Source organism: Cebus imitator, unplaced genomic scaffold, assembly GCF_001604975.1.
Source record: "Cebus imitator isolate Cc_AM_T3 unplaced genomic scaffold, Cebus_imitator-1.0 Scaffold70, whole genome shotgun sequence".
Lineage (NCBI taxonomy): Eukaryota > Metazoa > Chordata > Mammalia > Primates > Cebidae > Cebus > Cebus imitator.
Window position 1 is genome coordinate 489,912 of NW_016107385.1, and position 72,089 is coordinate 562,000.

Genomic DNA, 72,089 nt, shown 5'->3' on the forward strand with positions numbered 1-72,089 from the left:
CAAAGTGTGTTTCTTGTAGTATTCCACTTCTAGGACCCAAATTCTTTATCAGTTAGATATGCTTTCAGCTATAAACTACTAAAACTCAATGAGCTACAGTTGAAACAAATAAAAATATTTTTCTCTAACAGGAATCTAGGTGTAAGTAGTAGCATTGGTTCTAAGGCATCAAGGCTCTAAATCAACTTCTCCGTGATTCTTGTTGTCTCCTGCTCATAGTCACAAGATGCTTGCAGCACATCATGACATCACCTTGGAAAAGAGGAAGCAGGTGGCAGTGGTACGCACAGCATTTCTTCTTAGCTCCTGTCTCTTATATCAAGAAGTAAAATCTTTCCCAAAGGCCCTCAGCAGACTTTTACTTAAATTTCATTGGCCAGAATTGGATCATAATAAGCCTGTTCACTTTTAGATTTGGACATACCTTCCATGGAATCAAAGGATCTGCACTGAGGGAAAAAATTAGGGTCCCTTTAGCAAGGAATAGTCAACCAACAGTTTCTGACACAGATTGTCCCCAACAAACAGAAGTCCAAAGGGAAATTTTAAATATTCAGCTAAGGCTGGGCGTGGTGGCTCACTGCTGTCATTCCAGCCCTATGGAAGGCTGAGGCAGGAGGATCACTTGAGCCCAGGAGCTCAAGACCAGCCTGGGCAACATGGCAAAACACCATCCAGCAACAGGAAAAGTACAACAACTTAGACAGGTATGGTGGCTCGCACCTGTGGGCCCAGCTACTTGAGAGGCTGAGAGGTGGGAGGAGCACTTGAGCCCAGGAAACTGAAGCTGCAGTGAGCCATGATCGCATCACTGCACTCCAGCCTGGATGACAGAGCAAGACCCTGCCTCAAAATAAAATAAAATAAAATAAAAACTCCTCATAAACCTTTTCTCATGACACTGCAAATTGTACAGTGCAACTATAGGCTGCACTAAAACTCTAGAAATGAGCTATACTCTCTTTCTTTCCTTCTTTTTTTGTTTCTTTCTTCTTTCTTCCTGTCTTTTTTTGACAGAGTGCAGTGGCACAATCTAGGCTCACTGCAGCTTGACCTCTTGGGCTCAAGTGATCCTCCCACCTCAGCCCCCCAGCAGCGGAGACTGAGACTACAGGCATGTGCCACCACACCTGGCTACTTGTTTTTGTTGTTGTTGTTTTGTTTTTTTGAGGAGACAAGGTTTTGCCATGTTCCCCAAGCTGGTCTTGAAAACCTGACCTCAAGTGATCTGCCCATTTTGGGCTCCCAAAGTTCTGGGATTGCAAGTGTGAGCCACCACACCCAGCCTTACATTCATATTCTATTACTGCATAACAAACTACCATAGACTTAGCATCTTAAAACAACACCCATTTACTATCTCACAGTCTGTAAATCAAAAGTCTAGAGAGTCGCTACTGGTTTCTCTAGATAGGGTCTCAGGAGGGTGACATCAAGGTTGGGCTCTGGGCAAGAATCCACTTACAAGCTCATTCAAGTTGTTGGCAGAGCTGAGGTCCTTATGATTGGTAGGACTGAGGACCTGCTTTCCTTGCTCTCAGTGGGGAGGTGCTCGCAGCTCCTAAAGGCTGGTCTCTGCTTCTCGCATTGGCCACTCTTATTGTCAAAGCCTCCAGTGGCATTCACATCCTCTCTTTGCTTCAAATTTCTAATTTTTTTCCCACAACCAGTTGGGGAACACTCGAAGTGGTAATACGGTTACATTAGACCCATTGATAATGTCTTCTATGGTCTACTGATTAATAACCTTAATTACACCTGCAAAATCTCTTTGGCCACATAAACTAACATAACCAGCACAGTGACACCAAGGGGGCAAGCGTCTTGGAGCCACTTGGGAATTCTGCCCAACACACAAGCAATTAAAGAAGTGGCCTCAATTAAAGTTAAAAGAGATACTTAAAGATTTTCAGTCCAACGTCACCAGCACAGGCTGGTTGCATTTCCTAGTCCATGTACTGGGCCTGATATATGAACACATATGCTAAACAAAGATTTGTGGCTCACTGATCAAGTAAGCCTGGCATATAGGCTGAGACTGCCAATTTTAAGACAAGAATGGAGTGGTGAGCATGACCCTTATGTTTTACGAAGCCAGTACCACAGGGATGAGGGGTGGAGAGACAAGGAGATACCAGTAGACAGGAATATCACAAAGAGGACAAGAGAGTCAAGAGGAGCTAAACACAACCTGAGTATTTGTAGGTTTTTTTTGTTTTTTTTTTAAGACAGAGTCTTGCTCCGTCACCCAGGCTGGAGTGCAGTGGCATGATCTCAGCTCACTGCAGCCTCAGTTTCCCAGGTTCAAGCAATTCTTGTGCCTCAGCCTCCCAAGTAGCTGGGATTACAGGCATGAGATACCATGCTCAGCTGATTTTTGTATTTTTAGTAGAGACAGGTTTTCACCATGTTGGCCAGGCCAGTCTCCAGCTCCTGGCCTCAAGTGATCCACCTGCATCAGCCTCCCAAATTGCTGGGATGGCAGCTGTGAGCCACCATGTCCTTCTGCTATCCGTATATTTTAAATAGTCCTTAATATTTCATCCTTCCCCAAGCTCTAAAACAAATGGAGAAGGTTCTTTTCCTCCACATTCCTCAGTCTGCATTTTGACCTTTGGGAACCCCCTTTTCCTTTCACAGCTGCTCTTTAAATTGCTTAGCTAGATTCCACTGTCTGGGACTTTCCAGGGCTCAGCACTTTTCTAAAGATTGATCAACATGGAGGCCACTTTCCAAATCAACACTTAAAAGTTATCACCATCTTCTCTCTCACTCCTCTCATAATCCACCTCACACAAGGCCACACACACTCGCTCACACACTCACGTGTGCATACACGCTCTTCCCTCTCTCCACCCCAACCCTAAGTTTGAGAACATATTTACTGCTGATTTTGCTAGTCTACATATTCCACAATGTGGAAGGAGTTTCTTGCTTACTTTTTACAGTTTTGAAAAATGTATAACTAGGAACTTGTTGCCCAAACTGACTGCAAAGTCATAAGTTTTGTCTTGTTGTTTTTGTCTTCGTCGAATCCAGTTATTCTCACCATGGACTTTGTTTGTTGATTTTGTTCTTCCTCACAGGTTCCATGTTATCTTGCTATAAAATTCCCAGGCATGTCCCTAAGTCTGTTGCCCTGAACCTCTAGGAACCCATGGAAAATATAGCTTATTTATAGTTTCTTATTTATAGTTTTCGTTAAGTCAGGATGAGGTTAATGAAACTATATTGGTTGTAAGACAGGAGAATTAAATGGAAGAAAACAAAATGAGAGCAATTGATATTTGTGGCTAAGCAAGGTATTTGCAAGATATCTGACAACCTAATCAATTACCTGAGACAAAGAGGACTGGGGCACAGGACTGTTGACCAGGGCAGAGAAGCAATACTTTACCATAGATGGACTGTCTAAGAAACTGATACATTTGTCCACAGGACAAACACAAAAGCATTCAAATTCAATTCTTTTCAGACAGGAGTCATTGATGCCTAAAAGTGGAGCAGCTCTGCGATTTTGTTTTCATTTCAAGATATTTAGCTTTTATGTCTTTAAGACTTCCAGTTACCTTAAACAGCCCAAACGTATTATGTGTAATGTGCATGTGTCTCTGCAGACCACATAATCCATCCTCAGAAATTCCCTAAATAAAGGTTGGCTTCTGAGTCATATCTTGATTTCATTTGCATATCTTCTTTTCTTAAGCCAGGCATGAAAAAGATGACCCAGAAAAATTACAGAGTCAGCATATATTTGAATACTAGATAAAAGGGAAGAGAATGAAGTAGATTTTTCAAAGCTTCTAAAGAAAACAGAACTAGGTAATACATGACGTTGGACTTTGTCTAATGATGTGGACATTTAATGAGAAGTAAACATGAATACAAATGGAAAAAAGTGATAGAGTGGTGGCTTTTTATCCTTACTTTAGAAGCAGCATTTATTTTGAAAATAAATTTTCGAGAGAGAACCCAAATACAAAAAGGATAAAAGTAAAGATTCTCTAGTGGAAGTAAAGACATGAAATCCAGAGCCCTATTCCATGTCTGAGCTCAATTTATCCTCTAAGTTTGTCCTGACTTAACTCCATGGAACTTTCAGAGGTCTTTGGAGCACAGTTTGAAAATACACAGCCATCTGAAGGGTAAATTACCTGAAACTTTGACCCCATAAAAGTTGCTTAATTTTTCAGTGGCAACTGGGTAGTAGGAAGGACAGCTAGAAATGTTTCACCAAAGCCATCTCAGGTGACATAGACATTGGAATATCAACACAAGGGAACAGTATATGTTGCCAACACCTTTGAAAACCAACATATATTTAGTCTAAATGTAAGAAAACCTGCAGTAAAAACCATGAGTGATTTTTCTTTGTCAAGGCAAGTGAAGATAAATCTGCGAAGAAAAAATAAAATGTGCACACTTTCCCTGATTGCCTAATTTATTTTTCATACTATTGAATAACACAAATATATACGTATGTATATATTTGCAAACCACCTCAAGCTCTTTTTGGAAACAGGTGGAGAAAATGGAGAATAGCGAAGGAGGAGGAAAGACTGCAAAAGCAAGATGGAAAAAGACAAGCTAGGTGTGATAAAGATCCAGGGGTCAAAATGGGTAAGTCCAGGGAGAATTCAGACACTTACTCATTCATTAATTACTTATTAAACCCTGTGCTAAGGACCACATGGCAGGCCCTGGGGGTGCAAAGATGAGAGCACTGCCTTCAAGGAGCTGACAAGCTGATAGTCTCCCTTCATCTGCAAAATGAGGCTAATAATAATCATCATCACTTCACAGGGTTGTTGTGGGGATTAAACAAGATGACTTGTGCAAACCACCTAGCATTTCTTAACTACTTAATAAATCAGCTCCTTCTCTCCTCCTTTCATCCTGATATTTCATTCTAAATTGGATATGGAAAGAGAGATTCATAAGAGTGTTTGGATTTTAATACACGCTCACTCCAAATTTATTTTGGGCTGCTCATGTTAATAGCAGCAGAACATTTCTTTCTTCTTTTACTCCTGGTGTTAGAAAGCCTTAAGCAATGAATTGCAATAGAGACTGTAGGAGTAAAGTGTGAATATATGCAAGAATATTTGAGAGAAGGAATAAAAATGGAAAATAAAGACCAAAGGGATTTATAAAATAATTGAGGAGTGGCCATTGTATTTAGGACAACCTTCCAATTATCTATAAGGATCATTAAATAAGGGAAAGAAGAATCAGCCAGCTAGTGCAGCTCTAGGTCACAGTCTCCAGCCCTATTCAGAGGTTTGGAGTACACCGAACTCACAAATCAATGCAGATTAAAGTCATCCCTCCCTGATCAGCACCAGGTACCAAACCTCAGCATCAACAAGATGGGCCCACATACACTTGCATCTCTATAAGGCCACCTATCTCGTGGAGGTGGTCTAGATAAGTCTAGGTAGAGGACAGATATGTTAAGATTTTTTTTTAGGCCCAGGTGGCTCACGCCTGTAATCCCAGCACCTTGGGTGGCTGAGGCAGGAGGATAGCTTGAGCCCAAGAATTTGAGATCAGCTTGAGCAACACAGTGAGACCTCCATCTCTAAAAAAATAAAAATAAATTAGATGGGTGTGGTACTGTGTGCCTCTGGTCCCAGATACTGAGGAGGCTGATGTGGGAAGATCGCTTGAGCCCAGGAAGTCAAGGCTGTAGTGAGCTGTGATTACGCCACTGCACTCCAGCACTGGGTGACAGAGCAAGACCCTCTCTCAGGAACAAAAAGAAAAAAAAAGGTTTTTTTCTGAAAAAGAAAAAGGAGGACAGTCATTAGAGAGCAGCAGAGTAAATAAAAACCTAAACACCCGTTTCCAAACTTCAATCAATGGTAAACAGTTGGCCACTGCTTGCTGTCCTTAATTTTAACTTTTTTTTCTTTTCTAGTGAGAAAAATATCCCCAGGTAGAAGGAAGAAATGACTGATGACATAAGGAAAGTGCTAAATTAATAACCAATAATTTCTTTTCCTCCTCCAGCTGTGCAGCAGACTCCTCTTTAAAAACCTCTGGGAAGTTCTACTTGAAAAGTTGTGGTTTTATTTCAAAGGAAACCAACAATCAGGGGGATCTCTATGGGAAAATCTCTTCCCCATGTCTTCTTTAGACTCTTCTAAAAGGAGAAGGAGCACAAAAAAGAAAATACACAAGTAAATAGGTTCAAGTACATCAAGAATCACAGTTTCTAAAAAGGCTAGTGAAAGGACAATGATTTGAGAGTCAAGAAACCCATTTCTAGTGTTTCTTCCGCTGTGACTCATTGTGCAACACTGAGCAGGCTCACAGAAGCCTCCAGTCCTCAGTTTCCCCAGCTGTAAAACAAAGATATGAGTAAGTGACCAGTTCACATCATATCTGATGTGCTTTCAGGGATTCAAAATGAGAACCATGAATATGTAAAATACAAAGATGAAGTGTTCCCTGTGGAGAAATACTAAACTAGCAGAAAAAGAAACATTACATTTGTGTGCTAACTGGGTGTTCCAGATTAAAGTAATTTGTTTAAAATTATTGAAAGAAAAATCCAAAATTTGGCAATAAAAAGGATTTCTATAAGAAGAGACAGACAAGATTATAACAGATTCAGTGACTCTAGGTTACTCAGCCAAATTAAAACGCTCTCCTTTCATCCTCCAAGGGAAATCCTTGAGAAGTTTGTGGACCATCACCATCTGTTCAGCAAAACATGCATCAACATAATATTTTCCACATGTTAAGTTTTTTTGTTTTCTTTTTAGTTTTGTAAACAGAGATTAATCTTTTCCTAGTCAAAATGTTTTACCATAACCATAGTCAGAGGAAGTTTGTGGAAACTCAGTTTTGATCCCACTTCTCTCCCTACCCACTCCCCACCAATTGCATTTTCTATGGCGATGAGTGGATTAATGCTGAGGAGAAACTAATAATTCACCTTCTTTGCATATCCTGACAAGCCTATATTTCATAAAACTGGAGAACTCCTCCTCTGTAGCCCATTTTCATGCAAAAACAAAGTCATCTCTTCATTCTCATCAGAACTCTACAGGGACTTTCATCAATAGCTGGATCAAGGCCAAGAGTGCCATCACCGCGTGGAGACTCACTCTTAGCTGTGCCATGCTAGTCAACCATCCCCTTCCATACTATCCTTCTTCCATCACTATTCCTCTTACTGTCATGCTCAGCAACCAGCTTGCAGTTGGCCAATGAGTGCTTACCAAGCCCCAGCTCTGTGCCTAGCATCACGCAAAGCACAAGTAAACATGGACAACAGTCTTAAAGTACTTCCTACCCATAAACAGCTCACAAACTTGTTGGGAAGAAAATAGAACACGGAGAGGATAAGGCAGTAAAAGCATCCAGTGTGACATAGGAAAAATGATCCTGACTACAACGATGATGGTGATGGGGTTTAACTCCTCTATTTTACCTGTAACTTGTCTTCCAAGTTTCTAGACATCGGCTGACCAGAGAAAAATTAACTTTAAATTCCATCTAGTTAAAAGTTTAGTCTGGTTCAATAATTTTAAAAGTCCGTTTAAGAAATGCTCAGCTGTGTGATACTCATTTTCTAGAAAGCTTAAAACTTAGAAAACAGTTCCCTTGTCCATTTAGATGGGTTTGTATAATTCTGATCAAAGTTTGGTCCATCTATGACCTCTGATAATATTACTGTCACTCCCAAAGCTAGGTTTATATTCACCTAGTTGCAATACTTGTAAAAATAAAAAAATAAAAATAAACCACTAAGTGATAGGTTTATAACAGGTATGTATAACGAGCACCACTGTCACTTTAAACAAGTAAACTGAAACCCAAAGAGTTTGGCAATACAAGAAGTGCTATGGGCTGAACTGTGTCCTCACAAAATTTCATATATTGAAGTCCTAATGGCCAGTACCTCAGAATGTGACAGTATTTAGAGATAGGGCTTTAAAGAGGTAATGAAATTAAAATTAAGTCACTGAGGTGGGGCTCTAATTCAATGACTGATATCCTTATAAGAAGAGAAAATCTGGACACAGATGAGCACACAAAAAATGACGTTAAGAAAGAAAAAGAAGATGGCCACCTACAAGCCCAAGAGAAAAGCCTCAGGAGAAACCAACCCTCATGATGCCTTGATCTCAGATGGCTGGCCTTTAAAATAGTGAGAAATTAAGTTTTTGTTGATTAAACCACCCAGTCTGTGGTACTTTGTTATGGCAACTATAACAAGCTAACACAATAACCGATCTCTAAAAACATCTCTCTGTGAATGATACAAGAACTCAGGGTTCTGTTTTTCTCACTGACATCTTTGCTGTTTTAATACTAAAACAGCGTCTGGCATAAGAGAGTTTGATCATGTTTGTTGAATTAATAAGTGGATATTATCTTGGTAGCTGATTCACAATACAATTTTAATATATTTTACCAATCCACATAGAAAATCAAACTGAAAAAGTGTCTTCCTCATTAAACAAAAATAACAAAAATCTATATTTACATGCTAGGTAATTTCTAAAAATATTTTTTCTAATTGTTTAAAGGTCAAAATAGCAGTAAGACACAAAAGTCATCATTTCTACAAAGGTTTATGTGCTACTTCATTGAGACAAAAGCTTCAAATTATGAAGAGGTGGATGACTGATAAAAGGATTTTATCTGAATTTTCATGTCTGTTTCTATAGCCAGAGTCTTCCTAACAGATTCAATAATTTGTTTTGTTTCCTATCATCTCAGTGATCTCTTCCATATCATGCTGAAGTTGTTAGAAGTAAAATTATCTCCATCTTATAAATGGGAAATGTAAACTAGAAATCAAAGAATTTTCTAGAGAATAGGCTCATAGAGAAGGCAGTTAAACCAGGATGGAGAGAGTTAAACATGTATGCCTAGGGAAGGCAGAGAAGAGGAGGCAACATGAGGCGACCTGAAAGTGAGCACAGTATTTGAAGGTCCCCCAACATACGTTTGACCACATTTATAGTCCACCAATTTAGAGCCTTCTCAAACTCCATTCAAAGGGGTTTTTCCTGAATTATCTGCAAAGCCTAATAAGAAGGCCCTGTCCTCTGTGTAAGCAGTTTTTCATACATGCATATATTCATTTATTCATTCAGTAACTACTTATTGAGCATCTATTATGTGCAAGGCATTCTTATCAGCTGTGGAGATATAACAATGAGTAAAACAGACAGAAATGTCCCTGCCCTCATGGAGCTTACATCCTAGTAATGGGGACAGAAAATTTTTTTAAAAAAATAAGTAAAATGTGCGTCAGTATTAAGCGCCATGGAAGAAAAAATAAAACAGGAGTGAAAAATATACAATGCAAGGATGGTTGAAATATTCAGCCAGCCAGGAAAGGTGTCATGAAGTTGAGTTAGGAAATTGACTACATGAGAAACACTGAAACACCTTCTTACCTGCTCAAAAAATCTGGAGCTCCATTCTGAGCTCCAGATTCAAGCAGCTTGGTTTCCATTCACAGCACCACTTCTTAATTATTGGGAGCAAATTGCCTGACTTTGTGTCTCAATTTCTTTATCTGTAAAATGAGGTTTTTTTTTTTTTTTTTAACTAGCAGAGTTGTGAAGAGTCAATGTAAAAATAAAACAAAATACATTAGGTGCTTAAAACAGTGCCTGATGCATAAGAACTCAATAAATATTAGGTTTTATAGTTGCCTTTTTTTTTTTTTTAACTTTCTATGATCTAATTTCAAGATTGTTAAAATGGGACTCATAATGCCAGACTTCACTGAATTTTTGTGGGAATCTCATGAGACAAGACATAAAGAGCCCTTAGAGTTTAGATCACAGTAAGCACTAAATGTGTGCTTCCTGCTCCTGCTACCACTGTAACCAGGTAACATTTTTGTTTTCTTAACAACTGCAACAGTATTTGGCTTGGAAAAAATAGCCACTGGGAATAGCAGGTGAGATCATGAGGATATGGATGTACATCCACAATAATCTTAGAATAAAATAAAAGAGAAACAGTTAAGCTTCTCTGTGCTTGAAAACAAGAGGATGGGGACATTGGGAGAAAAAGCAGAAGAGAAAAAGAGGAAAGAGAGAGGCACCAAGGAGCTGCTATGAGGCTAGAGATTTTATAGGTTGAGGAAAGTGTATCTGCTCTGCCAGGGTGGGATAGCGGAGAAACATTTTACAAATAAAGATAAGTGAAGTTAAATTTGAAATTATTTTTGTTTCACTATGAACTGCACTTCTCTCTGTCCATGCCGCCAACATTTTTAGTAAATACATTACACTCACAAGTGCTTTGTAGGGTCTTTTGTGCAAAGTAGAAGGGTTTGTTAAGCCAAAAGTGACCATGAAAATATGGACTCCACAGAATTTGGAGAAAACTTAGGGAGGACTGTGTACTTCTACAGGGAATGAACAGAGCTTGAGATAATCCTACCTAGTTCTTTGATACCCGGACAAAAATATTAATATTAGTAATATTAATTCAATCAGAGGGGCAAAACCATTAGGAAGCGTGTGTGTGTGTGTGTGTGTGTGTGTGTGTGTGTGTGTGTGTGTGTGTTTTGCTTGGGAAAAGTGGATTTATTATGGAAATTTGACCTTACATAATGGTGAGGCTCAGTTAAGCAGTCCTTGAGGCTGTTGTCTTTGTGCATGATGTTGGAGCTTGAAGTCCACAGCACGGGTCTTCAGGAAGAGAAGAGAAGATATAAAGTAGGAGTGAGCAAGTACAATCTGGAATTTACAAGGACAGGGACAGAATGCAACCCGTATCAGTTACAGTTGCCTCTAACCTTGATGATGTGGGCATCGTGCCTGAAGGAGCCAGGGCTCTTTGTCACAGAACTAAATACACATGTGGCCCAAGAGTCAGAAAACATAAAAGAGGATCCCTGCAAATGTGGAGCAATTTTAGATCAAGCTAAAGCTGTAATTCTAATTCAATTAAATTTATTTATTAATCAATCTTAATAAAAATTCCTTAATATTTTAAAATCAAAGATAAGATATTATCTCTGGTAATTATGCCTTCTGGCTGCTTCGTTCTCAATAACGAAAGCCTAGGATTGGATAAAGACGTTGAAAAAGACAAGAAAGGGAAATGTCCTGTTGATGACCACATCCAATGCTCAGTTTAATTTGTTTAAGTCCGCAGGATAATACTGTTTTGTTGTCTTCAATTATTGTTTTCTATAAGCTTATGGCCCTTCGTATATCTATGCCTAGTGTTCCATTATTGGAATGCTAAGAATGTGGGAATTATTTATATCCTACTGCTCAAGGATATCACCAAGGTCTGACTGCAAAAATTCAAAAAATTGCAAGCTCAGGCATAAATGGGTTAATAAGAAGAGGAATCCCTAGTCCATCTGTAAGTTCCAGTAAAGGGAAAATAAAAATAGGCAAATCAGTACCTAATTTTCTGACAGAGAAAATCCATTACAAGGATGGTTGCCTTTGAAAGTATCTCAACAGGAGTCATTTCAAGTCTTCTCATTTCAATGACTAGAAAAATGAATAAACTCTGGCTAGACAACTCATGAAATTATCCATCCTTGTATCATCCATCAGTCAGATGATAATGTCTGAAGCTATAGTGGCTAACATTCATTTAAAACTTCAGCCTCGTGGGAGAAAATAAATCAAGTTGTTATACCGTCACTATTTCCTAATGAAGCTTTTACAGCCTGAGACAGTGAAAGAATAGAGGTAAAGTTTAATCATTGCCTTAAATATACATTTCTATGTGTATAAATACGGAAGCATATTAAATATATTATTTTCGCTAAAATAACTTTCTCATATCAATTGAACACTTGGAGCTGGGTAAGCAAAGCTAAAATGCACATGTGTTCCTCCATAGTAAGACAAGCCATTCTACTTATGGGGTGACCTTAAATAAAACTTTCCAAGGCCTGGTAGGACAAGCCAGTGCTGATCTTTCCATCTTCTTACTAAGTGAACATTGCTCACTCCCAGTACCATGTTTCAAAGACCAACAGGAAAAAATCCAATTCTCCCAATTGCTCATTTTTCTAGAAAAATAGAGTTGACAAAAGAGACCATTCAACTGCAATCAATTACAATGTAGATGATGATGATGATGGATGATGACTGTGACATCCAGCATTTTAATGACATATTTTTACACATGTAGCTATAAATTTTGACTAAAATTACTTTTTTCTACCATTGTCTGTTGTGATGTCATTAAAAGGCCAAGTACAGCACTCCAAGTAATGGTGGACTGGGAATCTTTTCAAGAAAGGGAGGAAGGTACAATACAGGTGCAAGAACTCTGGGTCAGCCAGACCAGCAATCGGGGGTATCTGAGGGTTTCAGTCTTCATCACTCCCACCCTCATAACTCCCATTCACCTTTTAAAATTCTATTTCGTCTTTACTGTTATTCTTCTAATATGAGCACTATTCTCTATGAATGAATCCTTCTTATCATGCAAGCAAATCTTACACTACTTGGGAACAGAGAACAATTACATCCCACCGCAAGTCTCCCTCCAGCAAAATAGTTAAAAGCACATTCCTTTTAGTTTAAAATTAAACATGCTCATCTGACTTTTTTTTTCTTTTTCTTTTTCTTTTTCTGGATGGCAGCAAACACTGGATCGGCCTCAAGACTTCCTTGGCTGCCCTGCAAACTTAACACCACTCCACAGAGACCCTGAAACCTCTGAGAGGTAAGTGACAAGCAGCATAAAAGCGGAACAAATGATCCACAGCTCCAGTGCTTTGTTTCCAGAAGCCACTGGTGTCTGCTTTCAGAATCTCTGAGACTGGAAATGATAGGAAATAGTAAGGGAAACTATGTGGTCCAGAAAAAAATAGTTGTGGACCTGAAAGGCTTGCCATTATTACATTTCCCTATTGGGCCAGCATACTGCCTCTTTGCAGCTTGCCAGATTTCACCTAACCTCATCCACATTTAAAAGTCTATGGAAAAACAGGAGGGCCTTTCAGGGAGAAATTCATTCATGTTTGGATTCAGGCAGATTTAGGAACCTTTAATAGCACTGTAATTACCCTGCTGGGCACACCACAGAGCAGCCGGCAAGCTCTCCCTCAATGGACACAAAATTTCCTCTGGAATTTACAGAGCAGAAACCTTAAACACACATCGCCATAAGAACCAGATTACATAATGTCTCCATCACCCTCCTGACAGCTACAATTATGAGTCAATCCTGGTTTAAATATGAAACCGGAAGCTCCGTGTTTCCCCTCCGACTATGTGGCAGGCTAAGTTGAGCTCTTTGGGCCTGTCAGTTTGGAGATCTGAGCTGCTCCCACAGTCACTAATTTAGCATGAGACCAAATGACGGGGTAATTAAAAGCAGCGCTGCAGAGACCCGCTCCAGGACCAGATGTTCTCCTTGTTTAATCATTGCCCACATAAGGAACAGAAATAGCCCCCCTCCTTTAATTTTTTCCTTTTCTTTATCCTGTCCAGATAATTTCCGGCTTCTGATCTTTCAATTCCACAATATAAAATAAAAATAAAAGCCCATTAGGAAAGATGACATGTTATTGAACACATGACTGTAAGTTGTAATGCACTCTTGTAGTCTCTTTGTACTTCTTGAAGCATTCCAGCTCATAAGACATTAAGTTGCCCTGGCAACCTCACATGACTAACAGTTCCAGAGAGCTCCACCTATCTGCAAGGGCTCAATTAAGTCAACACGGGCCACCCCAGCACTTAGTAGCCCAGGGCTGAGTAAATAGCCTGGCTTTTTGGTTTTTTAGGACAGGCTGGAGGAGGCAGCCCCTCCCCTTTTATTGCCCCAAACACAGAACAAATAAGTCTCCGGCTCCGCCCTAACTTCTCCAGGAACTTGACTAAAAAGGCCCTGGGTCATCTGGCAAATCAAAGCGAGGTCTTCTCTTCACGTTTCTGGCTTCTGGACAAATAAGGCAGAAGAAAAAGGAAGCTGAGCTCATAATGTATACTTTCCAAAAATGGAAAAGCGGTATGTGATATTGCTATCTCAATCTTATCAAATCAGACGAGGCAGCTTTCTAAGCCCCTGGGGATCCAGAGTCTGGTCTCTAAATAGCAGACTTCCCTGGCATTAAAGTGCTAGAGGCCTTCAGGAGAATCTTGGAAATCAGGAGACTAGAGATCCAATTCTAATTCCACAGTATGTGACAGCAGACAAATCTACCTCTGTGAGGTCATTTCTTAATTGGCAGTATGGAAAGACAGTCCTTGTTTTTTCTCTTCTGGTGTCTGTCTCTGCACACTTTACCCTCACCCACAATTCCCAAACATGTGGAGTTGTAGGTTTTTAAGATACAAGGCGCTAATGAATTGTATTTCCAGATAAATAGGTATAGTCTTTTTAAAAAAGCAAACAAATCAAAATTGATAAAACATGATTGTTCACTTGAGCTTTTTGACTTTAAAGGTAATCAGACAAGAGCCTTCTATCCTTGCTTTCAGCAATCCCTTTTGAATCATCGATTATTTGCTAGACTCAGGTAGGTCCACTCAAGTCACTGCCTAGTCATGACCAATCTGAAATGAGGATAAAGCTGCTTTATAAACGCTTATTGTAAATCAGAAAGAAACAGAAATACCCAATGATTTGATGAAAACTCACTAGTTCTGTAAAGGGAGGGAAACCACGAATATTACTGTTGTACAACTTTTGTTCTATCCTGGAATCACCTCACATGTGAAATTTTTAAGTGGGTTATATTCATCTGGTTAAATAGACAAGAATGGGACAGTCTGAAAGAGTCTCAACACTCAGAGATGATGCCCACATCAAGACAAAATGATGACTAGAATAACAGCCAAGCAGAGCCACAGGAGGAGAAACAAAGTTGTGGGCAGCCAAGTGTTTGGCATATTGTACCCTGACACAAATGAGGAATCAGAGGAGTCCCATCTTTAAACGGACTTTATATTACCACCTGATCACTGTGTGTGTGTGTGTTATAAAATTTCAATGCCATAAAAGAATAGCACTCAAAGATAAGTCCTCTCAGCAAGGCAGTTTACTTCCATAGAAGGGTGTGCCATGTGGATGGAAAAATGGCAGCCGAACGCTTGGACAAGGGAGGAAGGGGTACTTATGCCTGATGGGGATTGTTCCTACTGCTGTGTCATCCCCTGTTGACTAGGGTTAGACCTCACAAGCTAGACTAATCCCAATCGGCTATTTTCAAAAGAGCAGGGATCCGAGCTGGAGTGGCAGGGTGGATGTTGTGGCGGGAAGGATGGTTACGGGCATGTCACAGCAGGTAGCCAAAGGTGATCAGATGACCGGGATGAGTCAGGATGGAGCGCGGACTGAGAGAACAGATGTGAACTACTGATTAGAACCAGTGGAGAAGGTTGTTTACTGGAATTATAAGGAAGTAAGGAAGTTAAACTTTGAAATAGATAATTAGGCTGGGTGCGGTGGCTAACGCCTGTAATCCCAACACTTTGGGAAGCCAAGGTGGGTGGATCACCTGAGGTCGGGAGTTTGAGACCAGCCTGACAAACATGGTGAAACCCCATCTCTACTAAAAATACAAAATTGGCTGGGTGTAGTGGTGCATGCCTATAATCCCAGCTATTCCAGAGGCTGAGGCAGGAGAATCAGTTGAACCTAGAAGGCAGAGGTTGTGGTGAGCCAGGATGACACCATTGCACTCCAGCCTGGGCAACAAGAGTGAAATTGCATCTCAAAAAAAAAAAAAAAAAACCCAAAACAGAGGGAATTTAAGAATAAGAGAGATGAACATACTGATATACTGATTCTGTGAAGAGAAACTTGGGGTTCACTAAAATGTGTATCTGGTGTAAGAGTGAGGGGAGAAGACAGCACCATGTATTTGCTTACCTAGGCATCACTTGAGTGGTATTTCCTGCAGACAGCTGGAGGTATATTTAAGGTAGCAAGTCATCTACTATCTCACGTTTATCAACTTCCTGATTGGGATGCAAAAGTGTATTGGATTTTCTGAGTGGAAAACATATTCATGTATCCCAGACCTCAGAGGAAAACAACCAAAGAAGTCTAAACCAGGCCCAAAATAACAAGAAGCACAGAGACATATTTAGAGCAACATATAAGAAACAATGATGCTCATCATGCATGGCCAATGCTCTTCCCGCCCTGCTTCCCTGGGGTGTTTAGAGAATGAATGATTGACTAGGCACACTCCTTACGCCTATAAAACATGATTCACGTTTGCCAGTATTCACCATCCGCTCACTTGGAAAAAATGACTCCTCCACCTGAGTGTCGCACTCTCCTTTGGGTCATTTCAGGAAACGCTTGCAGCCTGTTTGTGCTCTGAAGAATATTTTTCTACCCTTTCCTTCAAATTTCTCCTGAACTTATGCCTCACTGAGAACCCCAGATACCTACCAGGCTCTCCTTATTTCTTGTTAAGATTTTTAAGGAAACAGCCAGCAAGTTAGTACGAATCTCCACATTCCTGGATGTATTCGTTCATTCATTCAACATATTTGTTGAGCCCTTATCAGGGTCAGGGACTACTCTGGGCACGGGGGATGCAGAATAAAAGACAGGTTTGGCTGGGTGCAGTAGCTCCCTCCCGTAATCTGAGCCCGTCGGGAGGCCAAGGTGGGGCGGGAGGACAGCCTGAGGCCAGGAATTCTACCTTACTGCATGCAGGCTGGGATTGCACAGCTATCACACCCTGCACTCCAGCCTAGGAGAGGGAGCAGGACTCTGTCTTTGTTTTTCTTGTTATCGTACAAGGTTCATGTTCTCAAGGAAGCATAGACTAGCGGAGACAGACATTAGACAATTAGCCGTAATAATAAGTGGCACAAAGTCAACAAAACAGAGGCCCAGTAGGATCTTTTTGTTTAGCGGAGTTCCAGTCCCACATCTGTTCCACGTGTGCAGGTGTATAAAGTGTCCACCTCCAATTTAGAAAGAGTTCCACAAGCACCCAGAACTTAGTGACATTTCGTTCTCTGGCTTTGTGATAATCATTTTAACATACAAAAAACATTAAGCTCTGAGAGGCTATGTAGATTTTCTGAGGTCACACAGTTGTCTTAATGGAAAAAGTAGGGAAATCTTATAAAATAATCCGAGTATCAAAATAACTGTCCCATTGTAGTCCTTCAACACTTGCAGGTTACATCATTTTGCAGGTCTGGCTGTGACATCACTTCTGGATATGCGACACGGCCCACTCCACCACTGAGAAAATGGAAAACGCTCAGCAGTAACCTCAGAACCAACTTCCTCTTGCAAATGCCATTTCTTTTTCACCTAAATCTTTACAGCAGGGAAGGTGGGTTTAAGGCGCACCAAAGAGCCTTTCAAAGTAGGAACCCCGGCCTGCAGGTCAGCCCGGATCGCGTCCAAATTGGGTTCCACCCCTGGTAAAAACCAATGTTTATGGGTACGCTTTTCTGATGTTACAGAACGTCTGCGAGAGAGGGAGCTCAAGTTCCCTCCTGGTCTCTAAGTAACCCAGCCCACAAAGGTGCACACAAACGTCCCAGACAGAAAAAAGCTTGCCGGTCCTCCCAGGCCTGCAGTGAAACGCGCTTTAATTGCATCAAAGGGTTCTTCTCAATGGGGTTTCAGAGGCGCAGAGCCGCGATCCCAGAGAGGGTTCCTTTCCGGCTGGCCAGCATTCCTCAGCCCAGCGCAGGGAAGGGAATGGGGCTCCTTCGGCAGAGCCTGAGGCTCATTTCCATTCCTCTCGCATACAGCCTCTGTTGTGCGGCCTGGGCCTGCCGAGGGTAGCCGCGGCTGCCTGCGAACAAAGCCCCATTCATCTCCAGGGACGCTTCCTCCCCGCCGGCCCGCGGCCGCAGATGGGCTGGCCTGGGCACGCCATCCTGCAACCCGGGCGCGCGGCCCGGCCTGGCGCGCACAGGGCTCCGATTCAGGATGCCGGGGCTGGCCGGGGCGACCCGGGCTGCTTTTTCAGCAGGCTCCACAATGAGGATCGGCTGTAACTCGCTTTTATTTCTGGGCCGGGGAAAGGCAGACACTGAGTCCTTTCAGTCGGGAAATCCTCAGTTTACTCACGGCTCGTTGAGAGCAAAGATGTCAATTTCCACTGCCCTCTCCGGGCCTCCCCCATCCATGCCCCCTCGGGATGGTACAGGCCGAAGTTTCTCAAGTTGTGAGAGGACTTTGTTTCTCCTCTCTGCGGCCTCTGAAATCCTGACGAAAGGGTCATTTCCTGACTTTTGTGTCTCTTCAATCCAGTGCCTTGAAAGTTCTTACCCTCTTGTTGTGACTGTGTGCGTAATTGTAAGGGTTCTCCGTAACTTTTTTCAGAACTTTAACATTCCTCTAGGTTCAAGTTTGGGACTGTGGCTTCACAACAAAGACCAGTTTTCTCCTCCCCCTCCTCACTCCTGGGGAAAAGAAAAAAAAAAAGGAAAAGAAAGAAACGAAACTGCATTTGTTCAAAAACCATGTCCACAGATTTCGAGCACATTTCCTCTGGCCCCACACGTTAGACCAACAACAGGTTAACGCCACGGAGAGCACTAACGTCAAATCCACGGAGAGCACTAACATCCAATCCAAGGGCTGCAGTCTCACTTTTTCTTAAGTGGCCGGCAGCTGGGGGAGTTGGGGCGATGTGTGCTTAATTTCTAGTCCAGCGTCTAAAACAGAAACAGGCTTCAGAGCTACATTCCTAGGCTCTGGCTTAAACAGGGAATGGCAGAATCAAAGAACACCAGATATAGGAAGACTTATCAACCCTAATGCATTCATTTTACAGATAAGAAGCAGATAAGATCTAAGAGGGGAAATGACTTGTCCACCCTCCAAAAGAGGCTAGTTCATTCCAGTAAAATGGAAAGTAATTTTCAAAAAGAAAATCTCCAAGAAAAAAGTGTTGTTCAAAATATGTTTTCTTTTCTCCCTTTGTGTCAAAAAATGTTTTCCCTGAGCTGATGGGGAAAGGGTGGGAACCCAGGTCTGAAATGAGTATTAGAAGAAAACCTTCAAGTATCTTTCCAAAGAATGCTCTCTGTGTTTCTTTCACTTCCTGCATTTTGAACATTGCTACTCCCTCTCTTCAAAGTACAGTCATCCCCCATATCCGTTGGGATTAGTTCCAAGACACACCCCACCCCCATATCCAAACCCTGGGTGCTGAAGTCTCTTATGGAAAATGCAACATATTTGCATATAACCTATGCTTATCCTCCCTTACACTTTACTCCCTCTCTAAATTACTTGCCATGCCTTAAACAATACCTACACATCACTTTATTCTCCTGGATTCAATGTAGTACTTGGTGTGGGGCAAATTCAAGGTTTGCTTTTTGGAACTTTGTGGAATTTATTTCCCAAATATTTTTAATCTGAAGTTGGTTGACTCCATGGATGCAGAACCGACAGATACAGAGGGCAGACTATATTGCATCCTTGGTGTGGCTAAAAAATACAACAAAATAAAAACTGGTTACGTGCTACCTAGGACTTCTTTCATCTTGCAGGAAAAAACCTTCATGATCTTAAAATGGAGATAGGATTACTTTGCATGGGCTATTTCTAAACGTACAACAAAATAAAAACTGGTTACTTGCTACCTAAGACTTCTTTCATCTTGCAGGAAAAAAACTTCACAATCTTAAAATGGAGATAGGATTACTTTGCATAGGTTATTTCTAAACGTACAAAACAAATCAGCATACACACAGATAGAGACACAGGTGCTTGTCATGTGCCAAATACCACACTAAGCACTTTACATGAATTACCTCATTGAATGGGCAAAATAGCCCAGGAGGAAGGTACTATTACTACCCCCACTTTACAAAACACTCACCAAAGCTGAGAGGGGTTAACTTAATCAAGGTCACACAGATGTTAAATGGTCAAGCCAGGCAATGTGACTCCAGGGTCTGATCTCTTTCACACTAGGCTTCACTGAAACTTGATGCATCAACACATGGGGATACACTGGGCACAGAGGTCTCGACTTGGGAGCCAGGAAAGCTCCAGCCAAGACACAGGCTTTTGTGCTTCGGCAAGGGAGGGGCTACAATGTCATGCCCGAAGGCTACCAGAGGGAGAAATCTGCCTCATCCTACCCCATGTGGAAAGAAAGAAGGTTGAAGACTTGCTGAATCTTGTCATGACAAGCATACCCTACTTGGAAAGAAAGAAGGTGAGGACTTACTAATTTAACACTGAAACTCTTTTTTGAAAAAACAAAATAGTGCGAATTCATAATCACTCCCTATTCTCAGCTGCCTTGTGACTTTATCTTTTAAGCAATGCTCTGTAACCAACAGTGTCAAAGCTTGCTAGCTGTCATGACAGAGGGGACAACAAGACATTGGTTAATTATGCTGCTAATAAAATGTGCAGCCTATAATCGACACATATTACTTTTCCCTCATAACTCATTTGTCAGAACTAATATACCACCCCAACTACAATAAGTCCAGGAAATGAATTCCAGCCCTGTGCCCAGAATAGGGGACAAGAAGGACTAAAAATGCATGGTAACCAGCCCTAGTGATGGTCATCACACTCAATAAACACTGCTCTTCTTCCAATGGATAGCAAATACCAGTCCTTTTTTATAACTTCCCATTTTATAGCTAGTCCATGAGACTTTAGAGCAGCTGTCATGCAGAAGGCTCTGTAATCTCAGGAGTTATACGTGTCAAGACAAGATTTAACAAGAGCTTCTGGCTGTACCAGGCTACAAAGGTGTTCTCTTGCTTCTTATGCACTCCACTGTCCCAGAAGAGCAAGAAATGGAAATAAACCCTGAAGGAAAATGGTCTGCTTTGGCATACCCAACTTGGAGATCATTGTGGGAGACAGCAGAAAATATGCAAATAAAATCGAAAGCAAATTTTGACAACAGAACTAAGAAAGTCTGTAGGAAAGATGCTGGAGTGACAGGAAGCATCACTGACATTCTGATTTGCTCGCACATCAGATTTGCCCAGCTGTGTCTTAAGGAAATGATTCTTAACCTCTCCTCCATATTTCCCAAATGAACTTCCCTTTGTTTTGGTGTTTTCTGAGCAATTCAAAGCTCATCTGGAGTTAGTATGACACATACTTTGTTCATTGACTGATCTGTGTAGAAATACTGATCGACTGCTCTCTTTTTTGACTTCTGCTTAACTTCAGACTCAGATTATCCTATCCTGTTCTTATCTGATCATTCCTCAATTTTTGGGCATTCTAGATTGTTACTAATTTTTAAAAATCATACATATAAAAAGAAGCACTAAAATAAATATTCTAGTACATAAAATCTCTCTCTACATATGTAATTATCTCTTGAGACTGGAATCACTTAGTAAAACAGTGCGAATTTTGCTCCAAGAAAACCACCATGACCCGTGTGGCAGCCTTTAACTCTACTTGTAGAAGGATCACAGAAAGGGAGTAGCGGTTGCAGAGAAACGGCATCACCTGGCGTCATGGGAATTCCCCCACCTTCATGCATCATGGACAACAGTGGAATTCAATTCTTCAGGAACGTTGTTCAGGATGGCAGATATACCTCAAGATTTCCTTATTTAGAAAAGGTAATATAAAAGTGTCCTGATTTTAAATGACTGTAGGACCACATAGCAACAGACTCCTTATCATCCAGTAAGTGAAAAAAGCGGACACTACAATGACAACCACTTTTTTTAAAAATGCTTACGAAAAGGACTGTCAAAGATGGCCTTGATATATCAATGTGTACAGCTCATAGGAATGATTTTCTTCTTTATTCATCCAAAATTTTAGAATATGATACTGTTTTATAATGATGTAAAAAAAAAGAAAGTTGCATAAAGGACACATCTGATGACAGTGTGTGCTGAGCAAGCTGTGTCCCAGCTGCTGTTTAGAAGTCGCCTGCCCTTGTTGCACCGGAGCCGGCCCCAGCCGCCTGGGTGTGGAGGACGCATTTGGTTTCCCCAGGGTTTTTGTGTAGCTGCTTGCTCTTCCCACCCCAGGCGGCTAAGCCAGTAATGCGATGTCCTGCATCACCACCAGACCTGACTGGGAGACCCGCTGCAGGCCCCAGACCTCCTCCGAGAGAGCGGACTAAACTCACAGGGGTGTTTCAAAGCAGCAAAAGAAACAGGAAATGAGTCCCTCAAACCCAAACCATGTGGAAAGATAGGCCACATCATTTAAACAGACCAACAGTAATACAAGTTTGTCTAAATGCCCTGGTACTTCCACATTTTTAAAAATCACTGCAGTCCAATTAGGAAAAACCTATTTCACAAACATTTCTGAAGAACTTTCATAGGCCAAGCATTATGATCATAGGTTTCAAATTAAATAGCATCCCAGCCCTCCTGGGACATCCACTCTACTGAAAGAGATACACGTGCAAATAACGAATCAAGCCTAGCAATACGAAAATTTTAATAAAAAAGGCAACATGGGCCTCTGTCTTAACAGAAAAGGAAACTGAAAGGGCCCACTAGATTGAGCAATTGAATAAAAAATTCCTAGGCTAGGGGATGAAAGATGCAGTGAATTGAGGAGGTAGGTGATGGAGACTAAATAAACACTATGCTCTCAAGAAGCTTAACTGAGAGGAAAAGAGAAAGGACAGGAGGATAACAGGTTAAGCTGGAATTCAGGATTCACGAGGCTATTTTCCTTAGTGGAGGAGGTGAGTATATGTCTGTAGAGTGAGAGGAAGATTTCAAGGTAGACGCTGAAGATACAAGATAGGGGAGATGGAAGGGGCTCGTGTTCAGTGCATATTTAACTAGGACAAACTTTTCCTCTTAGAGTTTTTACCCTACCGACCACAAACAAAACGTTTCTGCCGATATAAGAGCTCATCTCTTCCAGCTTTACACCCTGCATGGTTTGAGCAGGACTTTAGATGTATGATCCTGTCTTACGTAAAGCTGGAATTTTTAAAAATAACAATGATCATTTAGAATTTATTTTGTCTACACAAAAAAAAAAAATCAAATTTATAGCTATTTCATATTTCCCTTTGCCTTTTCTTTCTTCCTCAAGATCATTATCTACATGGTGTGACCTCAAAGTGGCAAGAAACAAAGACACACTGCGAATCACTGCATCCAGAGACACCCAGTTATCCAGAAGTTAGAAGAAGCAAAGGGAAGCAGTATTGGGAGAATATTGTATTTTTCTTTTGTTTTTGAAGTGTTTGAGATTTTGGTTACATTTCCTTTTAACGCATTTTGAAGTATTTATTTTTTTCAAAATTCACTGGTTTATCACACATATGTGTTCACCAAACATGGATAAAATCAAAAGAATGAAAATATTTTAGAAATAATACTTTTTTCCATTAATTTGTCACTTTGTTTTTTCTTCAGTTAATCAAAATTAATGCTGGCTTCCTAAAAACTGGTGTTTGAGTGGAAAAGACAATAATAAAATGATATAATCCTTTGCAATGAATTCTTCCAAGTCTTTTCAAATATAAAACTTGCTACAGAATTCTAGTGGTCAAAGGAAATTACAGGATACAGGGTCTAGTCAGCTTGAATAGCAAATCTTATTTTATCCATTCTTGATCTTTTAGAGATAATGCTACAGTCTAAAAATGAACACTTCCTGTTGCTGTGAACAGTAGACTGCACATCGTGGCTAACATACAAGATATTTATTATTTCACTTCACACAGAACCAGCACCCAAACTAGCATGGATAAACGAAGGGGCTATGGAATCTGCAATGGAAGCAGAGAGCTGAAAATACCACATCTTTATTCAGGAAGTAATTGTGTGTCTGAAAAGTACCTAAATATTGTTTTCCTTTTAATTGCATTTAAATACATTGCATTACGTTGCTCTTCAATTAAGAATCTTTTTGGATAATTTAGCCAATTTTTCTCTCCCCACCTTTCTCCTACGTTTTTTAGTAAGATATTGTCCGTAAATAAATAGTGTGGTGTCAGGGAAGGACAGAAGTATTTTAGAGAAACCCTTCACGGAGTTCTTTTGCAAAGCAAGAGAAGTATTGTTAGGTGAATAACCGTCCCCTTTAATTACTATTTTGAAATTTTGTGTCTTCTATATTATGTTTTCTTAAAACACAACATTCTTGAATAGAAGAATCCTATCAAAGAAACCTTCAATTCTGTCATTTCCGAAAAAATAAAAACCCAAATGTGACTTATCACATCAGTACAGTGTAAGGAATTTGGTCGAATTTAATGAAATTGGTCATAAGAAAAAAGATAGACAGAATAGAAAGCAGGTATCAATTATTTTATCACCTGGAAGCAACCTATGGTCTGGAGCAGGAGGGTTGTCACCCTGCAGCCATGGGCCAGGTGCAGCCTTCCACCTGTTTTTGTAAATAAAGTTTTATTGGAATGCAGCCACACACATTCATTTATGTATCATCTATGGCCACTTTTGCACTGCAATGCAGAGTTGAGGAGCTGCAGCAGAGGCCATATGGCCTGCAAAACCTACAGTATTTACTCTCTGACCCTTTATGGAAAAGGCTCGCTGAAGTTGATCTAAAGGAGCATGAGGGCTGATATCTGCTGGAAATATTACACAAGCAATTACAAAATCTTAAAAACAAAATTACAAAATCTTTTAGACCTGTGGCTCAAAGAATATCTCTACTTGTACCCAGAAAAAGAAGAGCAATTCAAAACTTATTTAAATAAATGTTTCTTAAATATTTTAAATTTTCTATTCATGACAGCTATAAGAAGAAGTAGTGATTCCTTTTCTAATACACTTTAAAAAATCATCTTTAAAAAGCATGGTTTGCCTTCCCATACCACTTTAGAATGTTAAGAGCCTCATCTACTACTTTATATATACATAGTTTGGTCAAAGTGGTTTCTTCCCCCACGTAATGCTCAGTTCTATTTTCAGCATTTATTTTTCTATGTGAGGTACTTCCTTCTAAACAATAGCTAATATCTTAGCCCACTTAGCTGTTATTTCTATCCTTGGATTCCTTTCAGTGTATTTGGGTTGGGTTTTTTTTCTAGTATATCTCTGGAAGGGTGCTTGTCTATATTTATTCTGCACATGACTAGTTCAGTGTGCTTCATTTTACTTCCTTCCCTAATAAACTATTTCTTAACAGTGTTTATTTTTTCCTCTCATCCTTTATCCTGCTGCGGCTATTTTTAAGGTGCTACTGATTCCCTGACACCCAAAATGCAAGGTGGAATATGTGAGTTCAACTTTTCACACAGATTGTCAATGGATCACATGAATCTTTGCTTCTCTTAAGAAAATTTCCACTGTTGTCATTCTCTGAAAAACCTCCCTTCTTATTAAAGGTTCTTTTTAACTGGGCCAGGCACAGGTGGCTTATGCCTGTAATCCCAGCACTTTGGAGGCCAAGAGAGGCGAATCACCTGAGGTCAGGAGTTTGAGACCAGCCTGGCCAACATGGCGAAATTCCATCTCTACTAAAAACACAAAAATTAGGTGGGTATGGTGGCACAGGCCTACAATCCCACTACTAAGAGGCTGACACACAAGAATCACTTAAACCCAGGAGGCAGAGGTTGCAGAGAGTTGAGATCGTGCCACTGCACCACTCCAGCCTGGAGGACAGAGCAAGACTCCACTCAAGAGAAAAATAAAGGTCCTTTCTAATTGGACTCAAGCTACAAGTTTTACTGAACATCCAACTAGATTTCTTTTCTTATATATTTTTGAAATATATGAGTATGCATTGCTATAGCAATAAAAATTCCAAGAGATAAAGGAAAAGCAGCAAAACCGCTTTACATTAAATTACTTACATCAAGTATCATCACCATTGACAGAGATCATGAGGTTCTGCAATTAAAGATACCCCTGTTTTAAATGAAAGTATTGGAGACATCCTGGTTATACTGATGACAATTTGGAAGGGATATCTAATAAGGAAATGACCTCCATGCTGAAATAAATAAGAGAATTAATAACAGTAAAAGTAAAATTCTACTTTTGAATAATCAATTGTTTAGTGTCCTGTTAGGCATTTATGTTGGTATAGTAACTCATACCAATAAATGTCTCACCAAAATGCAGATATATAAAGCCAAAATTTTAACATGGCTTAAGAAAGTGAAAGAATGAATCTTTGACTATGTTCCTAAGACTCTAATATTTGTATTCAAATTAGTTGTAGTCTGTGATAGAGCTATTCACAAATGCCTCTCTCTCTCTCTCTCTTCATGGAAGAAATCTATTTTTCTGCTCTCTTGAATTCAGTCTTGGTCATGTGATTTACTTTGGCCTAAGAAATGTGAGCCTCTTATTTATTCCAAGAAGGGAAACCTCAAACAGATCTATCAGAGCTTTGCCATGTGTTCTTTTCCTTCTGCCATGAGGACAACAGAGAGAGTATGAAGCTCCCAGCCAACATAAAACGGCCTTATGGAATGAGCCACTGAGATTTTGGAGTTGTTGGTTACAGAATCATCACTTAGCTTATTTTAAATTAGGAAGGTTGAGCCCACTTCTGGAGTTTTTTGTTTGTTTTGGATTGGTGTTTTTTGTTTTTGTTTTTTGTTTTTTTGAGATGGAGTCTCACTCTTGTCACCTAGCCTGGAGTACAATGGAGCAATCTCGGCTCACTGCAGCCTCTGCCTCCTGGGTTCAAGTGATTCTCCTCCCTCAGCCTCCTGAGATTACAGGTGCCTGCCATCACACCTGGCTAATTTTTGTCTTTTTAGTAGAGACAGGATTTCACCATGTTGGCCAGGTTGGGCTCAAACTCCTGACCTCAGGTGATCTGCCCATCTCAGCCTCGCAAAGTGCTTGGATTACAGGTGTGAGCCAAATTCTGGAGTTTTATGTACCCACAGTCCAGAGGCTGGTGCCTAAGATGATAAAGACAAGTAACTCCCACATAGAAGAAAATTAGGCTCATTAAAAACCATTCCAAAGAGCAGATATAAGTGAAGCTTTGAGTTGATTAGATAGATGAGATTTGCAACAACAAAAGCATTCCAAAAATGGAATGGACTATCTTATCAAGTGATTATATCTTTTTCAACAGAAGTGTTTAAAGAGCAACCAGATGACCAGAGATTCATGGAGGAAGCTAACATTTAGGAACAAGGCTGAGTGAGATAACTTCTAATGTCCCCACAATTTCTGAGATTATAAAAGTGAAACAGACCAAACACTACTCATTTCACAGGTTAACATTTTCAAGGCTATAAAAACCCGTTTTCTATGGCCTTATAATATAATATGTTGGGCCAGTCATGGGGGCTCACACCTGTAATCCCAGCACTTTGGGAGGCCTAGGTGGGCAGATCACTTGCCATCGGGAGTTCAAGACCAGCCTGGCCAACATGGTGAAACCCTGTGTCTATTAAAATTATAAAAGTTAGCCAGCTGTGGTGGTACACATGTGTAATCCCAGCTACTTGGGAGGTTGAGGTGAGAGGATTGGTTGAACCTGGGAGGCAGAGGCTGCAGTGAGCCAAGATTGTGCTACTGCATTCCAGCCTGGATGACAGAGTAAGACTTGATTCAAAAAAAAAAAAAAAAAAAAAAGTTGGATGAAAATGAGTAGATAATTATTTCCTCTTAATAATCATTGCCAAAGCCAAAACCTTTCCAAATGGTTCCAGAAACCTTCCCTTTCCCACATTTGAGGAAGTCCCCAAATAATAGCTTTCAAAGACTAAACTGCTTCTATTGATGTATAGGTCCTTACCAAGAGGTAATTTTATAAAGATTTGCATTGCCTTCACAGTTTTAGAAATGATGGCTTTGCTTTTATCCCTGAAAGATCCCATATTTTGAAATTAACTACTACACTTATCTTATTTTGAAGATTAGTAAGAGTCTTAGAAAACTTCATGTGCCTGCCTGATAAGGACGCCTGTGAAATGCCGCCACATAGTCCTTGAATCAACATCCTCGTTTTCAAAATGAAATTTGTATACTGATAGAATATCAACCTACTCCCAATACATTTCAGAAAGATGAACAATCCCAGCTTCTTTACTTCCTCTGAGATGCTGATAGCAAACAAATGTTGCAAGACTGAGCGGCCTTTTTAGACCACAATTTATGTTGCTAACAGGCACGCTGAAAACATTAAGACAGAAATATTTCAGATTTTGCTGAATTGTAAAATCTGTCATTTGTTTTGGCATGATTCAATTTACTTTATGATATTTCATTTGCCTCTGGTATTTAATAAATACTCTATTATAAACTACTAAGAACAATTTGAGAAAATAATGCAAAAATAAGAGAAAACTAAATTCTTCTTTCCCTTGCTGATAATATCCTGGGGTCTTTCCTCAGATACTTCAACTCAGTCTAAATACTTCATCTCAGTACGAGCTGTACAAAAACAACACCTGACCTACCAACGAGTGATAATTTTTTTTTTATTGCAGCAACCAAAGCCCCATAAAGACCCAAGTGTAGGCTAGGTCCATTTAAAGAAGCAGAAGATGATAAACCCCAGATGTGGTCAGATTGGCAAAGTTCATCACAGAATTAATACAGAGCAATGGTTGAGAACCAGACTCTAGCATCAGACAGACCTGGGTTCACATCCCTCCCTCATCATTACCAGCTTTGGCAGCTTCGGCAAGTTACTTAACCTCTCTAAATGCTAGATTCCCTCTCTGTAAGGTAGCGATATTAATGGTACACACTTTAAAACGTTATCTTGTGAGTAAAATGAGACAATAAATTAATTATCTCAGTCCCTCAAACAGAGTAACTGCATCAGTTACTTATTATTGCATGGAAAGTCCCCCTAAAACTTAGTGGCAAAAAGGAACAGCCACTTATTTGCTCATGATTCTGTGGACTGGTGATTCAGGCTGGGCTCATCTGGTCAGTTTTTTTTGTCTTCAGATGGCAATGACTGGACTCCCTCATGTGATTACAGACTTTTGACATGTTGGCTGGGCCAAGAAGGTGCTGAGTGGCCTTATTCACATATCTGGGGACTCAGGTGGGATAGTTGGAAAGGCCAGAATGGCTGAATGGCCTCTTTGTATTTTCCAAATGCTCTCTCTCTATGTATATGGTACCTCATTCTAAAGGAGGTTAGTCTGGGCTTGTTCACCAGCAGCAGTATTCCAAGAAGACAAGTCACAGGTGCTTTGTCAGGCTTCTGCTTGCATTATGTTTACTGATGTCCTATTAGGCAAAGCAAGTCACATGGTCAAGCTCTGTTTGACTATAGGAGTACACTACACAAGCTGTAAATACAAGTTCACAACTCATTGGGAGCTGTTCCTTTTTTACTGCTGTGATAAACTAGTAAACTAACTCAGCAAATACAACTATCTTCACCTTCATCACTATAATCATCATCTATTCAGGACATCTTAATCTGATTTTAGGTTATTATCTTTGAAGGAATAATTTCAGATTTGTAAGATCAGCAGTTTGGCAGGCAGATACACAATATGTAAGTATTTATTGAGCACCTGTGTATACTTGGTTCGTTCTTAGATGCTGAACATCGATAGCCGTAAGTGGCTAAGGCCCTCCCTGCCTTCAAAAAACTCATCATCTAGTAGAACGAAAAGGAGACTTCAGAAAGAATGGTAAACATATCAAATGTTAAGGAAACAGGGACAATATTAGGGCTTTTATACTAAACTTTTGGGCCTACTAAGAAATTTCTTCTATTGAATTCATCTTGTGAAAAATCCTAGTCTTGATCGGCCAAGATTAAAGGAAATAAAATTAGAAAATAGCACAGTGCATGAAAATAGCACAGTGCATGATGCATTGTTTGTTTGTTTATTTATTTAAGATGCAGTTTTGCTCTTGTCACCCAGGCTGGAGTGTAATGGTACTATCTCAATTCATTGTAACCTCCACCTCCTGGGTTCAAGCAATTCTCCTGCCTCAGCCTCCCAAGTAGCTGGGATTATAGGCACCTGCCACTATGCCCAGGTAATTTTTGTATTTTTAGTAGAGACAGGGTTTCACCATGTTGGCCAGGCTGGTCTCGAACTCCTGACCTCAGGTCATCTGCCTGCCTCGGCCTCCCAAAGTGCTGAGATTACAGGCGTGAGCCACTGTGCCTGGCCAGATACATTGTATACATTTTTTAAAAACCCATGGCTGGACATGGTGACTCATACCTCTAATCTCAAGGCATTGGAAGGCTGAGGCAGGAGGTCAGGAGCTTAAACCCAGCTGGGACAACATAGCAAAACCCTGCCTTAACTGAAAGAAAAGTGAGAATAGACAAAGAAAACCCCAAATACATCAGTGATTCTTTTTATTCCTTTAGGGAATTTCATCCCCCTTTCCCTGGCATATGCCTTCAACCTTGGTTTCTAATGGAGAGTCTTATTATTAAGCTAGATTAGAATTCATTGAGCAGGAGTGTTCTTGCTCTTGTCTGGAGCTATTTGAAAGGATTAGTTCATAAAGCGGTGTGATCAGCCTTTAGCTTAAAACTTCACCTAGGCAACTTCTCACAGTATAGAATTACAAGTCCAGGGCCCTAAAATTCAGCAGGTCTTTTTCACTGTCACTTTGGAGGTAAATCAATAGGCAACTGTTTTAATTCTGAAGTAGTCTGAAAAATCTCTGGACATTGCAAGGATATTCTAAGAACTTACTTGTCATCTTAAGGGATAAATCCACAGCCTCAAGGCAATGAAGGGACTATAGCACTATGCCAGGTGCCAGGAGGAGACAACAGGGCAGCAGGAGCCCAGCATCAATTGATCATGTACAGAACTCTGGCTGGAAGCGGGGAAGTGAAAGCTCCAACAAATAATTTATCTTGAATGTTAACATTGAGGAGAAATGTGGGATTAAATACAAAAAGGAAGATCCATTCTATGCATAAAAGAATGAGGATGTAAGCTTATTGAAGCTATGAGCCATCACTGTTTCAGCTGAACACTGATTAGGCACCTATTATATGCCAGACACATAATCCTGTCTAGATTCTAGAAAAATATATTTAAAAAATAGAGTATGAGTAGAATATGAGTCTCGGGCAGACTGACCAACCAAAGGAACTGATCAAAAGCAAAAGTTGGCCAATACATGCCAAATATATAATCCTGTCTAGATTCTAGAAATATATAGAAAAGTAGACTGAGTAGAATATGAGCTTCAGGCAGACTGACCAGCCAAAGGAAATGATCAGAAGCAAAAGCTGGGTCAGTCAGAAATCAAAATGCAGGAAGCTGGTGGGTGTCATGCCACCAAGTGTGCTGTTTTTACGTAGTACGGAGTCAGTTCCTCTGGTTGAGCCTTCCTTGACCACAGGTGATTAGTCATTTCTTCCTCCATTCCTACAGCTCTGTTCTTACCTCTACTGGAGAATTCATCCTGTTCTCTTTTTTTTCTTTTCAACATAATTGGTAAGTCTCAATGTTCTACCTCTTTACGTTTGCTTTTCCATAGATTGCATTTTCAACCTCTAGCACGAACCTTGGCATGTAGGAGGCATGTAATAAACGTGTTTTCATAACAAGCTTGAATAAATGAATAAAAGAGTAAAGTAAGCTGCCTTGTTTGAAACCTCTCTTTAAGGCTACAGGCTTTGTCCTGCTGTACTACAAAAGGCCATTCTCAGAAACAGGTCTGAGTTAAAATGAAGCACATCCTTCATTCATGTAACAAAACCCTCTTTCAATTCCTTTAATACATAACTTGATGAAACACTGCAGAACTCTACAACTAAGTTGATAAGAATTCCAATTTAATGATTTTATTTATCAAGCAAGCTATAGGAAATAGAATCTTTCTGTTACAGTAACAATTTGTTTGTTTATTACATACTTCTTCAGGGCAAAAATTAAAAAGCGTATTTAAGGCAAAATCTGTTTCCCCTTTAGAAGACTGAGAGAACAAGCTACTAAAAGTTAGTATCCCTCACAAAGTCAAAGATACTTAGGAAAAACTTTCTAGAAGTTTTGGTTTAGTTAAAATTTGGGCCACATATTTTGGGATACAGCCCGGAGTTTTTTATGTTGGCTGTTGATAGAGGCAGCTTCCATTTCAAGATAAAAACTAACAAATAATTAAAATGTGTTAAATATTTACTATGTTCTAAGTACTGTGATAAGCTCTTGTATGAACTTATTATTCAACCAGCCCTGATAGTGAAGCTGGGAGTGGAGATCTGGTTTTTCTGATTTAAAGGAGATGTTCTTTACTGTTACTTTAAACTGTGTTGATCGGAAATCCCTAATTGAGGATAAACGTGGGTGAGACATGGATGGAGTCTCTATTCTGAAGAACTTGTGTTCCACAAATTTCTCACTGAGAGAAGCAGAGAGAGAGAATGTCAATTTCCCAAGATGTCTCAGGAATAGGATCAGGGTTTGGGATTGAGTATCAGATAAACCTACATATTTCTTCCCTCTGCTTACATTATAAGGTGTTGGCTCATCTCTGAAAGCAAAGGCATTTAAACTATCTTGCTGGCAACTCACTCTGGCCCAAACCACCACATTCACTTGTAACAAGTGTGTGCAGTGGTTCAGGGTGACCCAGTTAAGAGCAGTCCCATTTAAAGCTATTAAGCGTGGTTTCTTTTTCAGTGAGGTCATCCTGTTTAATCTGTCTGAACTGAAACAGCCTCTCAAACAGCTTATCTCAATTTGTTTCTGGGTGGACTAGAAGGTCCAACTTTTTAAGAGTGCCTTCTTAAAGTGAGGAGGAGGAGGAGTTTGATAGTAAGAGGAAGGATTGGTAAGAAAGACACAGGGAGTCACAGGGAGAAACTACTGAAGGGGTTGCAAAAGGACACAGAAAGAAGCTGGGAGCACGGACAGAGAGGAAGTCTGAGGACTCCCTGTCCATTTTCTCACCATCCAGTAGATCTGTTCTTGCTCAGAACTAACTGCAAGCAAGAGAAGATACAGGAAGAATCACATTTCAGAGAATGTGTTTCCATATCCCACCATGGAAAACTGCCCACCATGGCAACAGTTTCAGCTTGTTTATAATGCATCACAGTGTGCCTTCCTGGAAACGTGTAAAATAAACGGTATATTTCTTATTTAAAACTTCCCCATGGACCGCTTTATAAATTCAGAAACTTTGGGTGGAATGGGAAGGATGTAAGTGAGTAGTAATCTCGTTTGAACAGGCCCTCCAGGTAAAGGTAGAGGACCAGTGGCTTCTATGCCTTTATCTCCCCCACACATTTCCAGCAAGAAGATAGTCAAAGCCACGTGAGCATCCTTCGATTGAGACCACCAGATAAAAATAGATCTGTATATTCTGATTGCTAAAGTGAAAAACAAGTTGCAAAATAATATGAAGAGCATGATATCATTCGGGTATGCATCTGTCTACCTGCTCTGTTTATTAATAGCAAAATTGTAAAGGAACTTTGTTTTTTGATACTTACATTTAGGGACCAAGATATCTGGGGGTGGGAAAGAAGAGAGGAACTTTTTACATTTATAGACTTTTATAGTTTTGTTCACCATAAGCATTCCTTCCTTTAATATGTTTGTATTTTTTAAGTTTCACAGATGAATCTGATCAGCCCGAATCAGGAAACACTGTAGGGAACTGGTTGTTCATTTCTCTTAGTTTAGTAGCCGTTAAGTGACCTTTGAAACATTTGTTAATTGGCCGTGATTCTCTCAGGCTCACCGTTTTCTGTAGCTTTCTCAGAAGTCTTTCTCCAGAATATATGTACATCAGGATTAGACATCCTTGGGGTAGCATCAGTCTGCCAGGACCAGCCACAGAGCTCTGCAGCACAGGGGCTTCTCAAATGCATTACACCAGCAGGCCCATGGTTCCCCACACAGATTCAGCAGCAGTGTGGCCAGATCCAGGAAGATGATACTGAGAAAAGCAATATGGTTTGCATGGGTGAATTCAATTAGCAAATATCAAAGCCATTTATCTAAAAGGGTCCTGTTTGTTCCCTCTACAGCGATCAATATGCCCTGTTGGCATCCAGGATGGAAAATAATATCCGAGAGCAAAACAAATCTGTGTCAGCATTATAACAGTCTCATCCTTTTCATTCAACTAAAAGCAAGAAGAGCCCCAGGCATAATGGTTAAGTACCTAAACTTGTGTTCAGGCATTTCCAATCTCCACTGTCCCAGCCTTTCTCATCCCCTTACTCCCAGGCATTGTGCTGGAAACCAAACTCCTTGTCTGTGCCCTGGAGTCCCCAAAATTGACATTGGATGGGTGCAGGAATTCTGCAGCACCCTCGCATGACTGTCCACCATGAAGACTCTTTAAAAATATTCAAGCACGCACATCATTTAGGTTGCGAGTTCAAGATCAGTCTGGCCAACACAGTGAAACCCCATCTCTACTAAAAAATATATAAAAAATTACCGGGGCATGGTGGCACTTGCCTGTAATCCCAGCTACTAGGAAGCTGAGAAGGGAAAATCGCTTGAACCCTGGAGGCAAAGGTTACAATGAGCTGCGATCACGCTACTGTACTCCAGCCTGGGCAACAGAGTGAGACACTGTCTTAAAAAAAAAAAAAAAAACTATTAAAAAAATGCTGCACCCAGCATCAAAATTATACCTTCTTCCTCCCTTCTCCATCCAAATGTTTAGTGCCTTAATACTCCAATATTATTTAGCTGTAACTGAAGAAGGCAATTCCAGAAAAATCACACCAAAGATTACATCAGTAGTTCTCCACCTTGTCCCAAACCAGCACACCTGGAAGATAAGGCACATGGAATAGTGGGGAAATGGAAAAGAAAAGGGACTGTTTCAGAATTTTGAGGAGGATGTAGCATCCCGTTTAAAAGAGTTCCCAATTTTGATACGTAGTCCTTGAGTGACTTCTTTTGAGAGTCACTGGATTAGCTATCTATTAATAGTCAATTTCCCAGGAATATGTGTGTGCTCATGGGGCAATTTTTTAAACCAAAACTGAATCTTTAATTATGGAACTACAGGTACATTGCTGGTCGCAAAGATATTTTGGAAGAAGGGAGCCTTTCTGGGTTTCCCTCAATACACCAGTGAGTGACTATCTCACCTAACATTGGGTTTGCTGTCCTGCTCAAAACTTTGTGAAAGATTTGCTAAAAATCTTGTAGAGCCTTCCCAGTGGGTCACTTGAAATTCCACTTATTAGGCTGGTCCTGCCAAAGTAAGGCAAGAGAGGAAAACTATGCATTCCATCACCTCTTTGTTTTTAACACAGTATTGACTCTTGAAACCCAGAGGAATGCTAACTTCCATAAGCTTCTCTCCTCAGAATGATATTTTAAGTCTGGAATGCTAAGAACTAACAACCTTCATTTTGCCCTTGTGGACAGGACATCTGTGGCTAGTTTACCTGACCTAGAATAGCCAGCTCTGGTTTTCTGATGAAAATCTCGGAAACCAATGGAAAATATAATGGCAGTAGCCTCAGAAAACAAGGAAATATCCACCCACAGATACTCTTTAGAGCCCACAATATAGCAAATGCTTTGCCTTCATTTGAATGGTCACTTTACCTTCTCTGAGTTATGTCAAAAATACCCATTTCTGAGACCCTCTAACTGAAAATGAACTCCACTCTCAACATTGGTAGATTCATTATACCCTAACCCAATCTCCAAATGTTTTTTTGTTGTCACCAAAACTGGAAGTGACGCCACTATTACAAAAGACAAATACCACCCCTATAAGTGAACTACAAAGACATTGTTACTGAACAAATATTCCAGTTTAGAACAATTAGACATGCGGTCAGACTAACCTAAAGACATATAATCTTCCATAGAATGAAAACATGATAGTCTAAAAGGCTAATCACATTTTTTATGAATTTCATCATAAAAAAACTAAGTTAATGATTCCAGCCATGAAAATTCCAGTCTGAGATCTAAAAGATGAATCTAATACCGTTTCACCAAGAAAAGCCACAGTCATTTATTAGAAATCCAAATGCTGACCAAAGCCTCAGAGTGACACTCACTTGAAATTTTGGTATCCTTAAAAACTGTCACCTTGAATTGCTACTAGAAATTTAACAAATATCTTAGCAGTGTTTGTTTTAACAAGTTTGGTTGGTTGCAATTAACAGGAGCCCGCTTGAACCATCTTAGGGAAAAGAGGGGTTTTTAAGGTAATCTCATGGATCCCAAGAGCAGGGAGAGCCATCCTTAGAAGAAGCAGAGCAAGACAGGAGAAAATTCTCCAGAACTAAGGCAGCAATTGTCTCTCTCTCTCTCACCCCCTTCTTTTTGTCTCTCTTTCCCTGCATGTTTCTATCTCTCCCTCCACTTCCCTGTCCCACCCTTCTCTGTTTTTGAGGCTTTGCCTCCTTTTATCTCTCAACAGAAGCACTTGCTTCTCCCTGCGCAAGCTAAAAAAGATGACCTCTCAATCAGCACAGTCTGACCAGAAGTTCAGTGGCAAGCTTCCAAGAGACAACTGGATTGGCCCATCCTGGGTGAGCAGTCTCTCTCTCTCTGAGACAACTGAGGTACATAGGGTCAGGGTCTTACCCCATAAACATCAACATCTTGGGCTCCACTCCCAGACGGGAGGAGGCAAGTCACCTAGAAAAGAGGGTCCTTTTGGGCTGGGAAAATATTAATTATCCCTCTTACTGAAAAATATTTTTTAGATGCAAAGGTCAACAAATTGACAAATGGAAAAACTATTAGACTAAACCTTTGGGAATTCTTTCCCTAGTTGTTTTCCACTAACATGAGAACTTATAAAATATCCTCCAGTGCTTTTACTTGGGGGGGAAACATATATATATATATATGTATATACACACACACACACTAAAAAGATTTTTTTTTTTTTTTGGTCTGCTAGACTGAGAAGGTTCAAGAGACTCATGCTCCACCACTAACTAGCAATGAGTGACTTTACTCACTTCGCCATTGCTATTGGGCTTACCTTGCCCTATGCCAAACTCTAAGGCCCTTTCCAGCGCTGATGTTATAATTCTTCTGAGGTTTTGTTGTTGTTGTTGTTGTTGTTTTTGAGATGGAGTTTCGCTCTTGTTACCCAGGCTGAAGTGCAGTGGCGCGATCTCGGCTCACCGCAACCTCCGCCTCCTGGGTTCAAGCTATTCTCCTGCCTCAGCCTCCTGAGTAGCTGGGATTACAGGCATGCAGCACCGTGCCCAGCTAATTTTTGTATTTTTAGTAGAGACGGGGTTTCACCATGTTGACCAGGATGGTCTCGATCTCTTGACTTCGTGATCCACCCGCCTCAGCCTCCCAAAGTGCTGGGATTATAGGCGTGAGCCACCGCGCCCGGCCTCTTCTGAGGTTTTAACATCTACTGTCACGATAGCTCTGCAGAAAAAGGGCCAGCTGACTTGGTGGTACCTTTGGAAAAGTATTTATTCAAAGCAGAGATCAGCCAGGTCTACATCTTGTTTGGTTTTGTATTTAGTGCTTTGGAATTCCAGAGATTAGGATTCGTGGGTAAATCGCTTGCTGCTGATAGCTTTATTCACTCTGTTAAACTGTTTGGGTGCCAATTATGGAAGTCTCTAAAGGAAACGGAATATTAATAGTGAATTAATTTACCTTATATTCACCAACAAAATTAACCTCCAGGGCATTCAAACATACTCCTGCTAAATAGGGCGGTTTTTTTGTGTCACTTAAATTCCAATGCGCATTCAAAATCATCCCCATGGTAGTGCCCTAGGCCTTATTAAGCTCTGCTCTGGGAATTCATGCAAGAGTGATAGTGAAAGAGCATTAAACATAGAAAGAGAGCATCTTGAAGCCTGCTAACTCATTTCCTCTGATGGAAATCGATAAGCCTTTGACCACCACCACCAGCGCTATCAAAAAGCAGTTGCTCAGCAGACCAGCCACACTTTAGATATCACATCCTTTCCCATTAGAACTGCTGAGTATGGCATTTGAACCAGGCTGGATCAATCAGATAGGAAAGAAGGTATCTCTATCACAAGTTTCCGCCCTAAAAGGAAAGGGGGCTCCGATTTTGCAAGACTGATAATAAATCAGGGAAGTATGACCTTCACCAGCCCAACCATACTTTCTTTTCTTGCATATATTTTCAATACTTTGAACATATTTTTGATACTTCAATACTTTGCTATTGAAGATACTTAAGACAGTCAATTAGGGATTTTACTACTAGAAATATTACGTTACAAATGGCCTTTCATCTTAAAAAATACTATGATTACCAAGAAAAAGCAAGGCTGGTTGTATGTTCTATTGTAATGTTGAGCACACATCTGGCAGGTAATAAGTGACTAATGTATGCTTTTCGGTCTTTTCCTCAGCTGAATCAAATGTGCCAAAAAAAGAGAGACAGAGCGAGGGAAAGAGAAAGGCAGATGTCTGAAAATTTCTAAAAATTTGTTCATAAACCTTGTTTTTTATTCAATTTAATTATAAATTTTCTCTATGATCTCAAAGTATTTTTCACATTTATCACTGATCTTCTACAATCACTATGTGACATAAATAATTATAAACTTTATCCTTAATAAAAAGTGAGGGAAGTAATAAAAAGGACAAGAGGGCCAGGCGCAGTGGCTCGCACCTGTAATCCCAGCACTTTGGGAGGCCGAGGCAGGTGGATCACTTGAGGCTCGAGGTCAGGAGTTCAAGAACAGCCTGGTCAACGTGATGAAACCCCATCTCTACTCAAATTACAAAAATTAACCGGGCATGGTGGTGCACACCTGTAATCCCAGCTACTCGGGAGGCAGAGGCAGGAGAATCACTTGAACCCATGTGGGAAGGAAAGACAGAGGTTGCAGTGAGCTAAGATCATGCCACTGCACTCCAGCCTGAGTGACAAAGCAAGACTCCAACTCAGATTTTCTCAATCATAGGACTAGAACTCAGGACCTCTAACTCTGGTTTATTACCCAAGAAGGAATCCCTCATTAAGAATCCTATACCAATAAGCCTGTGTAACAGGCTGTATGGTTTTCCTTAAAGGACTTGTTTATATCTTTAAATGATAAATTACCAATATCTTACAGAAGAAAGAAAAATAGCCAATTAGATTCTCTCTCTCCCTCTATGTATACATACATACATATACATACATACACATACATGCTGACTGATCATATCCCAGAATTACTTAACAGAAGAAATCCAATTCTGAAAAATGTGGGAAGTTTAAATATGAAAAATGAACAAGATTCTACCAAAGCTGTGCCGTTCATATCACAATCCCATCTTGGGACTAGGCCCCTCGTGCCAAACTCTGATACAGTTTTTCAGCTAGAGCAGAAATAATACAGAATTTTAATAGCTTGAAAAGTAGGAAAGCAATATCTAGAATATACAAAACTGTTATAGCTCCTAATTGCATTCAGGGGTCATCTGGAGAACTCAGCAAGTCTGGAATAATGTGCAGGAGGCTGATCTTCACTCTGTAGTTTATAACAGACTATTATCATTGTTATCTTTTACATTTTTGCCACACACCCATCACATGAAATCTGCATCATTATCATGTTCTCTGAAGATGCCATTTCACCGCAACCCTACCTACTGCCAAAGCCTGAGTATTCAAATGAATAAGCCTGTCAGTAAGAACCTCCCCCTTTCCATTCAGACTTCCCTATGCTCACTTTCCTTATGCGCAGTTTACATCAGAGATGGACCCAGGATTCTTAAGCTTTGATGAACAGGTACACACCAATGAACATGAGCTTGTGGCAGTGCACTGGAAAGGGAGGAGATTCATACTTTGCCTTCAGCCATCCACTGAAACTGCCCTCTGGTCTCTTTTCCACTCCTTATAGACATATATGTGTGAGTGTGCCCTGTACTGCCATCCTTCTTCATTTTTCCTTTTTAAAACTTTGATTACAAATTCAAATTCCACTTTCTAAAAAATATATGTACATATATCAGATCATATAAAAGGTCAAATGGTACCAAAAGTCTTATAATTAAAAAGCAGCAGTCTCCTGTCTCATTTCTGCCCAGAGGCAAACACTTTCCACCCTTTCAACTATTTTCTTCTGTTTCTTACCTCATACTTCTAGATAATTCTCTTATACTATTCTTTTTTTCTCCTTTTTTTTTTTTTTTTTTTTTTTTTTTTTTTTTTTTTCTGAGATGGAGTCTCACTCTGTTGCCCAGGATGGAGTGCAGTAGTGTGATCTCGGATCACTGCAAACTCCACATCCAGGTTCAAGAGATTCTCCTGCCTCAGCCTGCCTGGGATTACAGGCACATGCCACCACACCCAGCTAATTTTCATATTTTCAGTAGAGACGGGGTTTCACTATGTTGGCCAGGCTGGTTTCAAACTCCTGACCTCAAGTGATCCACCCTCTTTGGCCTCCCAAAGTGCTGGGATTACAAGTGTGAGACACAGTGCCAGCCCTCTTATACTGTTATTTCTTAGTTTGGTTTTTCTCCTTTGTATTTCATCTATTGCCTTCCTATGGGAGAACGCAAAATTTAACTCTCTTAGTGAACTCCTCATCAAGTACATACATATATTTCCCATTTTCCCAATATGGAGTTTTTTATTAAATACCTTGCCAGTATTTATGTTATAACGTATGAATATTATTCATAAATCAGATACATAATACATTTTGACTGCATTTTCTTTCATATAAAACTTCTGTTTCTCCTTCTGCTAGTGATTGTTATTACTTTCATTTTCTGTGTACCTATCACTAATCCATGCCCAACTTTCTAGCAGTTATGAAATGTTTTAAATTAATCAAATACACAGTGTAGTCTATATTAGCCAGGGTTCCCTAGAGGGACAAAACTAATAGGATATATATGAGAGAGTTTATTAGCTATTAATTTACACTATCACAAGGTCCCACAATAGGCTGTTTGAAAGCTTTAGGAGCAAGGAGAGCCAGTCTGAATCTCAAAACTGAAGAACTTGATGTTTGCTGTTTGAGGACAGGAAGGATCCAGCACAAGAGAGAGATGTAGGCTGGGAAGCTAGGCCAGTCTCACCTTTTCACGTTTTTCTGCCTGTTTCTATTTGCTAACAGCTGATTAGATTGTGCCCATCAGATTAACATTGCGTCTGGCTTCCCCAGCCCACTGACTCAAATGTTAATCTCCTTTGGCAACCACCCTCACAGACACACCCAGGATCAATGCTTTGCATCCTTCAATCCAATCAAATTGACACTCAGTATCAAACATCACATAGTCCATAAATTCCTTCCTCCTTCCCCTTGAATCAACCCCTTTTGAAGCCTTCATCCCTCTAGCTCCAATCTGAACTATTTTCTCTTGAGACCTACAACAAAACTGCCATCCTGAGGCTTTCCATCATCATCATTCTGAAAATATCTTTTATTTTTCTTCTGTGTTGTTGAATCCCTTTTTTTTTTCTGAATCCCATATGTCCTTTTTCTTGGTTGTGTTACCTATTTTTAATGGAACATTTCTTCCAGAGATAGGTTGAATGGGAGGTAAATAACACATGCTTTTTTCTATCTACACACTTGATTGATAGTTTGGTTGAGTACAGATATCTAAACTGTAAAATGTTGTTATGCAGAAATTTAAAAGGATTGCAGCATTGCTTTCTGGTTTCTAATATTGCTATTGAGAAGTCTTAAATTAATCCAACTTTCAATCCTTTCTACGACTTTTGTTCCCTTTTCACTGGAAAGTCTAGGTTTCCTCTTTGACACTGAAGTTCAGAAATGTTACAATGATATGGGTCTAAAAAAAATTACAGTTCTAAAACCTCCAAGAAATATGGGACTATATAAAAAGACTAAAACTAAGATTGACTGGAGTACCTGAAAGAGACAGGGAGAATAGAACCAAGCTGGAAAACACACTTCAGGATATAATCCAGGAGAACTTCCCCAGCCTAGCAAGACAGGCCAACATTCAAATTCAGGAAACAGAGAGAATACCACTAAGACACTCCATGAGAAAATCAACACCAAGACACATAGTCCTCAGATTCTCCAAGATTGAAAGGAAGGAAAAAATGTTAAGGGCAGCCAGAGAGAAATGCCATGTCGCCTACAAAGTGAAGCCCATCAGACTAAGAGTGGACCTCTCGGCAGAAACCCTATAAGCCAGAAAAGAGTGGAGGCCAATATTCAACATTCCTAAAGAATTTTAAACCCAGAATTTCATATACAGCCAAACTAAGCTTCATAAGTAAAGGAGAAATAAAATCCTTGATAGACAAGCAAATGCTGAGGGATTCTGTCACCACCAGACCTGCCTTGCAAGAGTTCCTGAAAGAAGCTCTAAATATGGAAAGGAAAAACTGGTACCAGCCACTGCAAAAACACACCAAAATCTAAAGACTAATGACACTACAAAGAAACAGCATAAACTAGTGTGCCAAATTACCAGATAACAACAGGTTGACAGGATCAAATTCACACATAACAATACTAACCTTAAATGTAAATAAGCTAAATGCTCTAATTAAAAGATACAGACTGGCAAATTGGATAGAGTCAAGAACCATCAGTGTGCTGTATTCAGGAGACCCATCTCACATGCAAACACAGATAAGCTAAAAATAAAGGGATGGAGGAAAACTTACCAAGGAAATGGAAAGAAAAAAAGCAGGGGTTGCAATCCTAGTCTCTGAAAAAACAGACATTAAACCAACAAAGATCAAAAAAGACAAAGAAGGCCATTATGTAGTGGTAAAGAAATTAATGCAACAAGAAGAGCTAACTATCCTAAATATATGTGCACCCAATACAGGAGCACCCAGATTCATAAAGCAAGTTCTTGGGGACCTACAAAGAGACTTAGACTCCCACACAATAATAGTGGGACACTTTACCACCCCACTGTCAATATGAGACAGATCAAGGAGACAGAAAATTAACAAGGATATTCAGGATTTAAACTCAAAATTTGGATCAAGTGGAGCTAATAAACACCTACATAACTCTCCACAATAGACCATACATTCAACAGAATATACATTCATCTCAGTAGCCAAATGATGCTTATTCTAAAATCAACCACATAATTGGAAGCAAAACACTCCTTAGCAAATGCAGAAGAACTGAGATCTTAACAAACGGTATCTCAGACCACAGTGCAATCAAATTAAAACTCAGGACTAAGACACTCACTCAAAACCACATGACTACATGGAAACTGAACAACCTGCTTCTGAATGACTTCTGGGTAAATAATGAAATTAAGGAAGAAATCAACAAGTTCTTTGAAACCAGTGAGAACAAAGAGATAATATACCAGAATGTCTGGGACACAGCTAAAGCAGTGTTTAGAGGGATTTTTTTGTTTCTTTTAGTATTTCGTTTCTTTTTTTTTAAATATATATATTTTATCTCACTTTAGGTTTCGGGGGTACATGTGCAGATCACGCAGGATTGTTGCATAGATACCTACATGGCAATGTGATTTGCTGCCTCCATCCTCCCCATCACCTATATCTGGCATTTATCCCCATGTTATCCCTCCCAACCTGCCTACCCCCGCTGTCCCTCCCCTAGTCCCCTACAACAGACACCAGTGTGTTATGCTCCCCTCCCTGTGTCCACGTGTTCTCATTGTTCAACACCCACCTATGAGTAAGAACATACAGTATTTGGTTTTCTGTTCTTGTGTCAGTTTGCTGAAAATGATGGTTTCCATCTTCATCGATGTTCCTACAAAGGACACAAACTCATCATTTTTTATGGCTGCATAGTATTCCATGGTGTATATGTGCTACATTTGCCTTGTCCAGTCTATCATTGATAGGCATCTGGGTTGGTTCCAGGTCTTTGCTATTGTAAACAGTGCCACAATGAACATATGTATGCATGTTTCTTTATAATGGAACAATGTATAATCCTTTGGGTATATATCCAGTAATGGGATTGCTGGGCCAAATGGAATTTCTATTTCTAGGTCCTTAAGGAATCGCCACACTGTTTTCCACAATGGTTGAACTAATTTATATTTCCACCAAGAGTGAAAGTGTTCCTATTTCTCCACATTCTCTCCAGCATCTGTTGTCTCCAGATATTTTAATGATTGCCATTCTAACTGGCATGAGATGGTATCTCAATGTGGTTTTGATTTGCGTTTCTCTAATGACCAATAATCAGCATTTTTTCATATGTTTTTTGGCCTCATATATGTCTTCTTTTGAAAAGTGTCTTTTCGTATCCTTCACCCACTTTTGAATGGGTTTGTTTGCTTTTACTTGTAAATCTGTTTTAGTTCTTCATTGATTCTGGATATTAGCCCTTTGTCAGATGGGTAGATTGCAAAAATGTTTTCCCATTCTTTTGGTTGCTGGTTTACTCTAATGATTGTTTCTTTTTGCTGTACAGAAGCTTTGGAGTTTAATTAGATCCCATTTGTCTATTTTGGCTTTTGTTGCCAATGCTTTTGGTGTTTTAGTCATGAAGTCCTTGCCTATGCCTATGTCCTGAAAGGTTTTGCCTAGGTTTTCTTCTAGGGTTTTTATGGTGTTAGGTCTTATGTTTAAATCTTTAATCCATGTGGAGTTAATTTTGGTGTAAGGTGTCAGGAAGGGGTCCACTTTCTGCTTTATGCACTTTGCTAGCCAGTCTTCCCAACACCATTTATTAAACAGGGAATCCTGTCCCCATTGCTTGTTTTGTCAGGTTTGTCAAGATCAGATGGTTGTAGATGTGTGGTGTTGCCTCCAAGGAATCTGTTCTGTTCCATTGGTCTGTGTCTCTATTTTGGTACTAGTACCAGGCTGTTTTGATTACCGTAGCCTTGTAGTATAGTTTGAAGTCAGACAGCATGATGCCTCCAGCTTTCTTCTTTTTGCTTATGGTTGTCTTGGCTATGCAGGCTCTCATTTGGTTCCATATGAAGTTTAAGGTAGTTTTTTCCAGTTCCGTGAATGGTAGCTTGATGGGGATAGCACTGAATCTATAAATTACTTTGGGCAGTATGGCCATTTTCACAACATTGATTCTTCCTAACCATGAACATGGCATGTTTTTCCATCTGTTTGTATCCTGTCTTATTTCCTTGACCAGTCATTGTAGTCCTCCTTGAAGAGGTCCTTTACATCCTTTGTTAGTTGTATTCCTAGGTATTTTATTCTCTTTGTAGCAATTGTGAATGGCAGTTCGTTCTTGATTTGGCTATTTTTTAGTCTGTTTGTTGATGTGTAAGAATGCTTGTGATTTCTGCACATTGATTTTGTATCCTGAGATTGCTGAAGTTGTTTATCTGTTTCAGGAGATTTTAGGCTGAGATGATGGGGTCTTTTAACTATACAATCATGTCATCTGCAATTAGAGACAATTTGACTCCCTCCTTTCCTAATTGAATACGCTTTATTTCTTTTTCTTGCCTGATTGCTCTGGCTAGAACTTCCAATACTATATTGAATAGGAGTGGTGAGAGAGGGCATCCTTGTCTAGTGCCAGATTTCAAAGGGAATGCTTCCAGTTTTTGCCCATTCAGTATGATAATGGCTGTGGGTTTGTCATAAATAGCTTTTATTATTTTGAGATATGTTCCCTCGATACCTAATTTATTGAGAGTTTTTAGCATAAAGGGCTGTTGACTTTTGTCAAATGCCTTCTCTGCATCTATTAAGATAATCATGTGGTTTTTGTCTTTGGTTCAGTTTATGTAATGGATTATGTTTATAGACTTGTGTATGTTGAACCAGCCTTGCATCCCCAGGATGAAGCCTACTTGATTATAATGGATAAGCTTTTTGATGTGCTGTTGCAATTGGTTTGTCAGTATTTTATTGAAGATTTTTGCATCTGTGCTCATCATGGATATTGGCCTGAAGTTTTCTTTTCTTCTTGAGTCTCTGCTGGGTTTTGGTATCAGGATGATGTTGGTCTTACAAAATGATGTGGGAAGGATTCCCTCTTTTTGGAATAGTTTCAGAAGGAGTGGTACCAGCTCCTCTTTGTATGTCTGGTAGAATTCATCTGTGAACCCATCTGGACCTGGGCTGTTTTTGGTTGGTAGGCTATTAATTGCTGCCTCAACTTCAGCCCTTAACATTGGTCTATTCAGGGTTTTGACTTCTTCCTGGTTTAGGCTTGGGAGGGTGCAAGTGTCCAGGAATTTATCCATTTCTTCCAGGTTTACGGGTTTATGTGCATAGAGTTGTTTGTAGTAATCCCTGATGGTAGTTTGTATTTCTGTGGAATCGGTTATATCCCCTTTATCGTTTTTTATTGCATCTAGTTGATTATTCTCTTTTCTTTTTTATTAATCTGGCTAGCAGTCTATTTTGTTGATGTTTTCAAAAAACCAGCTCCTGGATTTACTGGTTTTTTGAAGGGTTTTTTGTGTCTCTATTTCCTTCAGTTCGGCTCTGATCTTAGTTATTTCTTGTCTTCTGCTATGTTTTGAGTTTTTTTGATCTTGCTCCTCTAGCTCTTTCAATTTTGATGATAGAGGGTCGATTTTACATCTTTCCTTGTTTCTTATTTGGGCATTTATTGCTATAAATTTTCCTCTAGACACTGCTTTAAATGTGTCCCAGAGATTCTGGTACGTTGTGTCTTTGTTCTCCTTGGTTTTCAAGAACATCTTTATTTCTGCCTTCATTTCATTGTTTATCCAGTCAATATTCAAGAGCCAGTTGTTCACTTTCCTTGAAGTTGTGTGGTTCTGAGTTAATTTCTTAATCCTGAGTTCTAATTTGACTGCACCGTGGTCTGAGAGATTGTATGTTATGATTTCCTTTCTTTTGCATTTGCTGAGGAGTGTATGTGGTCAATTTTAGAGTAGGTGCAACATGGGGTTGAGAAGAATGTATATTCTGTGGATTTGGGGTGGAGAGTTATGTAGCTGTCTATTAGGTTTGCTGGTCCAGATCTGAGTTCAAGTCCTGGATATCCTTGTTAATTTTCTGTCTCATTGATCTGTCTAATATTGACAGTGGAGTGTTAAAGTCTCCCACTATTATTGTGTGGGAGTCTAAGTCTCTTTGCAGGTGGTTAAGAACTTACTTTACGTGTCTGGGTGCTCCTGTATTGAGTGTCTATATATTTAGGATCATTAGCTCTTCTTGTTGCATTGATCCTTTTACCATTATGTAATGCCCTTCTTTGTCTCTTTTGAATTTTGTTGGTCTAAGGTCTATTTTATCAGAGGCCAGGATTGCAACTTCTGCTTTTTTTTGCTCTCCATTTGCTTGGTAAATCTTCCTCCATCCCTTTATTTTGAGCCTATGTGTGTCCTTGCCTATGTTATGCGTTTCCTGGATACAGCACACCAATGGGTTTTAACTTTTTATCCAATTTGCCTGTCTTTTGATTGGAGAATTTAGCCCATTTACATTTAAGGTTAATATTGTTATGTGTGAATTTGATCCTACAACTTAGATGCTAGCTGGTTGTTTTGCCCATTAGTTAATGCAGTTTCTTCATTGTGTCAATGCTCTTTACCATTTGGTATGTTTTCGGAGTGGCTGGTAATGGTTGTTCCTTCCTTTGTTTAGTGCTTCTTTCAGGGGCCCTTATAACTCAGGCCTAGTGGTAATGAAGTCTCTCAGCAATGGCTTGTTTGTAAAGGATTTTATTTCTCCTTTGCTTATGAAGCTTCATTTGTCTGGATATGAAATTCTAGGTTGAAAGTTCTTTCTTTAAGGATGTTGAATATTGGCCCCCACTGCCAAGAGATCTGCTGTGAGTCTGATGGGCTTCCCTTTGTGGGTAATCTGACCTTTCTCTCTGGCTGCCCTTAGCATTTTTTCCTTCTTTGCAGCCCTCATGAATCTGAGAATTATGTGCCTTGAGCTTCCTCTTCTTGAGGAATATCTTTGTGGTGTTCTCTGTATTTCCTAGACTTGAATGTTGGCCTGCCTTGCTAGGTTGGGGAAGTTCTCCTGGATCATATCCTCAGGAGTGTTTTCCAGCTGGATTCATTCTGTCCATCATATTCAGGTACACCTATCAAACATACATTAGGTCTTTTCACATAATCCCATATTCCTTGGAGGCTTTGTTCAATTCTTTTCACTCTTTTTTTTCCCTAAACTTGCATTCTCATTTTATTTCATTGAGTTGATCTTCAATCTCTGATATCCTTTCTTCTGCCTGGTCAATTCAGCTATTGAAACTTGTGTATGCTTTGCGAAGTTTTCATGTTGTGTTTTTCAGCTCCATCAAGTCATTTATATTCTTCTCTCAGCTCTTGATGCTCGTTAGCATTTTGTCAAGTCTTTTTTCAAGGTTCTTAATTTCTTTGCATTTGGTTAGAACATGTTCTTTTATCTCAGAGAAGTTTTTATTACCCACCTTCTGAAGCTTGTTTCTGTCAGTTCATTAGACTCATTCTCCATCCAGCTTTGTTTCCTTGCTGGTGAGGAGTTGTGATTCTTTGGACTAGAGGGGCATTCTGGTTGTGGGTGTTTTCATCCTTTTTGTGCTGCTATCTTCCCATCCTTGTGGATTTATCTACCTGTGGTCTTTGTAGTTGATGACTTTCAGATGGGATCTCTGAGTGGACGTCATTTTTGTTGATGATGAAGTTATTTCTTTCTTTTTTTAGTTTTCCTTCTAACAGTTAGGCCCCTCTGCTGTAGGCCTGCTGGAGGTCCACTCCAGACCCTGTTTGCCTGAGGATCACCTGCAGTAGCCATAGAACAGTAAGGATTGCTGCCAGTTTCTTCTTCTGTTATCTTTGTCCCAGAAGGATACTCTCCAGAGGTCAGCCTGAGCCCTCCTTGATGAGTTGTCTTTTTGGATATATGGGGGTCAGGGAGCTTCTTGAGGAGACAGCCTGTCCCTTATAGGAGCTCAAATGCTGAGCTATGAGCTTCATTGTTCCATTCAGATATGCTGGGAAGGTACCTTTAAGTCTGCTGCAGCAGAACTCATAACCGCCTTTTTTTCCAGGTGCTCTGTTCTGGGAAGGTGGGGCTTTATTTATAAGTTCCTGATGTGTTGCTGCCTTTTTTCAGAGATGCCCTGACCAGCAAGGAGGTAGCCAAGTCACAGTCTGCCAGCAGAGGCGTTGCTGAGCTGGCAGCTGTTTTGTTTACAGAGGTGTAGTTAGAACAGCCTCAGTAACAGCAGTCTGCCTCAGTAATGACGGATGGCCTTGGTAATGGCGGACTGCCTCAGTAATGGTGGACTGCCTCGGTAGTGGTGGACTACCTCAGTAATGGCAGATGCCCTTCCCCACACAGCTGGACTGTCCTGGGTCCAGGTGCACTTGCTGCAAAACTCTCAATCCAGAGTATTTCACATTGCTGGTCTTTGTGGGGGTGAGACTGGAGGGAAATTTATAGTACTAAATGCCCACATCAGAAAACTAGAAAGAGTTCAAATAATACCCTAACATCACAATTAAAAGAGCTAGAGAAGAAAGAGCAAACAAATCCAAAAGCTAGCAGAGGACAAGAAATAACCAAGATCAGAGCAGAACCAAAAGAGACAGAGACACGACCAATGAATCTGGCTGGTGTGGTGGCTCATGCCTGTAATCCTAGCACTTTGAGAGGCCACGATGGGTAGATCATGAGGTCAAAAGATAGAGACCATCATCCTGGCCAACATGGTGAAACCCTGTCTCTACTAAAAATACAAAAATTGGCCGTACCTGCACAGCCACTGCACATGCCTGTAATCTCAGTACTCAGAAAGCTGATGCAGGAGAATTGTTTCAACCAGGGATTTCAAGATTGCAGTGAGCCAAGATTGTGCCACTGCACTCCAGCCTGGCAACAGAGCAAGGCTCTATCTCAGAAAAGAAAAAAAAAAAGAATCAATGAACCCAGGAGCTGGTTTTTTGAAAAAATAATGAAATAGATAGACTGCTAGCTAGAATCATAAAGAAGAGAAGAGAGAAGAATCAAATAGACACAATGAAAAATGATAAAGGGTCACCACTGAAATACAAACTACCATCAGAGAATACTACAAACACCTCTACATAAATAGACAAGAAACCTAGAAGAAATGGATAAATTCCTGGACACATACACTCACTCAAGACTAAACCAGGAAGAAGTCAAATCCCTGAATAGACCAATAATAAGTTCTGAAGTTGAAGCAGTAATAGCCTACCAGCCAAAAAAAGCCCAGGACCAGACAAATTCACAGCTGAATTCTACCAGAGGTACAAAGAGGAGATGGTACCATTCCTTGTGAAATTATTCCAAACAATTGAAAAAGAGGGACTCCTTCCTAACTCATTTTATGAGGCCAGCATCATCTTCATACCAAAACCTGGCAGAGACACAACAAAAAAAGAAAATTTCAGGCCAATATCCCTGATGAACATCTATACGAAAACCCTCAGTAAAATACTGGTAAACTGAATCCAGCAACACATCAAAAAACTTATCCACTATGATCAAGTCGGCATCATCCCTGAGATGCAAGGCTGGTTCAACATATGCAAATCAATAAATGTAATCCATCACATAGACAGAACCAATGACAAAAAACACATGATCATCTCAATAGATGCAGAAAAGGCCTCTGATAAAATTCAACATCCCTTCATGTTAAAAACTCTCAATAAACTAGGTATTCATGTAATATACTTCAAAATAATAAGAGCCATTTATAACAAACCCACAGCCAATACAATACTAAAGAAGCAAAAGCTGGAAGCATTCACTTTGAAAATTGGCACAAGGGATGTCCTCTCTCACCAATCCTATTCAACCTAAGTATTGGAAATTCTGGCAAGGGGAATCAGGCAAGAGAAAGAAATAAAGAGTATTCAAATAGGAAGAGAGGAAGTCAAATTGTCTCTGATTGCAGATGACACAATTCTATATTTAGAAAACCCTGTCATCTCATCCCAAAACTCTTTAAGCTGATAAGCAACTTCAGGAAAGTCTCAGGATACAAAATTAATGTACAAAAATTACAAGCATTCATATACACCAACAATAGACAAGCAGAGAGGCAAATCACGAAGGAACTCCCATTCACGATTGCTACAAAGGGAATAAAACACCTAAGAATACAGCTAACAAGGGATGTGAAGGACCTCTTCAAGTAGAACTGTAAACCACTGCTCAAAGAAATAAGAAAGGACACAAACAAATGGGAAACATTCCATCCTCTTGGATAAGAAGAATCAATTCTCTGAAAATGGCCATAATGCCCAAAGTAATTTGTAGATTCAGTGCTATTCTCATCAAGATACAATTCAGAGTTAGAAAGAACTACTTTAAATTTCATATGGAAACAAAAAAGAGCCTATATAGCCAAGACAATCCTAAGCAAAAAGAACAAGGCTGAAGACATCACTCTACCTGATTTCAAACTATACTACAAGGCCACAGTAACCAAAACAGCATGGTTCTGGTACCAAAACAGACATAGAGGCCAATGGAACAGAATGGAGACTCAGAAATAATACCACACATCTACAACCATATAATTTTTAACAAACCAAACAAAAACAAGCAATGGGGAAAAGATTCCCTATTTAATAAATGGTGTTGGGAAAACCAGCTAGCCATTTGCAAAAAACGGAAACTGGACCCCTTCCTTACATCATATACAAAACTTAACTAAAAATGAATTAAAGACTTAAATGGAAAACCCAAAACCATAAAAACCCTAGAAGAAAACCTAAGCAATACCATTCAGGAAATAGGCATGGACAAAAGACTTCATGAGGAAAATGCCAAACGCAAGGGCAACAAAAGTCAAATTGACAAATGGGATCTAATTAAACTAAAAAGCTTCTGCACAGCAAAAGAAACTAGCATCAGAGTGAACAGGCAACCTACAGAATGGGAGAAAATTTTTTCAATCTACCCATCTGACAATGGTTTAATATCCAGAATTTACAAGGAACTTAAACAAATTTACAAGAAAAAAAAAAGCATCAAAAGGTGGGCAAAGGATATGAACAGACACTTCTCAAAAGAAGACATTTATTAGCCCAACAAACATGAAAAAAAAGTTCAACATCACTGATCATTAGAGAAATGCAAATCAAAACCACAGTGAGATACTATCTCACACCAGTCAGAATGGCAATTATTAAAAAGTCAGAAAACAATAGATGCTGCTGAGGTTGTGGAAAAATAGGAATGCTTTTACATGGTTGGTGGGAATGTAAATTAGTTCAACCATTGTGGAAAACAGTGTGGCAATTCCTCAAGGATCTAGAACCAGAAATACCATTTGGTGCAGCAACCTCATTACTGGGTATATACTCAAAGGAATATAATTTATTCTACTATAAAGACACATGCACACGTATGTTTATTATTGCAACACTATTTTCAATAGCAAAGACATAGAACCAACCCAAATGCCCACCAATGACAGACTAGATAAAGAAAATGTGGTACATATACACCATGGAATAATATGCAGCCATGAAAAAAATTAGATCATTTCCTTTGCAGGGACATGGATATAGCAGGAAGCCATCATCCTCAGCAAATTAACTCAGGAACAAAAAACCAAACACCACATGTTCTCACTCATGAGTGGGAACTGAACAATGAAAACACACAGACATAGGGAGGGGAACGACACTCACCAGGGCCAGTCAGTGGGTGGGGGCCGAGGGGAAGGAGTGCATTAGGACAAATACCTAATGCATGCGGGGCTTAAAACCTAGATGACTGGTTGATAGGTGCAGCAAACCACCATGGCACATATATACCTATGTAACAAAAGTGCACATTCCTGTACTTTTGTCATGGAACTTAAAGTAAAATAAAATAATAAATTAAAAAAAATAAACATAAAAGCAACTGACAAAAATTACTGCTCTGAAAACTTGGTAGACCCTTTCAACTTAGAAACTTGTATCTTTCAGTCCTGGAAACTTCTCTCATATTATTTCTTTGATAATCCCTTCTTCATTTTCTGTTGTCTTCTTGTGACATTTGTTTTGGTTGAGGCTACATCTTGTGGATGAATGCTCTAATCATTTTATCTTTTCCTTTTCATTTTTTTCCATTTCTTTTAGGCTTCTTCAGCTTTATCTTCCAACCCGTATTTTGAATGCTTTCACTTCTGCTCTCATATTTTAACTTACAAACAAGCTTCCTTGTTCCTTGCAGGTCTCATAATGCAATTTCTTCAAGTATTTTTCTGAGGATTCCTTTTCTTGAAATATTCTACTTGCTAAATTGTATTTTTAAAAAATATTTGTTAGATTTAGTCTCTTTTCCATATTAGAAGAATCTGGTAAGCCTTCATTCTCTGTTTATATTTAAACAAGGCACCCATGACCTGATCAAAAGCATTTTGGGTAATTCATATGTTTGGTCAGAGTCTGATAACTGGTGGGCATTACTGTAGCATGATCAGAAATATTTACTGGGTATACCAACTGTCGGTGCTTGTAGGTATTTTTTCCTAGGCCAGTCAGATTTTCCAGAGAATAATCCCTCTATCTCCTGTCTGGCTGCAGATTGTCATTAATCCCTCGATTTTCAAAACTGTTTCTCACACATATTCTCATATGCTTCTTGTGTTCTTTAATCCCAAACTGTGCTGGTTAAACCTCTTTAAAGGGTATGTATTATTTCAACCTTCTGCCAGAAGAGATGGAGGAGTCACAGCTGAACTCCTTTGAGGAGGAATCAGGAAATCTAATTCCTCTATTCTAGAACCCAATTTTCAGCTTCACTCATACCCGCTTTCAGAGTATCCTGCCTCCAGTTCCTGAGTTTTTCTTAGGTTCATCAGCAAGAATCCACTTGTTTCCTTTTATCCCATGTCCTACAGATGCACTTATTTTTTTGACCTTTCCTCCTATACTGAGTCATGATGTTTTTTAAATTTTGATGAAATCTCTTTTACACTTCACATTTTGTTTCTCTGTTGGATGGGTTTAAATCTTTGTCACTTCATTACTGTCAATTTAGTTGAGTTAGGGGAGATGACTCATGTGTTTCATCCACCATGTTGTCTGCAGATCCCCTGGTCCTCTTTCCACCATGCTTTCTTAATTGATTTGACCAACATTCTTTCAGTATGAATATAAGACAGGGGATAATAAGAAATACGTGAAGATATAATTATATATTGTTATCTTATACATATACATTAGAAAACCCTTAAACAAATTAACGCAAATTTTAAAAATATCATAAAGTCCTAATTCGGTACTATATATGATTATGTGAAAGGAAGTGATATATAGCTAACCAACTCAGGTATTCAGAATAAGAACAATCTCCTTCACCAAGAAAGTGAAGGCAGTTTTCACTAAACATGTAGGACTTAAATTTCACAGAATTTGCAAAACCGTTGAGAGAAGGGAATTCCAGGTGAGAATACAGAGAACATAGAGAAGGCATGGGGAATGGGAAATGAATTTGGCAAGTAAAGAAGACTCGTGCAAGGAAACTATAACTTGGTTATCATCAATTTCACCCCTTAGGTAAAAAATATGCCAAGAAAAATATAAATAATAGTTTTAAAAAATCATTGTACTGAGACTCCATGTTGTGGTCCTAGCTGGACCTTGAACTTGATATATAATTAGGATGAGTCACTTACTGCCTAACATTCAAGTTCCTACCCATAGTCTGTGAATTAAATATAATAGAACTGCCCTTTCTTCTTTATAGTGGAACTGCTAGGCACAACAATTAGCCTCTCCTAAGGGAATTAGCAGATGAAGAAGCAGATTCTATAATACCTGCTCTCTGAATACTGTATACAGAAGATTTGTGTATCAACCTGGCTAAACATTTAAAAAAAAAAAAAAAACTAAAAGGAGGTAGGTGGACTACAACTACAAAGACCATGGTAATGGAATTTTAGAAAGAGAGAAAGTGAATGCAGTGTAAAACATTCTCTGGGACAGCAAATATGCTGAAGTTTGTACCTACATAAGCGTTCAGAGTATAGTATTCTCACTTCTATGTCTATTGCAGCACAATTCACCCATAGCCAAGTTATGGCATCATCTTGCGTCCATCAACACATGAATGGACGAAGAAAATGTAGAAATATGTGTGTGTGTGTGTGTGTGTGTGTGTGTGTGTGTGTATACATATATTACAAAGAAATATTATTAAAATATTGAAATTCTGTCATTTGTAGCAACATGGATGGAACTAGAGGACATTATGTGAAGTGAAATAAGCCAGGCACAGAAATATAAATATCACATGCTCTCATTCATTGTGAGACCTAAAGAAAAATTTGATCTCATGGAGGTAGAGGGTAAAACGGCGGTTACCAGAGTGTGGGAAGGGTTGGGGGTGGTAGCGGAATGAAAATAAGTCATTTAATAGGTTTCAAAAATACAGTTAGAAGAAATAAGTTCTTCTGTGTTTGACAGCACAGTAGGGAACCACAGTCAACAATAATTTATTGTATATTTCAAAATAGCTAGAGAGAAGATTTGGAAAGCTTCCAATACAAATAAATAATGAAGTGCTAGACATCCCAATTACCTTGATTTGATTATTGCACACTGTATGCCTGTATCAAAGTATCATATGTATCCCCAGAAATTTATACAATTACTATGTATCAGTAAAAAGAGCTCAGAGTATAACTTAGCACACCATTAATGCATACTTTCAAAAGAAGAAACAGGAAGAAACAATTCAAACTGGAACACCGTACGTTTATAAGAAACTAAAATATAATTGATTTATTTTCAGAAATGGTTTATAGCTGTTTACTGCCAGAAAATATTTGTAAATATTTGAAATTATAAATCGTGTATATGGCATGCCAGTATCTTCCAAAATCTGGATAGGTAATCAATGTGAACACTAACAAGTTTTCAGTTTTGTTCTTTTTTTTTTTTTTAATTCTTCTTCCCTGCCGCCCCCAACCCTGGACCCTTCCAGGACACTTCAGTATTCACAGATTAATATTCTTCCTTCCATTTTCTTTCAGTTTTCTTGTTTATTTTGTTTTGAAAGATACCAATAAATCCTTTGTATCAAACTCCCATGGCACCTCTCCAAATGGATGGATACCTGCCTTTTCCCTGGAGATGCTGAGAGTAGCCAGGTGTTTCCCTAGTGACCTTGCGAGGAAGCTGCCTTTTTCAGCAGCGTGCAAGAAGGGCCTTACTTTTACGAGGTGACTGACTGCCCGATACTTGCTGGGACTTGCTGCAGGAGCACAGCTCTTCCACTCGCAGCAACGGATGCAGTTGCCAAAGGCAGGCTCAATGCCACACAGTGGCCAGAGAGAGGTCCAAGAAAGCCAAATTTGAAGTCACTTTCCTCACATCTGAAGAGAAACTGTGTTCCTAAATTACATCTTTATTCACAGCAAAAGCCGGTTGTCTGTAATTACCGTCAGTGCATTTTTCCTGTGTGTTGTGCTGGATGCCTTCTACTTGCCCTTCCAGACCGCTCTCCGTCTTCTCCATTGTGCTCTGAGCCTTGCTAGGCTGACCTATGAGGACCCCATAAGCAAGACCACCCTGGCCCCCTGGCCTCCCATTGGGTTTGGCCAGTGAGAACCTTGGCAGCAGATGAGAGGTTGGGAAGAGAGAGAGAGATAAGGTGTGTACTCTTCTGGCCTCCTCCCTGTGAGGTGGCCCTAGGTTGGACACGTCCTTTCATTCAGGGTCAGTGTGCCTCTCCCAGCGACCTTCTCCACACAACCTTTTTGTTCAGGCCCACGAACTGCCCCCTCTTCTGATCCCTCCAGATCTAGGCGTAGGGACACATCATCCACAGCCACTAGCGGCTGCGTGATATCTTGTGATTCCATTATGCTCCATCCCCCACCACACATTCACCTTTACAGGCCTTTTGTAAACAAACTCTCCTGGAGCCGTCTCACTTTGGGTCTGCCGTCTGTTTTCTGCTAGAAACTGACAGAGGTAATCACTCAAGAAACAAATATATTCTTAATAAGAGATGTTATCTAAAGGTTTATACTTGAAAAAAGGTTAGAATATTAATAATATAGCAAGTGAAAACATTCCAGCTTTGAAGTCAGAGAAAGGTTAGTTTGAATTTAAGCAACTGAGGCTCTGAAAGTCTGAGTATCTTGTCCAAGGACACACAGCTTATAAGAAAAATATCTGGAACCTAAACCATCTGAGCCTACAACATACTTTTCAGCTACCCAATCTTTAAGATCAAATTCAAGTTCATCTTCTGGATTAAGCTGCCTTCAGAAGAATAATTAATCATTAGCTAATAAATATTTATATTATTATTGTGATTGTTTTTATTAGCTAATATAAAAGAAGAGCTTGCCTTATAGGAACTCCTTTATCTCATTTAAACTCACTTAAAATTATCTCAATCTTTACACCAATTCTATGATGTAAATATTATTGTTATCTTTATTTTCAAGTGGGACTTATTGTCAATATATTTTTTTTACACAGGATGTAAGAACGGCTGCTTTTGATTTTCCGTCAGTGTTATACTACCAGACTTCTAAAAGGAAAGTTACTTTAAGATTTTACAGAGTATCAAGATCAGAAATTACTTCACTTTTTGCCAAATATAGTGATGACCTTGTCCAGAAATCCTTCCCAAGATGGTCATAAACAAGTACCATTACCTATGTCTGTAACTTCATTAAAAAGGAAAACAAGGGCCATCACTCTGCTATTAGTACCATGAATTAATCACTAGCTTTAATTAAGAATCACATTGCAGAGTACTCTATAATTTGAGAGTTAATTTAATCAGCTATCACAAGTTAAAGTAATTTCCACTTCCTTGAACTTAACTGTGTTGAATGTATTTTCAGGAAACCTTCATTACCTGACACATTATCCTAAGCCTTCCAGGCCATCTACTTCTGATCATGTTTGACTACAACACAGAAAGCAAAATCCTGCAAGGAACTAAAATCAGAAAGAGGATGACAATATGTTCATGAAGCAGACGTACTTTTGTTGCACAAAGTTTACATATGTTAACAGATTTAAATTGATCTATGAACAAAATCAATTGCCATTTCTTGATTATTCACATAAAATAAGGGATGGCTTAATTTAATTTCTAATGTGTATTTCTCTGGAAATAAAGGTTGCTAAAGATTTCGGTTCTTCTTTTTCAAGAGATTGGAGAAGAAAGACTACCTACTATCTGCCAATATTTAGCTCTATTTCATAAGGAGCAGTGTATTTTGGAGCCTATAATCTAATCAAGAAAACCATGGATTTGATGTGACTTGCCCCAACTCAGCTCTAGTACCTTTCCTAGAAAAGACCATAAACTACAAACAAAAGAAATATAGCTATATAGGATTTCACCACCAGGCACAGTACCAAATTAAGACATGCAATTTTAAGGGTCTTGACATCATGGCCAAAATAGACAAAGCAGATGTGGTTAGCTTGGTTGAACATGGATTGTTGGAATAAAATGGCAGCAGCATACATTAACCCCTGCACCCAGAATCAAAGAATGAGATGCTTCTGAAGACGAGAGGGGGATTTGTGACTCTTTACGAATATTGGCTTGTGTGTATGTGAAAACACACATATTCATTGAAAACTATCACTGAATAGCTCTTTTTCAGCACCTCCTTTTTGGCAAAAAAAAAAAAAAAAAGTCATTATGGTGCCTCAGACCTGTAATCCCAGCACTTTGGAAGGCCAGCCTGGTCAATGTGGTGAAACCCTGCATCTACTAAAAATACAAAAATTAGGTGGGCGTGGTGACACACGCCTGTAATCCCAGCTACTTGGGAGGCTGAGGCACGAGAATCGCTTGAACCTGGGAGGTGGAGTTTGCAGTGAGCCAAGATCACTCCACTGCACTCCAGCCTGGGCGATAGAGTAAGACTCAGTCTCAGAAATATATACACACACACACATATATATAGATAGAGAGAGAGAGAATGCAGTAAATTTCTCCAGTGGATTCTAACACCTTTTTAATAGAGGGTCTCCAATATGACATCAAATAAGAATAAGTGGTAAGTTTTTGGCTTATCTCATATAAAGCTCTATCAAGGCATGATTTCTGCAGTAAGAATCAGTAGGTAGGACCTAAACTTCCTGCCTGGGTTTCTCAACTCAAGATAGATGTACTCTGCCTCTACTTACTCTTATCCTCTATCCAAGAATAGGTAGAGAGCAATGATCATGTCACAGCACTAGAATTGCTTCTAACCTCATTTCTGTCTCCAAGTCACTTTGCATCTTTGGTCAGGTAACCTAACATTAAGCCTCAAAGGTAAAGTTGAATTGTTACATAGACGTAAATTTTAGAAACTTCAAAGTGCTCTACAAATGAAGGTTGAATGACAAGAAACTTAGCTCTATATATCTATTGCCGGAGATTGAGGCAGGAGAAACACTTGAACTGAGAGGTGGAAGTTGCAGTGAGCTGAGATTGTTCCACTGAACTCCAGCCTGGGTGATAGAGCAAGACTCCATCCAAAAAGTAAAAAATCTAGTTATTAACATGTCAGTAGTGAAAAGAAGTGCAAAATTTTTGCATTGATATTTTTGTAGTCAATAAAAAAGGTAATTATAGGTATAAGGTGATACAGTTATCCATTTTATGTAATAAAAATATGCCACGTTTTTAAAGTGCAGCTTATAAACATTATTTTCTGAATCATCTATGTAAAAAAGGTTCTTAGACTAATGTTTTAGATAAAATCAAGGGTAATTTTAGCAATGGCTTAGATACAGTCAAGGTTAATTCCATGAGAGGTAACTATGAAAATTGTGAAAGAGTTATAAGTATACTTTAAAAATAATATTTTGTATCTGATTGCAAGAGTAGTACATGCTTATTAGAGGACATTTGGAAAATATTTTTAAACACCATTAATATTTTATGTATTATGATTTTTCCCCTAGTCAAATTATATATTTATTGCTTCTTATAAAATTTTCTCTCCTTCACCAAAGATGAGATCATAACGACAATCGTATCCACCTATATTCCACCTTCTGGTTCCATAGTTAAAGTGATGGTACTAGACTCAGTGGGAGAGATCTATTCCTTGATAGTTTGCCTTATGTGATCTATGTTTTAACAGAGCAGAGAAAGGAGTGAAGTTAAGAGTTGTGGTGTGCAGGATTCTAAGATGGTCCTCAAGATACCCAGTCCCTGGTGTACGCACATCTCCCAAGTATTCAATCAAACACAAATCCAGGTGCTCCTGTGAAGGAATTTTGCAGATATAATTAAGGTCTCAAATAAGTTGACTTTAAGATAGGGAGATTTTCCTCTATAGGCCTGGCCTGATCAGGTGAACCCATAAAACAGGCAGGGCTATTTCTGAAGAGAGAGACTTGAAGCAAGAGAAGGATTTGAAGAAAGAGAGACATTCCATTGCTGGCTTGGAGGATAGAGGGGGACACACAGCAATGGATGTGGGCAGCTCCAGGAGCCGAGAAGAGGCCTTCATCTGACAGCAAATAAACAGGTACCTTGAACCTATAATTCAAGGTACCTGCAAGAAACTGAATTTGCCTGCAACCTGAAAGAGCCTGAAAACAAATTCTTCTCTATGTCCTTCAGAAAGGAGCCCAGCACCTTTATTTCAGCCTTCTAAAACCCTGAGTGGAGAATACAGCCATGCCATGTTTTGGGCTTTTAACCGACAGAACAATGAGTTAATATATGAGTGTTGTTTTAAGTTGCTATTTGTGGTATTTTTATACAACAACAGAAAACTAATACAGAGACCTATTTTTAAAGACCTCCAATTTGCTTTAAGAAAAGTTCTTCATGTCTTTTTTATTGTTGCTGTAGCATTCTATTACATAAATGTACCACCATTTATTTACACAGTCAGCTGTTGAGGTATCTTTGAGTTGTTTTCAGTTTGGAGCTATTATGAATAAAGTTGCTATGAACATGTGTGTACAAGTCCTTTTTGAGAAACATCTGGTGCTAGTTTCAGGACCAGCACAGGAGGCATATAAGGAGCAATTAACTCTGGGATACATCAGGTCAACATCTCACTTGTTATTCAGTCATCCCTCATATGAGTTCTGATCCCTGAAAATCAAGGGCCATGGATGGGTCCCTCGCCTATTTCTCCATCTAGTCTCAGGCTACTCTCCGTCATGCCTGCTTTGAACCTTTTGGCAATCCTATACAGATAAAAAGCCTAAAGATAACCTAAGACCACAGCAGTTTACTTTCAAATTAGCTAGCAGATGAAAAGAAAGTAAATGAACAGAAATCAACTGATTTTCACATTTATGAGTAAAAATCAGCTTTTCCATGAATGCTAAAGCCAGTACCTCAGCAAATTCAATGCTCTTAGCAATACTGCTAAGACTTTCCTCCTGTTAGCACTGAACTTTTCCTTCTCCAAAGAAACTATTAGGGAAGAATCTTATAATCATTGATGCCATATTTCTCAACAAGTGATAGAAGAGAACAACAATTTCACAGGCTTTTTAATACAAAAAGTGAAGAAGAATGTTTGGCAATTTACCTAGAAATTCAGTAAATCAAGAATACAGTAAGAATGCAGGTGCCTGGAATTCCCAGCAGGTACACTCTACATAGGCAAATAGTGCTTTTCACAGGAAATAGATCGAGACATGAATTTTAGAAACTGGAGATTGAGGCAGGAGAATCACTTGAACCAGGAGGTGGAAGTGGCAGGGAGATGAAATTGTACCACTGTACTCCAGCCTGGGTGACACAGCGAGACTCCATCCCAAAAGTAAAAAATCTAGTTATTATCACATCTCTGTGTGTGTGTGTATGTGTGTGTCTAGAATAAGAAATACTGCAAATACATTCAGCCACAATGAATACTTACATAGTTTTCACTTAAGCTTGACATTTTTGTGAGTGTTTTTCCCCCTGAGGGGAGGGGTAAGATTTCTTTTTAATCTAGTTCGTTGGTTGAATGATATTTTTTTTTGTCAATATCAAGAGCCACAGAAGACAAAATGGAAAGGGGGAGAGGGAAATACTGACCGGGGCAGCTTTCCCCAGATGCTCCATTCCAAATTTATATTGCCTCAAAATGCCTCTCTTCCTTGATAAAAGATTATCAAATTATCACAGACATACAGGTTTTAGAAATGCTTACTTCAAGAATAGTTGTCAGTCATGACAGGCAGTACACTGAAGTAACCAACACTGAGGAAAGAGAATTGTTACAGAAACTGGCATGATGAGATTTATAATTTATTTGAGAAGAGGGAGACATTTTTTCAGACAGAAATAAAAGTGGGCTACGTAACAGAAACACACCAGAAGAAGTACTGGAGAAGCTAAATTTGCCTTTTTAGAGTCCAGCTAATCGTAGAACAAGTACTCTGGTTAAATACAATATCCATTTGACCATCCCCTTCTTTTTGAAGCCCTGGCTGACTGTGAAGTCCTTTCTTCTGTGTGAAGTCAAGAATAGTGATCACCACTTAAATCTCCCACCTTCTTTCAGTATTGTGAGCCCCTCAATGACCTAGCTTGTGCCTGTTCACGGTGTGTGTGTGTGTGTGTGTGTGTGTGTGTGTGTTCTCACCAGCATACCAGACTTGGTCCCATTCATCCAGTACTGGACTAGGTCCTTACCTTGAACCCCTGAACCATTTCCCACTCTCAACTCTTTGATTGGTAGCAACAGGATATTGACAGGAGGACAACTTTCAATAAGGAATCCTTTGACCTTTTTAGTCACTCTAAACTAGGAGCACTCTGTGTGAGTGGGACTCTGGAACTTCCATATCAATTATTCATCTGATTAGTATTCAACCATACCCAAAGCCCCAGGGAATGGCTCATTTCCTTTAGGGACGATTCTGTCTCATATTCATTTGAGCCCCTATCGCTTTTAGCACCCACCTGTTTTGTGAGTTACATCTTGTAGAGACTTTATAACCCAAGGGGCCAATGCCATGGTTTTGAGACTATCCTTTACTTGTTGTAGAACTGTCCCACAAGTGATTTTAGGAAACACTACGCTTTGGCCTGCAGAGTGGGGATGGGCCAATGCGTTTAATAATACCTGCAATTCTTAAGGGAATAAGCCCTACATTCCACCGGAACAAGCAGCTGCCTCGCGCATGGAGCTTTTATAAATTTCCTGTTGTGTTAGAGCCAATTCCAGTTTGTGAAATTGAGTCTAGCAGAGGGAGGTCCGTAATTGGTAGCTCCTGGCTTGGATGAAGGGATTCACTCATGAGAGAGACAGAGAGAGAAAAAGAGAGAGAGAGAGAGAGAGGGAGAGAGAGGGGGAGAGAGAGAGAGAAAGAGAATATGTGTGTAGAGAAATAAATACAGCAGTTTCTCACAGGTAAAAGTTTCTACCTCAAAGTGGGACCTTAAGACCATTTTTTCTTCATCTTTTTCTCTGTTTGCCACTCCACTGAGAGACAGAGCATAAGGGAAAGGGCAAGTCTAACTCCTGCCACCAACTGACCCGTGAACTTGTTAATAATTTAATTAGTTCTTCATCTGTAAAGTGGGAAAGTATCCTCTTGACCACATGATGCCTCTTGATTACATGATCTCCTAAGAATCTGTAGTTCTGTGATTGATCTACGTGCTTTATATAACTAAATATATGAGTAAACTAAGAAGCCTCCAATTTGGCCACAAAAATATACACATGTGGGGATATGAACACATACGTTGTATCTACTCAAAATGTTTAGTTAACCAGTTATGCATACATATTTAAAATCATATTTCTAAAATAAGATGTTGATTTAAAAAATACTGTATTTTTCTACTTTCATTTTATAAAACGTTATTCCTCACCACTGTCATTTTGTGACTAATCCAACAGTTTTCCCAGCACATCATCATCACTTCCAAGTTTTTGGCGATTTAACAGAGTCCATGCACAATGCTGTCACTAGAAATGTTATCCCAAGTCACCAACACCCATTTGCATCACATGCAGTCATTTTTTCATTTCCTGTAGGACTATATTTGTAATCGCCATAATGTATCACTTACTGAACTGCAGTTTTACTTCATCTCTAAAAGGACTGTCCTTTAAAAAATCTAACACTTGCATTTCAGGGCTAAAAACTTCAAGAATAACTACTAAATTAGTGATAAATTTCTTCTTCTTTTAACTAGTTCTAGCAGATGATCTTCATAAGCATCCAAAACAGACATTAACTTAGATCATTTCACCCCAATTCATCTTCCACTAATAGCATTTTTTTTATACCAAGTTTGGTATTGAGAGAGCACCAAAAGATAACTAAATAAGAATGTATACAAAAGATGACTTCCTTTTGTTCTGGGAAATAATTTTGGAGACAAAAATTTCACCTTATCTTTGGAAAAATGGGCCATGAGTTCAAAATCATTTCGAAATGTAAAAGTAGCATATGCTTTGTTTTTCACTTATCCTTGGAACCCAAGGTCACATCATTCTAAGTAGATTTATTTTAAAGTTACATTATTTTCCATTTAAAAGGAAGCATCAGAAGGTGATGTATCTGCTCAAACAAGAAGCCTCACTCTGAACTGCAAGAAAACTAAAAGCACACACTTTTAAAAGCAGCTACCCCACTGGTTTATCAGGCACAGTCCGTCACTGGCAAAGATGACAGAAAAAAGAGCAAAATGTTCACTCAGTAGTGTTTGCTCGCACTTTTCCCTCAGAATGCAACTTTCCAACAGCAATCTGAACCCTGTCTTCTTCCTCTGAATCTTGCCCTTTACATGGAAGGAAAACAAAAGTGCTGGTGCCTATAATAGTTGCTGATAGTTACTGACTTTAATTTGCTCTCCTGGTTATGAGAAAGTGTTTTCACTTTCTAGTGACCCTTCCCAAGTACTAGGGCATTCTCGCCAGGACTCAACTATGGAAACTTATTCTAATTAAGCAGGAAATGAAAAGAAACCTGTCCTACCATTTGGCTCAAAGTAAAAATGAGTATATATAGCAGAGTCCAGAAAAGTCCAGTAAAAAAAAAAAAAAGCCAAGAAAAATAAACTCAGCTTCCTACCACCAACACCACCACTGTTTTTTGTCCCCAACAGAAACCTACAGGCAATCTGTTCTTCATAGATGTGAAATACTCAAAATTCTAGGAGGGAAGTATTATGAGTGATTAGAGCAAAAAAGTGGAGCAAAGCTATTGTGTTCTCTTTGACTCTATGACAGGCAAAGCCATTTGTGTGACCTATCATCCAAATGCCTCCTTCGCCTACTTCAGCTGGGGGATGGGAAGAACAAAGAGACTTTGGCCACAACAACAAAATCAGTCAGTTCTACAGACACTGAGAGTCACCTTCTTAGAGCTCAACTCTGATTTCCACCTGAATGGAAAGCTCAGTCTGAGGTGAGAGCATCTTCAGGGAGCCCGTCATTGGGATGCATAGCTCCTAACCCTTTGGAGTCATCAGGAAATCCCAGTGATGAATGTCCCCTTCCACATCCTGGACATTGGTCACTCAATTTCACCAGGTTTCTGTTTCCTTTCTTGAGACAGAGAGAGAGAGAGAGAGAGAGAGAGAGAGAGAGAGAGAGAGAGATCTCCTAGTATCTTTATTAGAAGAATTTTGAATAGAATTGTTTAAGAAGAAGGTTAATATTGACTTGGTATTGAAAATGGCCAACTCCCTTAGACAAAAATCCAAAAATAATTCTGACAAAAAGAGCAATTCTGCTTGTGAGCAAACCAGATGGCTACACACCCCTTCATCAAGTCTGTTGGTTTTCACATTGCTGCCTTGGAAGGTTCTCCCCAGAAAAACACATGGACGTGAGACTTTTTGACTAAGTTAGGAGTCTGTTTTGAAGAAGGGCCTATCCACATTAACCCCCAGGTCTGCCCAACATAATTGCCCTCTTCATTTTCTTCAGGATATTTTCCCTGACAGATTGACTACCCTTCTGGATAACTAAATATATCACTTATGGTCAACAAAATCATTGAGGCTTCTTTGTGGAGAATTCAAACCAAAGCTTAGTGTTTGACCAAATTCCCTGGATTCATGCAGTAAGTTGGGTCCAGGTGTGCTATGAAGAATTAGAACACTCAAATTTAGAAAATTTCTCAGCTTGTACTTGAATGTTTATTTGTAGAGCTGATCATTAAAGCATGAGTAGAAGAACATCAGAGGCCACCTATTAAAGGATGCTTCCTGTCTCATCAGGAAATGATGATTGAACACCTTATAATCCCACAAAATCCCACTTCCTCTAAGTAATTGTCACATCCCAAAAAGATGTGATAATTAAGTTCAATCTTGGAATGGACACAATTGGTGCTAGGATGAGTGTCAATTAGCCAAGACACTGTGGGAGTGTGTTTTAAAAAAAAGTTTATAATCTCAGCAAATATAGGATTACCAACAATAGCTTGGATTGACCAAAACAAGCATTAGTATGGACTCAACTATTCTTCATCTAGGTATGGAGTTCTCGGCGTTGGATGAAGAGTCCATGGATGAACTTTAGAGTGGACCTCCTAAAAGTGTTGTAGAAAAGCAATGCAGGGATCTGCATGTGTGCATTTTAGAGGGAGGGCCCAGAGACTTTTTCATATTGTCATATGTCATATTGTCCCTAACAAAAACTGTTAAGGGGCCATAAGCATTGGTCTATACCGTAAGCACTGTACATTAAGATGTTATAGCCTCAAGACTTGATTTTACCAAGTCAATCTTTGACAGGAATTCAGTACCCTCCTCCAAAATCCTAACTCTGCCATAAGTTAACAATGATACATTATAGTTAATCTAGTTTAAACCGTAACTGTGTATGAGATATTGATAACCATATTTCCATCTCCCAGTTAATCTTTTTTTAAAAAGAAATCTCTTTTTAACTATATGACTCAACCATTAATCAGAATAAGCTATAACTTGTGAGACAACTTTTAAAGAAGTGAGTGTCAGTGATAATTTCATACCCTTCTCACTAACTCTAACTTAAACTTAATCATCTCTAGGGATTGTAATCTGTCTCATGTAACGCCTAATCTTGCTCAGGATCAAAGCACTCTCAAATCTTGTATTACATGTGAAAAGTTTTTCAGAAGTGTTAATTACCTATTAAATATTTTAGGTATAATCAAGGAGATCCAGTATATAAGACTTTTTTAAAGCATTAGATTTAAATAGAACTTCAGGGCTTTATTATCTTCATCACTTGATCAATGTTTAACCCAATTCTGACTTCCCTATCTCAGCATACCTAGATACCAAAATTTTCTTAGGAGCATCTTCAATTTTGTTTATGATTAAGAACACCTTTATTGAGATATAATTTACATACAATAAAATACACAATTTTTAACCGTATATTTTACAGTATACCCACAAGGTAGTGAGCCATCATGTCTGTCTAATTTTAGAACATTTTCCTCATTCCAAAAGGAAATCTCATATCCATTAGCAGTTGCTCCCCATGCTCTCCTCTTGTAACCCCTGGCAGCCAGTAATCTACTTTCTGTTTCTATTGATTTGTCTATTGTGGACTTTTCATTTAAATGGAACCATACACGAGGTGGCTTTTGTGCCTGCCTTCTTTTACTCAGCATTATGCTTTCAAGGTTCATCCACATTGTAGCTCCCATCAGGACTGCATTCTTAGTGACTGGCCTTTTGGAATTTTAAATGAGATTTTATTTTGACTATTACTAAGCATTATGATGATGTCTGTCAGATGCCATTGTGCTGAACAGGTCCTGTGACACACATAGCAAGGTGTAGCAGTCAGTAAGAGGCATGGCATGATGTCAAACTCATTCCAAAGAAGCATGGTGTGCATGTCGTTTGTGTAGGGAGTATAAAAGAGAGCCCAGAAAAGACATGGAGCTGTGAGACCTCCTCACAGAGTAGCAGAGTAGTGAAGTCAGTCTGGTAAGAAGAGAGCAGTAGCTGTGGGGTCATTTTAGAGCACTGAGACATGGCTTTGGTCCTTCCAAGATTTGTATTCTCTTCAAGCAGGCTGCCAAAAATTTTAGTGTTCACATAAATACAAAGGACAGAAAATGGTTGAGAGCCACCATTTCATCAACTCTCATTTTCTGTAACTAAATGATAACTGCCATTAATATACACTGAATTCGTTCTTTGGTAAGCATAAAATGCTGCGGATTGATGTGGGGTTTATCTTTTAGAAGAGGATGGTTTTCTGGGTAATAATCAAGGTGGTCTATTTTTCATGGCTTTTGCTCTCTTTCTCCATAGGTAGTGGTGGAAGGACAATCTACCTGGTGCTGTGATACCACTGAAACCATAAAAGGCTAAGGCTATATGTCCTTACTACCTATCAAAAAAGATCCTTTTCCATTTGATTCTTATTAAGCATCACACCACTCTCTTCTTCTCCTTATAATGCATCTGGTAGTCATAAGAGTTTCATATGATTTACTTGGAGGCGGGTGTGATTTAATTTGACTACAGTTGCATGATTCTCACCTATTTTAACCACAGTCCTAGGGCAATGGCTCTGAAATGATCCACACTACATGTAGAAAGCATGTTAAAAATGCAGATTTCCCAGCCAGGAGTGGTGGCTCACACCTGTAATCCCAGCACTTTGGGAGACCAAGGCAGGCAGATCACTTGAGCTCAAAAGTTCAACAACCTCAGCAACATGGTGAAACCCTGTCTCTACAAAAAATACAAAAATCAGCCCAGCATGGTGGTACATACCTATGGTCCCAGCTTCTCAGGAGGCTGAGGTGGGAGGATGGCTTGAGCCCAGGAGGCAGAGATTGCAGTGAGTTGTGATTGCACCACTGCACTCCAGCCTCGGTGACAGAATAAGACGCTGTCTTAAAAAAAAAAAAAAAAGTTCAGATTCCCTTGGTTTGACTCTGATTAGGTAAGTCTGAGATAGAGCCCAGAAATTTGCATCTTAAAAAAGCACACTTATCCCGCGTAGATGCAGGAGATTCATTAGAAGAGTCTAAGAAATACTGCTCTATCTACTAGCTTTGGTTCATATACTGTCTCAGGTGCCATTTCAAAAATGTCCCTCTTAAATGTTTATGTATTCCATAAAAAAACACAGTTGGAGGGGACATAAACTTTAAGTTTTGTTATTACATCTCTCTTAGCATGCCCTTCTGTTTCCAATTTTTATTGATTCTCCATCTATAGCATAAAATATCTCCATGCACAGTGTAAAATCTACTTGATGAGAAGATGGTGGCAGTAGATAAGGCTCTAGAGAGATAAAACTTGTTTAAAAATAAGGGAATGGGGTGGCTGGCAAGATGGCCAAATAGGAACATTTCCAATCTGCAGCTTCCAGCAAGATTAATGCAGAAGGCAGGTGATTTCTGCATTTCCAACTGAGGTACGTGGTTCATCTCATTGGGACTGGTTAGACAGTGGGTGCAGCCCATGGAAGGCAAGCTGAAGCAGGGTGGGACATTGCCCCACCCAGGAAGGACAGGGGGTTGGGGAAGTCCCTCCCTCCCTCCTCACAGCTATGAGGGACTGTGCCATGAGGAACAGTGCATGCTGGCCCAGATATTACACTTTTCCCAAGGTCTTCGCAATCCACAGACCAGGAGATTCCCTCAGTGCCTAGGCCATCAGGGCCCTGGTTTTGAAGCACAAAACTAGGCAGCCATTTGGGCAAACACTGAGCTAGCTACAGGAGTTTATTTTCACCTAGTGGCACCTGGAACACCAGCAAGACAGAACCATTCACTCCCCTGTAAAGGGGGCTGAAGTCAGGGAGTCAAGTGATCTATCTCAATGGATCCAACCCCCAAGGAGCTAAGCAAGCTAAGATCTACTGGCTTGAAATTCTTACTGCCAACACAGCAGTCTGGAGTCCATCTGGGATGCTTGAGTTCGGTGGGGAGGGGCATCTGCATTATTGAGGCTTGAGTAAGTGGTTTTCCCCACAAAGTGTAAACAAAGCCATGGGGAAGTTCCAACTAAATGGAGTCCACTGCAGTGCAGCAAGGCTGCTGTAGCCAGATTAACTCTCCAGATTCCTCCCCTCTGGACAGGGTACATCTGAAAGAAAGGCAGCAGCCGCAGTCAGGGGCTTACAAATAAAACTCTTATCTCCCTGGGACACAGCACCAGAGGAAGGAGCAGCTGTGGGCAGCTTCTGCAGACTTAAATGTTCCTTCCTGCCATCTGTGAAGAAAGCACAGTGGATCCCCCAGCACAGTGTTCAAGCTCTTCTAAGGGACAGACTGCCTCTTCAAGTGGGTCCCTGACCCCCATGTCTCCTGACTGTGAGACAGCTCCTGCCAGAGGTCGACAGATACCTCGCTCTAGCTGGCATCTGTTGGGTGCCCCTCTGGGACAAAGCTTCCAAAGGAGAGAACAGGCAGCAATCTTTGCTGTTCTGCAGCCTTCACTGGTGATACCCAAGCAAACAGGGTCTGCAGTGGACCTCCAGCAAACTCCAGCAGACCTGCAGCAGAGGGACCTGACTATTAGAAGGAAAACTAACAAACAGAAAAGAATAGCATCAAGATCAGCAAAAAGGATATCCATACAAAAACTCCATCTGAAGGTCACTACCATCAAAGACCAAAAGTAGATAAATCCATGAAGATGCGGATAAAACAGTGCAAAAAGGCTGAAAATTCCAACAACCAGAATACCTCTTCTTCTCTAAGTAATCGCAACTCCTTTCCAGCAAGAGAACAAAACTTGACAGAGAGTGAGTTTGATGAATTGACAGAAGTAGGCTTCAGAAGGTGGGTAATAACAAACTCCTCTGAGCTATAGAAGCATGTTCTAACACAAGCAAAGAAGCTAAGACCCTTGAAAAAAGGTTAAAGAAATTGCTAACTAGAATAACCAGTTTAGATAGGAATATAAATGACCTGATGAAGCTGAAAAGCACAGCATGAGAACTTCATGAGGCATACACAAACAGCAATAGCTCAATCAATCAAGTGGAAGAAAGGATATCAGAGACTGAAGATCAACTTAATGAAATAAAGCATGAAGACAACATTAGAGGAAAAAAAGAATGAAAAGGAACAAACAAAGCCTCCAAGAAACATGGGACTATGTGAAAAAACCAAACCTATGTTTGATCGGTGTACCTGAAAGTAACGGGGAGAATGAAATCAAGTTGGAAAACATTCTTCAGAATATTATCCAGGAGAACCTCACCAACCTAGCAAGACAGGCCCACATTCAAATTCAGAAAATACAGAGAACACCACAAAGATACTCCTCAAGAAGAGCAACTTCAAGACACATAATTGTCAGATTCACCAAGGTTGAAATGAATGAAAAAAGAAAAAATGTTAAGGACAGTCAAAGAGAAAAGCCGAGTTATCCACAAAGGGAAACCCATCAGACTAACAGTAGATCTCTCTGCAGAAAGCCTACCAGCCAGAAGAGAGTGGGAGCCAATATTCAACATTTGTGAGGAAAAGAATTTTCAACCCAGAATTTTACATACACCCAAACTAATATTCATAAGCCAAGGAGAAATAAAATTCTTCACAGACAAGCAAATGCTGAGAGATTTTGTCACCACCAGGTCTGCCTTACAAGAGCTCCTGAAGGAAGCACTAAATATGGAAAGGAAAAACCAGTACCAGCAACTGTAAAAACATACCCAATTGTAAAGACCGTCGACACTATGAAGAAACTGCATCAACTAACGGGCAAAATAACCAGCTAGTATCATAATGACAGGATCAAACTCACACATAACAATATTAACCTTAAATGTAAATGGGCTAAATGTCCCAATTAAAAGACACAGACTGGCAAACTGGACAAAGAGCCAAGACCCATCAGTGTGCTGTATTCAGGAGACCCATCTCACATGCAAAGACATACATAGGCTCAAAATAAAGGAATGGAGGAATATTTACCAAGCAAATGGAAAGCCAAAAAAAAAAGCAAAGATTGCAATTCTAGTCTCTGATAAAACAGATTTTAAACCAACAAAGATCAAAAAAGACGAAGAAGGGCATTACATAATGGTAAAGGGATCAATGCAACAAGAAGAACTAACTATCCTAAATACATATGCACCCAACAGAGGAGCACCCAGATTCATAAAGCAAGTTCTTGGGGACCTACAAAGAAACTTAGAATCCCACACAATAATAGTGGGAGACTTTAAAACCCCACTGTCAGATCAACAAGACAGAAAATTAACAAGGATATTCAAGACTTGAACTCAGCTCTGGACCAAGTGGACCTAATAGACGCCTACAGAACTCTCCACCCCAAATCAACCAAATATGCCTTCTTCTCAGCACCACGTCACACTTATTCTAAAATTGAACACATAATTGGAAGTAAAACACTCCTCAGCAAATGCAAAATAAATGAAATTATAACAGTCTCTCAGACCACAGTGCTATCAAATTAGAACCCAGGTTTAAGAAACTCACTCAAAACCACACAACTACATGGAAACTGAACAACCTGCTCCTGAATGACTACTGGGTAAATAATGACATTAGGCAGAAATAAATAAGTTCTTTGAAACCAATGAGAACAAAGGCACAATGTACA